This window comes from Cryptomeria japonica, chromosome 2 (assembly GCF_030272615.1).
Source record: "Cryptomeria japonica chromosome 2, Sugi_1.0, whole genome shotgun sequence".
Taxonomy (NCBI): Eukaryota; Viridiplantae; Streptophyta; class Pinopsida; order Cupressales; family Cupressaceae; genus Cryptomeria; species Cryptomeria japonica.
Genome location: NC_081406.1, coordinates 577,431,383 through 577,492,330, shown reverse-complemented (window position 1 = coordinate 577,492,330; position 60,948 = coordinate 577,431,383). Strand labels below are relative to the sequence as shown.

Below are 60,948 nucleotides of genomic sequence, written 5' to 3'. Positions count from 1 at the left end.
TTCAACAATCTAATCATACCGGATCAGAATCTCAGAAAACCTCATCCAAAACCAAGTCCAACTGGAACAGGTCAAGAACCAACCAAGACAGTATTGACATCAATGACAACACATAATCAATTCCTGCATAATGTCAACAATCTCCCCCTTTGGCATTGATGGCAACACTGAATGTGAAAAACATCCAAGTGCCAAGAAATGCCAACAATCTCCCAAAACTAATCTGAAATAACTCTCCCTTGTACAATATCTCTCCCCCTAAGATTTTATGTTTTTCACATGAACACCTCTCCCTCTTTGACATCAATGACAAAGGGTTGATGCCAAGACAAACAACTAACTACTCCCTTTGAGCAACAACATCATCCCATCAACCCGGATCAGAAGATATTTCTGATAAGCTCACCAAATTGATGCATCCCTGCATCTCTAAGTCTCTTCTGGAAGGGTGGTGACCCCCAACTGATCTCTAAGATATTCAAATGTATCTTTAGGCAATGGTTTTGTTAGACTATCTGCAATATGTTCCTTAGTGGGCACATATACCAATCTGACTTCCTTTGCTTCAACCTTTTCCTTCAAGAAATTATACCTTATAGATATGTGTTTTGATTTGGAATGAAATATCGGATTCTTTGACATATCAATAACAGTTGTATTATCACAGTGAATAATACTAGGCTCATCATAACTTACCCTTATATCCTTCAACATTTGCTTCATCCATAAGATCTGAGTGCGATTTGTTGTAGCAGCTACATATTCAACTTCAACAGTAGATAATGAAGTGCATGATTGTTTCTTGCTAAGCCATGAGACCAATTTCTTCGCAAGAAAGAACGCACCACCTATAGTGCTCTTCCAATCATCAACATCTCCTGCCCAATCTAAGTCCGTATAAGAACATAATTTGAAACCATCATCCTTTGGATACCATAACCCATAATCTGTTGTTCTTGCCAAATATTTGAATATCCTTTTAATAGCAATATTGTGACTTTCTTTAGATCTGACTGAAATATAGAAGCAATGCAGATAGCATTCATTATATCCAGTTTGGTCTAAGTTAAGTACAGTAATCCACCAATCATTGATTTGCATCTAGATGAGTTCACTTTAGGAGATTCATCGTTCTTTGACAGTTTGCAACCGATTATCATAGGGGTTCCAACAGGTTTTGAGTTTTCAAGTCCAAATTTCTTTAGCAAATCTTTCACATATTTAGTTTGACAAATGAAAATACCTTTATCAGTCTGAGTGATCTGCAAACCTAAGAAAATTTTCATCTCTCCAATCATAGACATTTCAAATTCATTCTTCATGTCATCAGCAAATTTCATCCATAGACTTTCTTCTCCTCCAAAAATGATATCATCAACAAAGACTTCAATTATCAGTATGTCGTCATGTTCAATCTTATAATATAAGTTGCTATCAGCATTACCTTTGCTAAAACCGAGCTTTGAAAGACACTTATCCAATCTAGCATACCAGGCTCTAGGGGCTTGTTTCAATCCATATAAAGTTTTCTTCAATTTGCAAACCATGTCCTTGTCCTCTGATAGTGAAAATCCATCAGGTTGCTCAGTGTAGACTTCTTCTTCAAGATCCATTTAGAAAGGCACATTTGACATCCATTTGATATACCTTGTAGTTCTTGTGTGCAGCATAGGTTAGAAATAGTCTCACTGCTTCAATCCTTGCAACCGGTGCATAGGTCTCATCATAATCAATTCCTTCTTGTTGTGAGTAACCTTTGCAAACCAATCTATCTTTATTCCTTACAACCTGTCCTTCTTCATTTAATTTGTTTCTAAAAACCCATTTAGTTCCAATAACATTTTTATCTTTAGGCGTAGGAACCAATTCTTATGTGTTATTCTTTTCTATCTGATTTAATTCCTCTTCCATTGATTTCATTCAATTCTCATCTTTACATGCTTCAATAAATGATTCTGGTTCAATTTGAGAAATTAAACATACCTCTTTAGCAGCTAATCTTCTTCTTGTCATCACACATTTTCTCTTATCTCCAATGATTTTATCTTCAGAATGATTCAACTTTACATACTTGGGAGTCTTTGGATTATCTTGAATTTCTAACTCTTTATGCTCTTCAACAGTTACTATGGAATTTTTTGATGTTACCGGAGCAACTGGATCAATGCTCTGAACATGATTCTTGCATTACCGGTTCTGATCTGACAATTTCATCTTCCGGTCCATAGTCATATGATCTTATCTGATTGTTACTTTTCTCATCCACTTTGACATTTATACTTTCCATTATCCTTTGCAATCTTTTGTTATAACATCTATATGCCTTGCTCTTAGTAGAATAACCCAAAAATATTTCTACATCACTTCTGCGATCAAATTTCCCTAATGCATCATCTCTTCTGATATAGCATTTACTTTCAAAAATTCTGAAATACCTAACAGTAGGAGTATGACCAAACCATAATCTATAAGGATTCTTATCGTTATAACCTTTTATGTGTATTCTATTGAAAGTGTAGACTGCAGTATTGACAACTTCTCTCCAATAAATATCAGGCAATTTGGCTTCCATCATCATTGTTCTTGCAACATCTAAGATGGTTATGTTCTTTCTTTCCACTATGCCATTCTGTTGTGGAGTTCTAGGTGCAGATAATTATCTTCTAATTCCATATTTCTCACAAAAATTATTGAATTCACCGGATGTAAATTCACTGCCTTGATTTGATCTTAAGCATTTTATTTTCAATCATGTTTCTATCTCAACCATAGCTTTGAATATTTTGAATTTCTCAAGAGCTTTTGATTTTTCTTTGAAAAATGCAACCCACATCATTCTAAAGTAATCATCAATAAGCAACATAAAGCATCTATCACCTTGAAAACTTTTAGTCTTTGTCGGTCCGCACAGATTAGTATGAATAAGATCAATAATTACATTAGATCTATCGTGTATGCTTATGAAAGAAGTTCTAACTTGCTCACCCATTTGGCATTCTCTACATATCGGATTATGAGGCTTGATGATCTTGGGCAAATCTCTGATAGCCTTGATTGAACTGATCTTTACTATGCAATCAAAATTCACGTGACACATCCTTTTATTCCATAGCCAACTTTCATCAATCTGAGCAATCAAGCAAGTCTTCTCACTGGAGTTCAAATGAAAGATATTACCTTTGGTCTAAGTTCCGAATGCAATTTCCATTCCAGATCTATTGATAATCTTTCATTTTCCATCTTTGAATTGCAAATGAAATCCTCTATCCACCATATGTCATACACTTAAGATATTATGCTTCAAACCTTCAACATAATAAACATTGTCAGTATCGTTCTTACCATCCAAGGATATTGTTCCTTTTCCTTTAATCTTGCATGCCTTATTGTCTCCAAATCTGACAAGTTCGCCATCAAATTCTTGCAGAGTTAGGAATTTCCTCTTATTATCAGTCATGTGATGTGAGCAACCACTGTTTATAACCCATTCATCTTTCTCTTCAATTTTAGCAGCTAGAGCTTTCTCCTTAGTATGAGTTGTATCATTGATAGGTTCCAGAGATTCACCTTTGATAGCAATAAAGACCCAATCTTTACCTGAGCTTCCATTACTGGATCCACTTACAGGTTCATCATCATTAGAATCATCAGTAATACCAAAATCATCATCACCAACATAGTAACATGATTTGTCCTTATTCCTTCTATATTTATGTTTGATCTGATATTCTGGATTAGGTTTATAATTCCTCATAAATCTTTCATGATTCCTAGCATCTCTTTCAGGACATCTAGAAGAAAATGACCAATCTTATTGCATGAAAAACATTTAAAGGGAACTTTTCCTTCATACTTACTTCCAACCGGTCCTTTAGGGATTCTCCTAGCAATTAGGGCTTCCAACTCTTCAAGTTCTATGTTTTCTCTTTCAATGTCTTCCATCTCTTTAGCATATAACTCTTTCCATTCTATCTTTTGCTTACCGGAGGCAGATGCTTTAAATGCAGTTTCTGTTTTAGTAGCATTCTGATCTCCAAGCTCTTCAAGTTCAAAAGAAGTCAATTTCCCTAGTAATGTATCTCTGGTAACAGGGGTATTTGACATTGTCTGGAGTTCATTTATTGCAATAGCTTTCATCTTGTAAGCTGGAGGTAAAACTCTTAGAATTTTTGAAACAATCTCATCCTCATTAACTGTTCCACCACAGCAATTGATTCCCATGACAATCTCATTTACTCTATCCATGAAAGAACTTATCTTCTCATCTTCTTCAATCTTCAAATTTTCATATCTCACCTGGTAACCTTCAAGTTTTGCAATCTTTACTTCTTGGTCGCCTTCATATAGAGTTTCAAGCTTCAACCATATTTGCTTTGCATTTTCTAGCAATGACATTCAACAATTTTTCATCTAATAGGGCGGTTAACAATGCTCCTTTTGCTCTGACATCATTATCAACATTCTTCTTTTCATCAACAGGTGTCGGAGTTCCAGAACTAGGATCATGAGGTGTATGACATTTTTTCTGTTATCTCCCAAACTTCAGCTCCAAGACATCTCAGAGAAATCTTCATTCGCTCCTTCCATAATTTGTAATTTGTACCATCAAATATGGGACTCTCCTTCCGGTAGGGATTAAATAAAGAAATTGATGTCATCGGATCTCCTCAAGCGGTTAAGATTCTGCAGAGAGGACCTCACTCTGATACCAATTGTTAACAAGTTTTGATTCCAATAGTTAGAATGAACCAGAGGAAAACTAAGAGGGGGGGTGAATCAATTTTCCACAAGTTAAACAATTAATGCAGATTATAAACTTTCTATCGGAGCAATATAACAACAGCATAGAGAAAGATAAGGCATGAAAGCACACAACACATAGCACCAATAATTTTGATGTGGAAAACTCAGTTAAGGGAAAAACCATGATGGGAAACCCTACCCACAATCAGATAATACTATAACAACAGTATGTGAAATATTACAATGGGGATTGCACTTGCAATCAAGCCAACCACCTAGAGCTCACTGCTAAACACAAAAGGGAAGTCTCACTGACTTACATAAACATCAGACTACAATCCAAAGGAAATGAACTATGGAAATAGCATCTCTTAATGGTTGATTACAGTTCCAGTTAAGCACAGATGTCTGCCCTGCAACACCAAACTTTCCTCAAACCCTTCGCTAAATGATATATCCTTTTTCACACATAAACCTTTCTCTGATAATGCAAACATAACCATCTCATAAAAATTACATGAATATATCACCTATATATATAGATCATCAACCTTGATAAGCAAGGTCGGCTAAACCCTAAACCCATAATTCATAATTGCATAAGTTACATTACATGATACCACCAGACCAATATTATGATTTACATTACACGGCATGGACCTAATTCAAATTCCCAAACAATTATATCCATCGAAAATCGTGCCAAGGCCAAATGCAGCACGTAACTCCAACCGGTAGAAACCCTCAGTGTTAGTAACACAAAATAACCAACCAAACCCAAATAGGATCACCAAATCGGCACGCCAGCAAATGTGAAGCCACCAAACAATTGGGACACAATCGAGAACACCTTCAGCACGTTAAGAACCATTTCTAGAAGCCAGATCAAAACCACTTAACCATTTCATCAAATATCACCAACTGGTACAGTCAACTAGGACCAAGAATATCAACCGGAAAACCAGAACATAAACGATAGCTTCCGGAGCAACAAATCATGAACCAACTGAATATGACAAGCATATAATCATCTTGAATAACCATCCAAAACCGAATTCAACAATCTAATCATACTGGATCAGAATCTCTAAAAACCTCATCCAAAACCAAGTCCAACCGGAACAGGTCAACAACCAACAGGGACAATGTTGACATCAATGACAACACATAATCAATTCCTGCATAAAGCCAACATATAGCTTCTTGGGAAATGATCACTCCATCCAATATGAATCTCCCCGAAATAAATCTATTTGTTCTTCTCATATTATGAAAGGAAGAACTAGCTTCAATCTATTAGCTAAGACTTTTGAAAAGATCTTGTAAATGGTATTACAGAGAGAAATGGGCCTAAAATCCTCCAATTTAAGTGACTTCTCTAGTTTAGGGATTAAAGCAATGAATGTGTTATTGATCTCTTTTAAAAATCTTCTCGAATTTCTAACTGCCTCTAAGGCTCTAGTTAACTCATTCCCTAAAATATGCCAACATTTTTTGAAAAAAACAAGTCGGGAATCCATCTGGCCCAAGCGATTTATCTGGATGAAGTTGATTAAGTGCCTTTTCTACTTCTTGTTTGGAAAATTTCTGATTGAGCATTGAATTGTCATCTACTGATAAAATACTTGGAATATTTCTCAAAAGCTCATTCTCAGAACCCAAATCTGAAAAGAAAGACACTACTTTTTTCTGAGATAACATCTAAGTCTTCTACCATATTACCTTGATCATCTTTAATCCTCATAATTTTATTGAATGTTCTTCTATGTTTGGTACTATTATGAAAAAACTTAGAATTTATGTCCCCCTCAGAAAACCAAACATCCCTAGATTTTTGCCTCCAAAATATTTCCTCTTTCGCCAAAATTTCTTTATAGAGCTGAAGAAGCTCCTTCTCCTTAATAAACCTATTTTGATCCATCCTGAAGTTTAAAACCTCTGTATTTAATTGCTCCATTTCTTTTTCTACTCTTAATTTGACTTGAAAAATGTTTTAAAAATTTTCACTATTCCAAATAAGAAGATGTTTGATCGTTTTCAATTTTGATACAAAATAGAAAAGATTTGATCCTTCAAACCTCACTTCATACCACCAATTTTCAAACAATTGAAAAAAGTCCTTATCCCTCATCCACGTTTTCTCAAATTTAAATGGGCATTTTAAGAGTTTCTTATCTCCAAAGAGTTCTAACTTAATCGGATAGTGGTTTGACCCATATATTGGCATAATTAAGGATTTCAAAGTAAAAGGAACTAAAGAGAGATTCCCTTTGAAGAAAAAGATATCCAACCTCTCAACTATATAGCTAAAACCCAATCTTTTGTTATTCCATGTGTAAACACCATTTTCCGTAGCTATATCCAATAAATTGTTTTTAACAACCCATTCTCTAAAGTCAATTTGAGACTAAGACTCCTTAATACCTCCATACTTCTCAGAGAGATGAAGAAATGCATTGAAGTCCCCTCCTAACACCACATTGTTTTTCAGGAATATTTTGCAGAATCCTATCCAGGTCCTTCCATAAGGCCAACTTCATGTTGTTTTCCACTGGTCCATAGACATTAAGAATATAAAACTTTATATCTTCCTCAAAACTAGAGAGTAATCCTAATATCCAATGATTATTTGAGGACAAGTGAGAGTATGATATTTTCCTTGGATTCCACATTAAGGCCAATCCTCTAGCTGAACCCACAGCATCAACCGATTCAACTTCCCAAAGCCCTAATTTTTTTGTGAAAGCTGAAATATCTTTATTCAATTTTGTTTCTTGAAGTAATACCACCTCCAGCTTTGAAACTTTTATGCAACACCTAACCAAGCGTTGCTTTGTAAGGGCATTCAAGCCCGTAACATTCCACGATATTATTTTCATAAATCCTTAATAGGGGAAATCCCCTTCCGTTTGTTGTAGAGGGCAGTTATTTTTAATTGGTTCCTATCATCTCCATCCAAAGACCTTAATACCACAGAAGCTTTCTACCTCTCCTTTCCTCTGGCGATTGAACACAATTTGGTTTGAGTTTACTAGACTGGTTCTCTAGGATACCAGGTGATTCCTTTTCTTTTATATCTAAAGATATTTCCATTAATTGGGAATTAAAATCAAATAGTCCATTTTATTCCTTTGCTGAATCTTCCAAATTTTAAAATTTTCTTGATCAATTCTTGCTTTTCTAACCATGAGTCCTCAGTTTCCCCATTTTGTGGATTTGATATTCCTAGGAAATCGCATACTACGGCCATTTCCCCTATTAGAGGAGAGGGAAATACTAATTCCACTAAAATAGAGTTTTTAAATACAAGAAGACTTTGAGAAGGGGTTTGATTATCTTGATTCACAGGGATTTCTCCATTCGATTGAGAGGGAGAGTCAGATAAGGACCAAGACAAAACTTCATTATCCTCAAAAGTTAATGAAGACAGAGAAGATGATTTCTTTGTAGGCATAGATTGGGAACCTTTCAAATTTCATTTCCCCACTAGTCTCACAGATCTTCTATCCATCTTTAAACTATGGACCATTGAGAATAATGATTTTTTATCCCTTTTATACTTTTGAAATTTTAGAACCACGCAAGAATCTGCCTCTTTTTGGTTTGATTGGTGTAAAAATCTTTGAGTCTCTTGTTTTAAAGTCTATCTCTGCGACTTGAGAGTTGGATGAAAGAGATTCTTGATCATTAGGGATAACTTGACCATTTCAATCCTTAATATTGGAGCATTCTCTTTGAGTTTTAAAAAATGCCAGCAGTATTAGAATACCAACCTTCCTATTTCAGTATGACTTAATTGATTTGAGGATTCACTTCCTTTTTTCAACAAATCTAAACCTATATTATGGGGAATCTCTTCTATATCAAAGGCTTTGTTTTCCATATGCTTATTAGCAATTTGAATATCCGAAATGTCCAACAATCTTGGACTTGGATGAAAATATTTAAGGATAGTTTCCATATACTGCTTTATTCTTGACACCTCATAGAAAAATTTCAGCATCCTCGCCACTTTATCCCTCCAAACGTTTGTAGTTGTTAATGGAAAATGAATAGGAGAATCAATCTCACTAATCTTTATTATGATTAATGGAGAGAATGAATATTGGCTACTCGTTTGCTCCAAACACATATTCCCAAATTGACTCAATGATAATTCAGAAAATGCAAGTTGAGAAAGAAAAATCTGACCCTCGCCTCTATTTTCCAACCTGAGCTCCTAGTCTTCACTTAATACTTGATCTGTTATTTCCTCTAAAATCTTATCTTGGAGTTCCTCAATCCATCCCTGAAAAATTCCTTCTATCCCCTTCAGAGAACCCGTACTCCCAATAGTTTCTAAACTTCCATCAATAGAAATTTGAATATCTTTTTGAGAACCAGAAAAGGAGATCTCCGGAAATAGGTTAGTTGGAAATGGCCTATCCTCAGAAGAGGGGCAAAAAGAGGAAAAACTAAGTTTTCCTCAAAACTTGAATAGAAAATTTCCAATTTTTCTTTACAACCAGAGTTAGGGCAAGAGATTGTTGATTGGTCTGATAAATGTCAGTTCTCACAGACCAAAGAAGGTTCTTAGAAAAACACCATTTGGTACCAACTACCATTTTTAGAGGTAATATTTATAGAGGAGGGGAATGTCTTAGTAGTATCCATAAAAAAACACATTCTTACAGGTAGATTAGGGTTTTCAAAGAAGTTTGAGTCTACCTTTAAGAAGATACCCACAATGTCACCCAATATCTCTGTTATCTCCAATTCTATGTATTCAAGTGGGAGGCTTTGAAGATGTATCCAAAAAGGAACAAATTTTATGTTTCCCAAATTGGGATTAAAGCTAGGTTGCCACATTTGCATATGCAAGCCAAAACTTTTATAAAACCAAGATTTTTCCTTAAAGATTCTATCTCTACTTTCCTTAGAATCAAACAAAGAAATGAAAAAACCATTTCCATTATCTATCAATACACCTACCCAATTTTCTGAAACCCATTAAAATAAATGGTTTTTTCCTATAGATAGTTTCCAAAACTTACATATTATCGCTTTTTGGAAAAAAAATGCTATCAAAGAAGAGAGAGTTAACTTAGAAAAGGTAACATTCACCCCCAAAACTCTTCCTTTGTCCTCCAACCTTAATTCCTTTTCTGTGACCCTATCTTCACTATCTACTAGAATTTCAGGTGAAGGGAGGTCACTTCCTTTGTCCTCCAACCATGATCCTTTTTCTTTGTCCCTTTCATCTCTTTCCACCACCTCTCCAAAGTATGTGCTTGATTCTTCTCCTTCCTAAACCACTTTGGCTTTCCCTTTATCCAGTGAAGAATAGGTTTTGGTTTTTCCATCTTCTTCTTTCTTCTTTTTTTAAAAATCTCTATATTTTTATATTTCCATCTCTTATTTCTTATATTATTCTTGTCTATGTTTCCTTCCCAAACTCCCTTTCAAAACTATCTTCCTTCAACTGATCTACTGATTTCTATATAGAAAGAACCACGAGAATCCTTCTTCTGAAACAGAGGGATATTGTTTGGAAATGTTGGGGAGAATGAAAAGGAATGGAAATTCCTGATCATCGAACCCGAAGGAATACAGATTGGGGGCTTTCCAAAAACATTCACCTGCAATTTCCATTTATCTCTTTGAAGATTCAATATCTCATTCCTGGAATTAGAGATCTTCCAATGCTCGTGTCCATGCCTTCTTTGGCAGAGGAGGGTTGATCGACTTCCTAGAATGCCATAATGGGAAGATCATAATATTATTCGGGAAGGAATAAGGACCCTTGCGTACTGAAGATTTCTACAAATGTATGCTTTCAAATGCCAACGAATAGTTTTTGGAATCCCTAAACCCTTTGTTATTCGAATTGTGCTGGTGAAAAACTCTCGGATATGATAAGTGTTTGTTACCCTTTTTGCCCACTATTCTCCATCCCTCTGTATTCAACTCTAAGAGCTATTTTCGCCATCAAGTCATTTCCCCACCTCAAGCTTTATGTTTAGTATGTTAATATTCTTAACTAGCATTTTTCAATTTAATAATTAAGGAAGAGGTGTATTACACTCGCATAATTAATTGAAGAACCTCGTAAATAAAAATTCCATGTAATTTAAGTTGTTGTTCGTTGCTTTTTAAAAATAGATAAATTTAGTCATCAGTTTATTTTAAATTAACTTTTTTAATTTTTAATTTTTAATATTTGATCAATATTTTAAAAACTATGTTTTATTAAGAAAGCATAAAAATAAAGATATCTTCCAAAAAAGGATTTTTCTTTAAAATATTAAATAATAAATTGTGAAAGGATATCCTTCTTAAAAATGGATTTTATATACATTTGCTTTTTTTTAGAAGTAATAACTTTCTAAATTCATATTTTTTTAAAAAATTAGGATAATTTTTTTTTAATATTTGAAAAAAAAAATTAATTCTATATTATATTTAAATTTAGATTTGCAGAAAAAATTAAAGCTTTTAAAGAAGACTTTCTCAAACTAATTAAAATAAAATAAAAATTATTAAACTAATTATAGAGATAAGATTTTTTTAAAAAATTAAATAAAAAACTTATAAAACTAAAAAAAATCAAAGCAATATTATTATTATTTAGTTATGTAATTTTCTACTTATCTGGTTATTATTCATCCAACTAATTATATTTCTTCTTATTTTATTCAATTTTTATTTTCCACTATGCCTAGTAAACTTTTTAACGTGATCCGTGATGCTAGCATGACACAATGTGAAACACTTTTGAGTTGTAGCTATGAATTGGTAAGGCCACAAATGGGGGACTACATCCCCACACTTCACTTGATCAAACTTGCAAGCACAATGGCCCAACGAAGACACAAAGCCTACGAGCCCAATAGCCCAATAGCCCAACAAGGATTTGAACCTTGGTGATCGCTTCATGAACGAAATGTTTTAATTGCGACAGTAAATGTCCGAAGACAAATTCATCCAAATTTTATATATAAATAAAAATATTATATATATTTATAATTTATTTTATATATAAATAAAAAAAACTATATATATTTATAATTTATTTTATATATAACTAAAAAAAATATAATTTTAAATATATATATTTAAATAGTTTTTTAATTTTATTTTATAAATTCCTTCCACTTGCACAATTTTTAGCTTTTAATTTTTAATATTTTATTTTTTCTTATTTCTAATAATGCGAGTTTTTACATCGTAATTTTCTATAAGTCTATTTATTTTCAATTAATTTTTTAATTTTTAATTTTTAATATTTTATCAATATTTGAAATACTATGTTCTATTTAAAAAAAATGATATGGATAAAGATATCCTTCCAAAAAAAATAGAATTTATTTTAAAATATGAGGACCAAAAAAAGATTTTATCTGCATCCACTCTACGTTGCCATGGATCTCATAATTAAAGTGACCTTTAAATTCATATTAAAAAAATATTTATGATAATTTTAAAAAATATTTATTACTATCTTTAAATCTAGATTTGCATTAAAAAGTTAAAGTTTTTAAAAAGATTTTCTCAAAATAATTAAAATAAAATAAAAATTATATAGATAAAAAAAATCTAATAAAATTATGATTGTTTTTAAATAAACTTTTTATAAAACTAAAATATTCAAAATAATATAATTTTCTACTTGAATATTATTTATCCAATTAATTATATTTCTTCTAAAAAAAAAATTTATATTAAATATCGAGAGACCAAAATAAGGAGAGTTTATACAAAAACGAGCATGGGAGGCAGAGCCTCAGCCATCAACCAGAGAGATTATCCGACTGAACATAGACATCCTCCTATTGTAGATTCTCATCTTGGTTTTCCTACCATGTTGTCCATCCTTGTGGGCCTTCCATCCACACCACCTTCTTCTGCTCCAGGACCTCGGTAAACATCTCGAACTTATCAAAGTAGGGACCTCTGTTGTCCCTAAGTTCCTTGATCAGCTATATCTATTTAAATAATTTTCTTAATTTTATTTATAAATTCCTTCCACTTCAATAGGTTTTTCTTTTAATTTTTTAATTTTAGTTTGTTTTTTTTATTTCCTAATAATTTGATTTTTCACATGATAAGTTTCTAGAAGTCTTTAGATGTATTTAAGACCTCCATATAATGAGGCAATTGTAATTCATTCATCTTCATTATTAGTGGTAACCTATTAATTTTCACCTAATAACATTCCCAACCACAACAATTAAGCAACTCTCTCTAGGCAAGTCATGGCTGCTAGAGCAACTAGATTAGACTCTATTGGGGGGTATCCATTGTCATAAAAAACAAGCTCATAATACTTCTCTTTCATAGGGACTTCTAGACTTTGTTCCTAAATTCATTCTATTGTTATTAATTCTTATTTCATATATTCTTGAGATAGTGTAATGCGTGGAGATTCACCTATAATGAAAATGAAATACTTGTGATGAAACCTACTTATAGGGGTAGTTGTAGGTGATTTTTTTAATTCTTGATGAAATTTAACAAAAATAGTAATATTTTAGTTGGTTATCATACAAATCTGGGTGTTATTCGCTTCACTACATAGCTAGGTGTTATTCATTTCACTCTTCTTTGCCTCTTATTGAAATAATATAACAATTTTGATTTTGGTTTGGTTGATTTGGTGATGTCACTATGTATGAGACAAATTCGTTTTTCATTCCAAGGCAATGATGGTTTGATCTACTAATATTAGATGAGAAGCAATGTAGTGGAGAAGAATGTAGAGGATTATTATTATGTCAAGACTATGACCCCTAAATGGAATATTGCATGTTCCAACTTCCACAACTATTTCACATTTATAAATTCTTTATCTCATTCTATTTACAGTATTCCATGAAATAACATTGACAAAGTATTTCTAGTATTTCTTGTTTTACTACATTCCCAATTTGGATTTCTAGAATCTAGATTTGTTATTGGTCAAAACCAAATATGAAAGTGAAAGTTCGTGTAAAAATATTATATAATATATTTTATTATTGATTGTATTGATCATGATACAGTTATAAAAAGATTTGATTTCAAGTATATATAATTTCAATATTGATAATCTAGTCAATTCTATATACATAGGCATGTGTGTCTGTGAATGATGATACTTTTTATAGTATCAAAATTATATAACCTACCAACAACTTAAAATTTAAGAATCCAACCTCTTTGATGATGAGCATTAAATAAAAAAGTGAAAAACATCTTTCTTTATATTTTTATTAAAAATAATTATCAATAGATTGTAGTGTATAAAATTGTTATTGATTTTAAAAGAAATTAAAAATGGTATTCTCCGTCATGATTAGTTGTATAAAATGATTTGATTTTACATCGATAATATAATCAATTTTATCATACATATATTTGTAAATGACTTTTACTTGATATTTATACATTCGCCTATGTTTGCAAATGACTTTTAATTTAACTAAATTTAAATCTCATGAAAATTATACATGCTAACAACTTAAATTGAACAATAGAACTTTGATGATTGTGGCCACCAAATGAAAATGTGAAAAAATATTTCTTTGTATTTTACTAGAAGATTCTATCTAAGAAATTGTAATGTACAAATTTGATGCAGACACCTTCCTCTTGCTTCCAAAACACACATTCACACAGGCAATTCACTGCTCACAAACTCAAATAACAATGACATAAAGATTGCAACAAAACTACATTTTATTTTATTCAATTTCACGTCAAAAAAAACTATAAATTTGCAAAAAAATAATTACAAAGTTTGGCATTCAATCGGCCCCTCTCTCTCTACACAATATCCTATTATACGAATTTCAACTATGAAAACTCCAATCTACACCTATCCTCACATAAGCCTTAATTGCAATTTGCAATGCTTTGCATCCTCAATTGGCTCCTCTAATTATCACTACTCCCACCTCCATCTCTAGCCAAATCCAATTTCTATTTATTGGGCCAATACCCCTCATAACTTGACCTCTTGTCTACAACCGACACTCCCTTGGCCGATACCTCTCTTCTCTTGTATCGCATATTTTGCAATTTCTATCAATTGTTTTCCATCGATCCATTTCTACCAATCAATAGTTCAATAGACTCTTGACTCATTGGCTTCCCATTTTTCCTAATCGATGGTTGCGCCTTTTCAAATTTCTTAACTTCTCATCTACATCAGCTTTTTGTCTTCACTCTATGTTACTCATCTTATGGGCTTTGAAACCTTGTTTTAACTAAAAATAAAGGCGTTCATTCTTAAACTCCCCATATTTAATTCCAAAATTATTTCAAATGACAAATGGGCACCAATCAATTGCATTTGTTCAAAAAAAAATTAAGCCTTTCTTGTAATCATTTTGTCCATATTTGTGGTGATCAAGACCCTAGTTGTACCAGTATGAAATTTGGCCATAATTGCATCATGCCATGAGCTCAAACACCGGTGCCAAGTTTGGAGATTCCTCCATCCCCAAAACTCCCAATGAGAAATATTGATGCAGGAATATTTATTGTTTAAATAAACTATTCCATAAATAATTTCAAAACAAAAACAAATTGCAATATAAATTTTTCTAATTATTGAGCCTCCATTTCTAAACTATTTTCTATTAAAATATTGTTTGCATGGGTTTTGGGTACGCTTCTTTAACTTCTTTGATTATTTTAATTCAAAACACATTTGTAAAATCTGGTAGTATGTGGATATTGTCTTCTAACCATTGAAATTCTAACTGACAATCAGGTTTCATCGATAGTTTTTCGATTTGTTACGAAGCTTTTTTCCAATTTACAAAAAAATATAATGGCTCAAGTACACATGGTGCTAATAGTAAAGTAAATGTGGATTTTTTCTACATACATGACTATCTAGAAGTTCCACCACCCTTTTTAAAATAAAATTTTGTTAATGTATTTTACATTAAAAAAATTTAAAAAATAGATATGTTAATTTACGTCGAAGGCGTATCCTATCTGAAGTGGACACAAGCTAACTTTCCACATCAACGGTGTGCAGCATTAGACGGGCATGCAAGACGATCAAAAGCAAGGTGGCCATTAGATTTCGTTGTCAGATTTGTGCTACTTTATTTTATCGCTTGTTGTGTTTTTGTTTTTTTCGTTCGCTCTATTATTCCGAGAAAGATATTTCCCCTTGTGGACTAGAAGCTTGTGAATGGTTGGAATTTAAAAGGTAGGAACGAAAGACGATGCAAATATTTTGTATTCCATTCCAAATTTATCTCGCTTTATTTTCTGACTTGTAATGGATTAATACTAATACGAATTTCTGCATTAAAAATTAATGCAAAGTGTGGATGCAAATTATGTCGCATAAATAGAAATATAGATTCCTAAAGCTACATAAACATGAATTTTAATATTAATAGTATATAACTTTTAATTATAGATAAGTAAACAGGTAATAATTTTTTAATTAATACTAATATTATTTATTTTAATTATAAATAGGTAAATAGTAATAATTTTTTACTTGCATAATTATTTTTAAAATAATAATTTAATAATGAGTTAAATAATTATGGATTGGCTTTTTAGTCTTATTTTGTTTTTAATTTTTTAAATTTAGTTATATTTATAATTTTTGATATGAAAGTTAAAATTTTAGATTTAGTCATTTGAATATAATTTTTTATTGTTTTAAATATTTTATTATAATTATCATTTTGATTATTTAAAGTTGATTTATTTAAGAATTTATTTATATATACTCTTCAATTTATAATAATTTTTCATTTGTTTTTTATTAAGGAAAAAATTGGTGTTGAGGGGACCCGAAACCCCTTACAAAAGGTTTTGAAGGGACGTTAAACCCTTAGATTTTACAAGGATCTGGAACCCCAAAAAAGAAAGCTACCCAAAGATGCAACATAGAAAATCAGCAACCTAACCTTAGCTTCAACAACAAAGAAAAATCATTGAAGGACCAGCTGATAAAATAAGTAGGTTGAAGCCATACTCAAACAACACGAAAAGATATTATAACAAGTGAATCCAAGGGTTTTATCAAGGCTCCCTTAACCTTCACCAAATACCAAAGGGTTTTCCATGCACCCATATCCTGAACCTTTGCAAGCAAAGATCCCAACATCATAAAAACCTGATTCTTGAAAAAAAGCATTAAGGAATAATTTGGAACTAGGGGGTTTTGAAAGGCTCCCCAAACCTTCATAATGGGTTTTGAAATGGCTCCCAAAACCAACAAGTTGAAGCCAACAAAGACAATCTAGCTAAAAGTTAGCTCTCTTCCAGCACAACTCTTCTCCACCTCAATAGGAGAAGGATCCACCTGAATAGAAGTTGAAGGGACACGAACCACCAACTAAGAGAGCCAAGAATCAAACAACCCCACAAGACCCAATGATAAGAGATCAAGACTACACCATCTTGCTAGACTATTGGGTTTTAAAAGGCTCCCAAAACCTTAAAAAGGAAAAGAAGCAATAATCAGTCAAACTCCAAGCAGGCGAACTCCACCAGAATCTCCACCTCCATAGGAGAAAAGTGACAAAGACCTAATAACATGGAGATAAGAACAATCATACCACCAGCCTCAATAAGAAGGGCCATAAAAACCAAAAAAAAACTCCATCCAACTTCACCCAACCGACCAATCTTCCGAAGATCCATTCACCTCAATAGAATAGGCTGAGAAGGAAAGAAAGATGAGAGCCAAAACCACAACAGAAATCCTCTTGAAAAAGATAGAATCAGTGAAACACAAAGTCCACATCCCCATAGAAGATAAGCAGGACTAGCATTCCCCAATAGGACGCCCAAAAGCAAGAAAAGAGAGGGTCAAAAAATCCCCCAACATAAAGATCAGCAACCACCATATCCACAGAGCTAGGGTAAAAGCCCCCAACAGCACCATAGCCTTATCCTCGATCAGCAGATCTCCACCCAAATCATAGCTCGAAGGAAAATAAAAACCCACAATCTCAAGGGAATGCCAAACAACATCACCTCCGGCTGGGTCACCGAAGTCACCAGCACCGTCTTCTCCACCCAAGCTCTTTGCTCCCCCACCACCTGCACATAAGAGCAGGGTAGAACCACAACTAGAAGCCACATGAAATAGAGCACACATAGGAGAACAGCCACCCCCTTCATCCTTAACGTCATCTTCATCCTCCTCGTCCTCTTCCCCCGTAACATCATCTACCCCAACAGAAACCCTAGCCCCCAAGCCGCTCTCGCTCTCGTCCAGCATTTCAAAAACAACCAGGAAAAGGGAAAACCCCTCATTCCTGCATACCACACACCCAAAAACTGCCACATCCACAAAAGAAGGCAGGAGATCACCCTCCCCGCTACCATCTACGCCAGTTGAGACAACACCATCGCCAACAAAAACCCAGCCAGTAGTAGCCCTCATCTGGTTACCACTCCTAACTCCAAATAAAACAAATCCAAACCGAAAAGGAAGAGGCGAGCCCACCTCCGTAGAAGGAATTTTTTATTTGTTAATATTGAGTTTATCTTTTGATTAATGTTAATATTAATGCCAATTCTGTGTGTATTATATTAATTATAATTTTAGGTGTAATTCATTAATATTTCAATTCTAATAAATTAAAAACTAGTTTTACTTTTTTACTTAATTATTTATTAACTTAACAATTTTATTATTCATTGTTACTTTTTTTATTATCCTTTTTATTAATATTTAGATTTTGATATTCACGCTAAATGCATAAAAATGTCATCGTGTATTATTATTCTTGATGAATTCCTTCCATCACACAATAAAAATGCAGGTGACTTGATAGATAGACAATATGGCATAATAAATAATAAATATAATGTATAGTTAGTTATGTTAGGGTTTCAAGCAGATCCGAAGCAAATATGAACTAACAATTATATGCAGATTTAAATACAAAAGATAAAGAAATAAAACAGGACACAGATAACATAGAGATTTAACGTGGTTCACCCAGAATGGGTTACGTCCACCATACACAGTCGTCCAATCTTTCTTATTATCCAGCCAAAACAGCACATCAACCTTACAATGCCTTAAGCATTCCAGCCGCTTATAACATGCATTTTTTAGGCAACAAACAAAGTCGGCCTTTTTAGGGTTTTATTACAATATCGGTTTATATCAACGAAAAACGGCCAAAAAAAAATTTCTCGGGGGCTCCCGCCCCCAAACCCCCACTTTTCTCGGGGGCTGCCGCCCTCGAACCCCTACCCGGAGCCCGACCCGGCCCCGAACCTCGGCAAGGATACGTGCTGAGTGTACAGTACTTTGTTGATCAGTCGCCACATTTTAACAAGTTAATTATATAATTAGAAGATAATTGATTTTAATAATATTATTATTTAACTTATATATGTCCTCTATCTTTCCCAAGTTATATCTATCTCTTTACCTTGAGCATTTATATCCCTATCTCTCCCTCTTTCTATATCTCTATACTTCTCTCTCCTCTATTATTTCTCCCCTTCCCTCTCCCTCTATCTGTTTATACATATCTATCTCCTTCTTTGTATCTCTCTCACTCATACACACATACTCTCTCTCTCTCTCTCTCTCTCTCTCTCTCTCTCTCTCTCTCTCTCTCTCTCTCTCTCTCTCTCTCTCTCTAACCTATATAGATATTTATCTATGTATCTCTCCCCTCATCCCTCTCTCTTACTCTATATCTCAAACTCTATTTCTCTCTCTTAATCTTCCTCTCACTCCTTTCTATATCTCTTTTATCCAGATTTCTCTCTCTCTAGACCTCTCTAGACCTCTATATCTATATCTCTTTGCCTCTCTATCTTTATCTCTCCAAATTCCTGCTTCCATCTCTCCCTCTATCTTTCTCTAATTATCTCTCCATCTCTATCTACTCCTATATCTCTTTCTTTCTCTAACTCTATCTAGATATCATTTCCTACCTATATTTTTATCTTTGTATATGTCCTTGTCTCTATCTTTTATATCTCTTATATCATTGCTTTTATATCTCTTATATCTCTATCCTTCTCTCCTCTCTCTCTTTATATCTCCATCTCTATCTCTATCTCTATCTACCTACACCCACTATATCTCCCTCTTTATATCCCTATATCTTTCTCTCTATCTCACTCTTTCCCTATTTCAGGCATAGCATGAGCCTATTGGTAATGGAGCCTATTTATCTTCCTAGTTTAGAGGTTTTGTTTCATTTGTGTTTGGATCCCTACTAGTGGATGCATAGTTGATTTGAAGTAATCACTTGTCCATTAAGGCATTTTTTTGCACAAACAACATGAATTGTTAAATGGCCTACCAATTGACCTGTGGAATTGTTTTGGGTTTCTTTTTTTGGTCCCTTTTGTATATCGCTTCAATACAGTGGTGTCTATCTCCTTGTGTCCTTCAATTGACGGCAAAGAATAAATTAAAAGTTGTAGCGAATTTGTTTGCTCTAAAAAGTTTTGCTTTTACCTTTTCTGTTTTTTATTTCTCTTTAAAATATTGTGATGCCTTCTCTTATTATTAAAAATACAAAGTAGTTTTGGATCTACATAAAGTATGGTGTCAGAAATAATCTCAAATTCACCAACCATATTCTTTAAACAGCATATGCCAAAATAATTGACTGTGTGAATGTTTTTAAGGTTTTGACATGGAGTTTAAATATTTAACAACTCTAGTTTCCTTAAAGATAAGTATACATTTACAACTTTTTAAATATTTTTTTTTAAAATTTAAAATTTTAATCATTATTAGATTATAATATATAAATAATAAATAATATGTTTGAAACTTTTTAAATTTTAAATTTTATTTAATTTAATTTTTTTTAAAAAAAAAATTTGATAGGTAATTGGTCGAAGCCTGAATAGCTTTTGATTGGAGCTATGAACCAGTGGGGCCACAGTAGGGGGCCCCATCCCCATTACATATCTTTGAATTATTATTATTATTATTATTATTATGTGTGATTAGATTGACCCCAAGACCTTCCCCATCCTTTGAAAGGCCAAGAGTCACAGCTTAGAATTTCACTTTAGATGTCCCTATTGGGAATTGAACTTGGGTCTCCACAATGAGAACCCAGTGTTTTAACTAGTTAAGCTCAACCCCTTGGACTTAATTTAATAATTATTATCTTATAATAAATAAGATACAAATATTTAATATATATATGAACAATTTAATAATAATAATTATATATAAGTTGAATTAAATAAAAGTAAATTATGAATCAACTTTTTATCTTTTTAATAGGTTTTATTTTATTTTAAAGTTTGATTTTACTTATAACTTTTGAACTATTTTTTTTTTCAAATTGACATTCCAAAAATATAATTTTAATTTATTTATGCATTATAAAACCTCATCTCCATCTTCATTTCTCTCACCCATCTTTATTTCCTTACCTCTCCTTGCATCTCTCTAAATATCTCTCTCTTCCCCTTCTATATTTTCCATTATATGCATCTCTCTATCTCCCTCTTTCTATTCCTATTGTCCCTCTTTCTATATCTCTCTACAATTTTATCCTCTCTATTTCCCTCCCTCCCTCTCTATCTATTTATATATCTCTTCTTCTCTCTCTTTGTCTCCATATCTCTCTTACTCACATGCAACAAGTTAAATAATCTAATATAAATTACAAAATATGCAACAATGTTTAATGCAAAAGAAAAAAAAATGCGGCAACATAAAATTCTAACATGCTCAATAATAAAAAAGGAGGAAATATATTCACATGTTATAGTTTCGTTTAAGTGTTGGCAAGCGATACAATCATTGTTTTTAGCATGGTTTCAACAAATTTTATATCTCCATATTCTCTCTCTCTCTCTCTCTCTCTCTCTCTCTCTCTCTCTCTCCTTCTCTTCATATCTCTCTCATTAGCCATAATTCAAAGGTTCTATTTTAGTCGTGTTTAGATACATGTTTGTGGATGCAAAGTTCATTTGAAGCTATCACTTCTTCATTGAGATATTTGTTGCACAAACAACATTATTGCAAAATGAGTTATCAATTTACATTATGTAGTACACAACTGTATACAAAAAATATACCAATTTTTTTCCTAATTGAACTTCCACATCTATTTGACGTACGCATTGCACACCAAGATGCAATTGCTAGTATATATTAAATATTAAAATAGAATAATAAAAAATAAAAAATAAAAACTAAAAACTAAAATCATAAAAAATGAAGACTCAAAAAAATTGTAAAGTTTTACCTTATCTTGGTATCCATATTCCTTATCCATAAACATGGTATTAAAAAAAACGGAGGAAAGGGACCTCCCTAGCCCTAGAAAGAAGCAAAGATGATAAGGCAGCTTCCCCTCCCGAGGGCAACAACAACAACAATAAGCCATGATACAATCACTTCAATTCTTGCCCTATCGCAACCAGTAAATAGTGCATTACAATGCCCTAAAGCTTCGCGTACCTGGAGGTGCAGCGCTCGAATCCCGACCGCTCCAAAATGCTGCAATGCCCGCGCTCACTGCACCAGAAGATTGCTTCTTCAAGGGCCCGGCCTGCTGCTGCTATCCACGGCATTCTGTGGCTCAAAAAAGCCGGCCTTTGCAGAGGAAGAAGAGCAAACCGTAACCCTCACCAGTCAGAGACTCGAAACCGTGACCTGCGACGAGCTGGAGGTTACGAAGAAGGTGTATTTGGACGTAGCAATTGACGGCGAAGCGGCCGGTCGCATCGTCATAGGACTGTTCGGCAACGATTCCCCCATTGGCGCCTCGCGATTTGCAGAGCTGGCCGCTGGAAAGCGTGGCGTAGGGTACAGGAAAAAGGAATTTGTAAAAATAACCCCCTCGTATATACAGAATGCTGGCATACGGTCATATGGCGTGGATGCCGAGATCGCTAAGCGTAGCCTTTTGGCTGATGAGTTAGTGGAGGAAAGTGTGGGGTTGGAAAAGAGGTGCAAGGGGTTCAAGACTTTTGAGGGGGCAGTGAGTCTTATTGTTAGGGACCCTTCTAAACCACCCTCACAAATAAAGTTGGTGGCCAAGGGGGGCAAGATTGAGGTGCAAGAGGAAGAGGTGAAGCCAGATCCTAATGGAACTGAGTTTGTGATTGCAACCAAAAGTGTTCCTCAATTGGAGGTTAGCACTTTGCTTGTTGGGAAAGTGGTGGATGGAATGGATGTTGTAGCAAAGATGGCTAATGTCAAGGCAGTGCAAGAGAATACAGGATCACCATATTTCCAGTTAGTATACAACTATCTTTATTTTGTTGTTTGTTTGTTAGAATTATCTTGTTGTTGTGTTAGTTAGAATTAAGGTTGGTTTTATTTTTCGAATTTGTAGAAAACTTGAGCTTTAAGAATTATGCCTTTATTTTTTGTTTATGTTAATTATATTTTTCGATTTTTCATATTTTAAACAACTTTAAGATTTATGATTTTGGTATCAAAATTGTGTGGTTTTTGAGTCAAACTCATTGACCCATGTTTCATAATTAGTGGTTCACAAGAACCCATCTCTCATGAGAATGAATGGTTCACTTAGCACTCATTGCATCTAGGTGATGCTCACAAAGGTGGCCCATCTAGGTGATGTTCACAGAGGTGAAGCATTGGACCACCTCTATGAGCATCACCTAGATGCAATGAGTGCTATATAACCCTTCATTCTCATGAGAGATGGGTTCTTGTGAACCACTACTCATAAAATATGGGTCACTGAGTTTGACTCAAAAACTACACAGTTGAATCCTGATAGGAATATCATAATTTGACTTGTGGAAAATATCTCCTACTTATCAAGTTTAAGATCTATCAAGTGTCAATCTTTTTTAGATTTTGGTTTTGATTTTTTTATAATTTTCTTTGGCATTCATCTTTCATTTTGTTTTAACAATATTTTTTGATATTGAGATTGTTGTTATAGAATGCAATGATTTTAGGCTTCACAATTTATCTTCTTCCATGATTTTGTTAAAATCACTTTTAAATTGAATATACTGTTTTCGCCCTTTGTTTTGTTTGGTAGTTTTTCGAACTTCAATTTTGTTTTTCTATACTTCTTGAAAATTTTAAGTTTCCACGAAGCACAATGTTTAGAAAAGAGTTTTGAGATCATTTGTTTATGATTCATCATCAAGATGAATTTTAAATTTATGTAACTTTTATTTTTTGGACAAGGGGGAATAATGTGGGTCCTAATAAGTGTTTGTTGTTGAATGAGTTAGGGTGGCAAAGTTGATTGGTGATAAGAGAGCAATTGTGGCAGAAAGAGGATTCAATAGGCCCTATTCCAAAATCGTCATCACCAAATGTGGAGAATTGACTTAGGATATAATGGAGAAATGCACAAATTTTCTTTGAGAATGCTTTCATTACAAGGAGCGATGTATGTATTGGAGGTATTCTTCACAATAAACTTGTATGTATTGGAGGTATTCTCCACAATAGTCTTTTATGTATTGGAAGTATCCTTCACAATAGACTAAGTAGTGAAATTTGTTTGTTGGTATAAGTTTTCATATGTAATTTTATTTAAATTGTTAGAATTGTCAGAGTGTAAAATTTTATATTTTCTTTTTCAAGAATACATATTTGAATTAGAAAGATTTCTAATTATTCTTAAAAAATTGCAACCATTCTATACTTGTAAAATAATCTTCATTCTTTTTCTAATATTTATTTATTATAGATTTAAAAGAAATACTAAAAATAGCATACAAATCTAAATTATTGTTATATTGGATAACAACTTAGGATGAAATGTTGGTCAAACATAATTATTTTTCATAAAAGTTATATCAACATTAATATACTATTTTATCAAAATTCACAAAAACATAATATAAACTTGTAAAAGATGTTTTCTAAATAGATTTTTTGGGAACTTCAATTAATTTATTATGTAAATATATTTTTGCTTTCCAGCAATTACAAGTATTGTTGTAAACTATTTAACATTGTCTAGTCTTTTATCATGCAAAGAGCTCCCAAAAACCTTCATCCAAAATAACAATTGTGGAAGTCTTTATAAATTAGATCTCTAAATTATTTAAGCATAAAATTACCTATAAATAGTAAAATGTCTAATAATGAAACAACTCAAGGTTCAACAAAGACAAATTATTTTATACCTTAGCAAAACTTTGAACACTTTGAAAGAAACCTCCATTAGATAAAAAAAATATCAATAGGTTATATTCATCTAGTAAACATGCAATCTCCAAAAAGAAGTAAAGTAGATCCAAATGCATACCCTATTGATTGTACCTCTACAATGTGCATGAGTGTTTCCTAGACTTTAAAGTGCAACAACTTGATTAATGGAGGTTAGATATAGGACTAGGAGCCACTCTAGGAATTTATATCTTATGTAGAATTAGCATTTATGCTTAAAATATTGTTCCAAAGCTCTAATTTTGGCACAAGCAATGAGGATGTTAAAAAATGTTATCAAGCTTGGATTTACACCTACCTATTACATTTGCTTGGAAGTCCCTTTTAAGCCTTTCCAACACATCCATTTTGTGCATATCCTACCACAATTGTAATACATGAGATCAAATTTATTTGAGGCTTTATATCAAGAAATTCTCATGTTTCTCCTCTACTAAACTCATCATGAAGGAATTGGCTTTCAATTTGTCTCTTGAACCAATATTTAAAATAGTAGCTTTGATTATTTGATGTATTATGATCTCAAGAGATCTTGTCCATTCCAAGGAATCAAACTAAAATAGTTCACATCAATCTTAGAATCAAAACTTAAACTACATATTATTACACCTTGATCTTATTTAGAAGCAAGTATATAGACAGTTTGGTGAATGAAAGGGGTTCTCCATATAGATGTTTAAGTGTAGGGTTGGGTAGTTTCTGAGCACAAGATTTACTAACTTACACTAAACATCTAAATATATTGGTCACTCAGTTAAATCAAAAGATGAATCACTAAAATAAATGAGATAAAACAAATTCACTATATAGTTGAAAAAATCTCAAATAGATTTTCTTAACTAGTTGAGGCTTTAGGTCCTTATATACTCTTTGAGGCTTTAGGTCAAATATATATATGGACTTGAATCATGTTTCAAAATCTGACCTAAAGCCTCAAGGAGTATTATATATACAACAACCTTGGTGCACATCCATCAAGAAAATGTAAATTTAGTAAGTGAATCAAAAATTTGTTGGTCCCAATGAATCTTAATCTCCAACTAGAGCAATGCACCCATCTTACATCAATAAATATTTATCATGTCAATAGATGCCTATTTGGAATGGATAAAGAAATACATGTCCCTTATAGACAAATGTTTATCGCAAATGAATAAGCATTTGTTCTATATGAATAGATGTTTATCTTGTATGGATAAAAGCATGTCTAAGTCTATAGATGCATGAACCCATAATAACTTGGTTAAAATTCAAATAAACAATAAAATCAAACAAAAAAGGATAAAACTGGAAGGTTGTTACATATTGTATCAGAGCAAGATTTAGAAGTTAGGTCTTGAGCTGGCTATGACTTGGACAAATGTAATTTGTGAAAATAAGAAGAAAAAATAGAAGATAAATGAAAGTTGATAAATGAACGCTGAATTAATAAAAAAATTTCTAATCTCATATTACAAAAATGGGAAAATCTAAAGCCAAAGAACAAAGAGGAAGGCTATAACATAACTAAAAAGGTCAAACAAGAAGAAAAACTAATTATTTCACCGCTTCAAAAAGAAGTAATATGGTTGTTTAACACTAAGACAAATATCAATCATGAGTCAAATTAAACTAAACAAAGGGAAAAAGTAAAAGTAAAGAAACCTTATGTGGTGTGAGATATGCCTTTGACTTGTGGATGCAATGCCCATACATAAGTATGCAAATGTGGATAGAGTAGTTTTGAGTACACTCTGTTAAATAACTTAGGTTGTTAACTTAGATGTGGAAGAGCTTAAAAAAATAGAATTTGAATAAGATCATAGGTATTGTAAAGAAAAACTTATTATAAATAAAGATAATATGTAATCAAATTATGTATATAAACAATAAAATTGTTTTGATTTACTCCTAAATTATGTGTAAGCAATCAAATTATTAATTAAAACCTTATTTTAACAAGAAAATCTAAATGGCTGGAACAAAAGAATCTTGTGATAAGACTACTCATTCTAGAGGGAAGAACTTAATGAACAAAAATAAGCATTAGTAACATCTCTTGTATTTTTACTTAACCTATTAGCTAAGCAATGGGATAAAATAAACACTTGGAGTTTTCATCATGCAACAACAAATAACCAATATGTATTGCTTTAATATAAATATTAACAATGTTAATGTTCATATCATGATTTGGATAGATTCTTTATCAATCCCATGCAGTCTTCTTCCTTTGGTTCTCCTTTCTCCAAGATCCTTCCTTTATCAGGATCAGATCATTTTGCATTGCAAGTAGAATTCTCTTCAAAAACCGATAGTAAAAAAATTCCAGCTACATTTGGACTCTAGCATATGTGGTTTAGGGATGGGTCTTTCATTCCAAAATTGGAAGAATGGTGGATATCTACCCCATTTTTCTAGGCTCTCGTATGTTTCAGTTCTGCAAGAAATTATAATGGATTAAGGCACAAATTAAGGTATGGAACTCCATATCATTCAGAAATATCTTTGCGGAAAAAGATCAAATTCAGGAGAGTATCAGAATTTTAAATGAAGATATCATTTTTAATGCCATTAATGAATCTTCATCTAAGGAGCAAAATGTTTTAAATCATAAATTAAGGAAATCCTTGCAAGGGAAGAGATCTTTTGGAAGCAAAAATCTAGAGAAATATGGCTTCAAGAGGGGGATTCCAACACCTAAATTTTTTCATGCTTTAGTAAAGATGAAGAGGGTTAATGCCATGATTTCCTAGATCAAACGTTTTAGAGGAGATCTGATTACAGATGATTCTCTTATTAAACAAGAGGCAGTTGCGTTCTTCTCCTTTCTTTTTCCAGCACGGTTAAATGATGTTGTTGATCTTCAAAACAAAACTCAAAGTATACTCCAACATATTCCAACAATCTTAACTAATCAAGATAACTTAAATCTTTTGAAACCTTTCTCATTAGAAGAAGTTAAGATTGTTGTTTTCTCAATACAGCCAGATAAAGTTGCAGGGCCAGATGGTTTCCCTCCCATTTTTTTTCCAAAAATGTTGGAGTTTTATGGGAACTAATATTTGGAGAGTAGTTGAGGAATCTAGAAAACATGGAAAAATGTTAAAGCAGTTTAACACGACACTCATTGTATTGATTCCGAAATTGGCCAATCCATCATCCTTTGTTGATTTTAGACCGATTTCATTATGCAATACAATCTATAAAATTATTACTAAGGCAATCTCAACCAGATTGGCTTTTCTTATTCCGAAAATCATTTCCCCTCAACAAGGTGGGTTTGTGTCAGGTAGGGAAACTTCGGAGGGGGCTTTGGTAGCACATGAAATAGTGCACTTGATCACGTCTCACAAACAAGAAGCAATGATCATCAAGCTTGACATGATGAAAGCGTAGGATGTAGTACCCCTACTCATTTGAACTCATTGGACTCATATTTTATTGGTTGTTTTCAGTGGATACATTACCATGATTTTTTATTCAGACTTGTATGACATTATTTCATGCTTTATATGGATATGAGATGCATTTTTATTTGCAGTATTTTAGTACTTGTGATTTATGGCATTTTATGGATTATTGCTATGTACTGACACTTTATTTTATCTATGCAATGTGGAATTATATGTTGTGTGTCTGCAAGTGTATTGGATGCAAGGGGATGATTTTCCTTCACTCATTTCGATGAGATAGGGAATGTCGTGATTCTCCTTCATCGGTGTGTATGTCGTGTTTTCTATATTGTATATATGCATGTGTGGTTTGGTAATGCAGGATATTGCAGGTACAAGTACTGGGTAGGTACGGGGTATCGTCTCCACCTGGATTCACAGGTTTGAGTGTGCCTTATATTTTCCGATGGAAGTGGAGGAGATAGTAGTTGACCCTATTTTGTTCAGTTACACTCGGGTGAGTGTCGTCAGTTGGTCGTCCTATCAGTTTGTTCGGCCTTCGTATTTTGTTGTTTGATCTTTTATGGGTATCTGCTTGAGGTTTGCTCAGTTTGTGTGTTTAATGATTTTTAATTATTGCATGATACGCTTTATTTGTCTATATAGGACGAAAAACCGACTAATGATTTGAAATATATAGTGATTCTATGTTTTTGCGTTCCTTGTGTGGAAATTATCGATTATAATTGGTTTTCGGAATTACATTTTAGTTGTACGTATTTTAAATATTAGGAATCTATTATAAATTTGTATATTCAAAAGTGAATATAGTTCAGGTTAATTTGATTATTTTTATATGACTAATTAAAAGATGAATAATTGAATTCTACGACCTAGTATAAAATAATTAATCAGTTGTTATATAGATGTTAGTCAAATGGTAGACAACTTGAATTTGTCGATTACGCATATTCGTGTGTGTGTGTGTATATATATATATATATATATATATATATATATATATATGCTTAAGTGATTATTTCCTTATTATATGATCATGACCATTCGAAATAAGTATTTATGATTAAACATATATATAATTTAAATTATATGTCTTATTTCTCATAAGTTTTACGTTAGACTTTCTTTTAAATAAACATGTGATATATAAAATAGAAGGTGGCGGGTTTTAAGAAAGTTATTTAAAATAATAACTAGGGTGGCCGATAGTAATATCGACCACCCCCCTTAATAAAAGGGAGGGGTCGGTATTACCACCGACCACCCTCCTCCCTTTGTAAATGCATACACCACGTTGCAGGCTGAATACGGTGGTAGTTAAACACCGACCTACCCTCCTCCCTTGCGATGGAAACATACTCCACGTTACATCTCGGGAATCATGGAGTCACGTAAACCACGTTGCGAGTCACGTAAACCATGTCAAGCGACAAAGTCGACTTGGCATCCCACAACTCACAATGAAACTACTATCAGCCACCCCCCTTAATAAAAGGGAGGGGTCGGTATTACCACCGACCACCCTCCTCCCTTTGTAAATGCATACACCACGTTGCAGGCTGAATACGGTGGTAGTTAAACACCGACCTACCCTCCTCCCTTGTGATGGAAACATACTCCACGTTACATCTCGGGAATCATGGAGTCACGTAAACCACATTGCGAGTCACGTAAACCATGTCAAGTGACAAAGTCGACTTGGCATCCCACAACTCATAGTGAAACGACAGACTTGGGTTGGCAGGTCGATATCCATCGACATAGGCAAACATGGCGGATACTTGGCAACAATAGCAGAAAACATGCAGATGACAAACACTTAAGTGTTTGAAGATCAAATCAAACTCTGCATGCTATCGATAGGTTAGTAGAGGAGGTCGATAGTCTTGAAACGGTATCATCTACTTAACTGCAGAAAACCGCAAGATAGTGGATCTTCATTATATCAAACACTTGTGATTGTATCAAACATTAGTTAGAATTCTAAGATAACACTTCAACGTGGAGTAGTAGTGATCAATCCTATTAAAGTTTAAAATGATATTTGTAAGCTTGGTCGACAGGTGGACTATCTTTGATAGGATTGAAACTATTTTAACTAACAGATGTGGCTACCGAGATGGTTAATAAACTCTAAGTCAAGCCAAAATAATAGCAGTTATCATAGGAGGATAGTAAGATAAATAGCGGTATGAGATCGAAGAGAGACACACATTTTTTTTCATTTTGGCAAGCAAGGAAGGACGATAAGATTTGTGAAGAGAAGAATAGAATAGGAGAAAAGAATAGTGAAGATACTTTTAAAGTATCGAAGAGAGGACAGCAAGTTGGATGATAGCAAGTTAGAGGATAGATTGGGTTGAGATTGGCAAGCGAGGCATAGTGCTACTTGGCGGAAGAGCGTCGAAGTCTTGCAAATCAGCCAAGCTCACAAAAAGGTCAGAATTTCTTTTAGTTTTTGGGTTATTATTTATGGAAGTTTTGGTTATAGGTTATGATTATTAATATGATCTTGCTTATATTATTGTTTATTGAAAGGTATAATTAATCGTTTAGAATAGATAAATGAACATTCATGCTTGTGTATCAAAACCTAGGTTTTAGGACTTATTATTCACTTCTCTAGATGAGTTTGGAGAGTAATAGCTTTCTATTATAAGTTGAGTTAAATACTATGTCTTTCGTGTAAGATTTCTATGATGATATAAATATATTTATTTTTGTATATGGTGAAAATGGATAACAACAATATTGAAAGACTAAATGAATTCAACCACAAAACCCTAGCCTAACAACAACAAAGATCCACCATAACATATGAAGATTACCTAAGACAATGCAAATCAAATGAAATCACAAAGATTATACCATCACATGTCCAATAGGCTTTGGATCTCCATTCTTCCTATCTCCATTGATCTTGCTTGATATATTTGCTCTCAGATTTTATGTGCACAAGAGCTCAACAAAGAACGGAAATGTGGTTGCAAGTAGGCTTGATTGCATATGCAAGTTAGAAAGCGTAGTGTAGTCGAGTAATCAAGTAGTTAGGGTGCATAGATTGATTGATTAGGGTTGATAATGAAGGAAGTATCCTCTTATATAGAAGACACTATATGAAATGGAGGGATAAGATTAAGAGGTGTAAAAGATAAATGGTCAGCTATGATTAGAGGGTAGGTAGAGAAAATAATAAAATAATGAGAGGGTAGGTAGTGTATGAATTAAGAGATGAATGACATGTGTCATAAGTAGAAAAGGTTAATGATTTAATTAAATAAATAAAGATTCATTTAATTAATAGAAGAAGTGAGATCAATTAAATAAATAAGATATTTATTTAATTTAGGAAAAGGATAATTTAAATAAATAAAGGTATTTATTCCAATGAAAAATAAGGCTAGAAGAGGATAAATGAATTAATTAAATAAATAAATATTTATTTAATTAATAAAAGAATTAGGCTTAGATAATTAAATAAATTAGACTGGACAATTTTAGGTGTCCACATTTTGCCCCTCTTTGAGACAATGTGGCTTGTCGCGTTGTTTCAAAGAAGATAAGATGAACTAATACAAAGTTGCCCCAAGATGGGAATGATATGCCCCCTCGAGAGATTGGATGAAAATTTCTGAAAAGATCGTAGACAATCTCTTGATAAGAAAGAAATGGTAGAATGGACTGACCGGATAGAGTGACAGAGTCATGGGATAAAGAAGACTAACTCGGGAGACGAGGGCTAGGACTAGGGCTAGAGAAGTCTATAAAATAGGCCACGAGGGGAATACATCCTCATTGTCATCCACACATCCAAGAGATCAGAGTGCAGAGAGAGAATATAGCAGCAGCAGTCAGCAACGATGGCATTGGTTCACAGATTCGATCGCGTTCGCCGATTTCAGAGGCCAGCAGAGGCAGGAGAGTCGATAGGTACCGCAAAACCTCCTTGTACTTTGTCACAATAAATTGTTATCATAAATGCATGTTAGGTAGTGCAATAAATGCATTTTAGAATATGTCAAACAAGGTCGAAAAATGCTTAGGTGCATCTATGTTTGTGCCAGGCGCGTTTGTGTCTTCAAGGTCAAATTGACAGTTCTGTGATGAACATACGTTGTCGATTGGATAAGCTGATGAGAGGATACACTCAAGCAGGTCCTCTAGGGAAGACTAAGATAGCAGATAGGGCTAGGATTGACAATTCTGTGATAGAACATACATTGCCAATTAGGAAACTACTCGAGAGGATTCACTCAAGCAAAGGCCCTCGAATAGGATAGATCAAGGCACTTTGTGATGAACAGTGAGTGCCAAGACATAGTACTTTGTGATGAACAGGGAGTACTAAAATATGAGCAGCACTTTGTGATGAACAGTGAGTGCAAATGTGAGCAGCACTTTGTGATGAACAGGGAGTGCAAAACACATAGTACTTTGTGATGAACAGGGAGTACCACCTGCATAAATAACAACACTTTGTGATAAACAGTGAGTGTCACTAGGATAAATAGCGCCATATGATAAATATAAGCACTAGGATAAAGAGCAGCATTTTGTGATGAATAGGGAATGCCACTATGACTGACATGATTGCTTTGCTTGACTGTAGGAGTATTTGCCTATGCTAGAGTCACGGGAGAGATTCCCATCGACTCAGAGGTTATGACCAGAGCTGACATTTGAGGACAGAGCCGCGATTGAGGTTATGGGTTTGCGATTCATTTTGTATGTGCCTGAGTTTCGGGCGAACATGGGATTGCTGACTATGCTGGCTGAAAGATGGCACTCAGAGACTTGTAGTTTTCACTTGTCGATGGGTGAGATGACAGTCACCTTGGAGGATGTGTATAGGATTATGAGGATACCGATCGATGGGGAGTTGATACCCTATGATCAAGACGGAGACAAGGATGCACTGAGACGAGTGTTCCAAGATCCGGGACTGGAGATGAGGGTGGGACATGTGGCTTGAGATACCATGACACGGACATGATTAGCACTACCATCAGTACTGATAGGAGTGATTAGTGGGTTTCTGTGTCCGGATAGGGCGACACGAGGGTTGGTTGTAGCCATATGTATTTTGACATCATTGTATCATGACACTTATGATTATATATATATATATGAGATGATTCATCTTTGCGGCAACTATATGCATGTGTACCTATGTGATGAGATGTTTCATGATGTATGTTTCTATGTGATGGTTATGATATGGATGCAAATATGTACATAATGAAATGCAATATTTTTTATTTTTTTATGTTTTTAATATGTTATGCCAATGTGAATGTGAATGTATGAAATGCAAATGGATATGATAAGGCAAATAACTATTTATATGATGAGAATGTAAGATTGCTTACATGTGTTGTGTGCAAGATGTGATGCAATTGTGAGATATATGTATATATGAAATGCTTATATGTGGTAATGCAGGTGCAACAACATGAAATGCAAATATTTTTGGTGTGTCGTTATACTCAGTCATGTGATAGCAAGCTACACAAACTCAAGAAGGATGATGGAAGTCAATCAAGAAAGGGGGATGAAAGATAGAAGATATGAAAGTGAAAGAGCTTCTTGTGCGTTATCATCATTGAGCTTTATTATGGCAAGTAGGTTATGACAATCGAGGCATATGTTCGACCCAGAAAGTCATTGTACCTGTTTGCATGGAGATAAGACAGTCACAAACAAGGAATGCCCCAGTTCATACTAGACTCTCAGTGTCATCATATCCTTGGACAAGTCATAGCATTACTAAGAGACAATCCACATACAACAAAGAAAAATAGGTGACGATACCCCATCCTCGCCTTTCTAGTCAAAGACATCCTGGAGATAGAATCTCTAGTCAAAGACATCCCAGAAAAGCTAAAAGACATGTCACCAAAAAGATAAAATTGAAAGAAAACCAAGACTTGACACCAACATCCACTGTAGTCCTCAAGTTTAGTGTCTCTTGTCACTTGTATAAGTCGTATTTGATTGTGGTCACAATGTTTACTTTCACAAAAAAGATAGATAGCACTGAACCATAATGTTGTCTGAGTCGATTGAAAGATTTGATTTGTTGAAGCCCATTGTTGTTGTTGTGTCTCATCTGAAACTGACTGAATCCATGAAACTAATACTTTATTGCGGAGAAGACGTAACTTTATTGCGGATTGGTGATGCAAGTGTTACTTTATTGTGGATTGTGCGCGGATAGACTGAAGAAAACTGGAAGAAACTGTACTCCTCAAAACATGTGATGCTCTCAGTTCCACACCCATCACTAGACATAGGATTAGCCTTAACCACAGATAGAAGCTGGTTTATTATGGATGGAAAGGGTGAAAAGAGGGTTATCATGAATGGCTAACCAATCTTGGGTAGATCAATAACAAACCCTAATGGGAATGGGTAAGTTTATTATGGATGGATATGTTGTGAGTGTGTGCAAAGTGAAAGGATGAAATGGAATCCTGAAGGAGGAAGGAGCAATGTCTCTACGCATGGTGCTGGTGACCCAATTTTCACCATGGTACTTGCCTAGGGCACCACTGAAGTGGTTTTCACCATTTGCGAAATGTTTTTCTTTACTTTTTTTACTTTTTTTTTGTGTCACAAGGCGCCTGTTTGTCAGGTTTTCACCAAGTAACGATTTTTTTTATGTTTTATGATTTTTTCTGTATTTTTAAATTTTTATGATTTTTTTTGTATTTTTGAATTAGGATACTCTGAAGAGCTAAATGTTGTTGATAGGATCCTCCAAAGGTCCGCCCTCTGTGGTTGAGAGCTAATATGCACCGGATCCATATGCTGTTGTGATGATGTAAGGACCAAGCCAGTTTGGTTCGAACTTGCCCTTCTTCTCTCTATCTTGTTGATTTTCAGGGTTTTCTCTGAGGACCAAGTCACCTACCTCAAATGTGCAAGGCTTGACTTTATGATTGTAGCTGCATTGTTCCTTGACTGAATGATGTGTAGCTCTAGTGACTATCTTCCTTGATGAAGGAACTGAGATAGAATTACTAATGTGTAGACTACACAGGCCCGTATGCGTGTCACCTGAAGAAGTTTGGGCATCCTTGATAACAAAGTCCCTCGAGGAAGCTCCATTAAAGGTCCATGATGTATCGCCAAAAGGGAATGGATGTGTGAAATAAGTGGATGAGTTATGAAGGCTTATGATTGTGAAAAAAAGTGAAAGTAGGATAGCATAATGGAGACTTAGGATCAACAAATATTCTTTTTGACTTGAAATTGTAGAACTTTTGCCCCCAGTTATTTTGATATTAGGGGAGATCAACTCTTGTTCCTTTTTCTTTATAGGATTTTTATCCTTGACTTTGATTTTTGCAGAGTCCAATAGCTTTTGATTTTGATTTGGACTGAAGGACTTTTCTTTAATTTTTACTTTCGAATTTTTCTTTTCAATTATTGATTTTTGATCCCCAATTAGTAAAGGCTTTTGTAATTCTTGTTGATCCAAGTCTGGGAGCAGAGTGGAAATGGAATGAGTGGATGAAATGGTAAGGCTATGTGAGTTCTCAAGAGGGTTGGTGATACACTCAATAGATTCTTCGTTGGAACCACTCTTAGGACTATTGATATCAAGAGATGCTTGCACCACTAGAGGAGATTTACATTCAGACTTAGTAGCCACAAGACTAGGTGGTTCACACCCAATTCCTTGCAAATTGTTTATAGATTGTTCCTGTCGACTGAATGTCTTAGGAGATAGTGGGAGTTGATCAACATGAAAGATATACTCACCACATCCCAAATCTTTAATCTTGAATTTTTCTTTAAGCTCTGCTTGCTTTGATGTAGAAGGTTTCAAAGATTCTGGATCCACATATGTTGATAAAGGAATAACTTCTCGATTGACTAGGATTGTTATTTTTGATTGAGGTCACAGATTGTTGCAATATATGAATGGATTTGGGTCAGCTTTGATGGTCACTTCAACTCCATTGTGAGGGAACTTGATACATCGATGATATGTAGATGGGATTGCCCTCATTTCATGAATACATGGACATCCCAAGAGTATGTTGTATGTGAGATCTAGATCAAGGACTTGATAAACCACATCCTTTGTAACTGGCCCAACTCTGAGAGGCAAGGTGATTGTGCCTTTGGATGAACGCTCTTCATCATCATATGCCTTGATGGTAATTTTGTTTGTATAATTTACAGCCTTTTCAAAATATCCCAATTGTTTAATAGTGTTCAATGTACATATATTGAGACCAGCTCCTCCATCTATCAAGACTCATTTTATTCGATGTTTGTGTAGGAAGGCTTCAATGTGTAAAGGTGTATTATGTGGTTGACTTACGGAGGCGTCATCGGCTTCTGTGAATTTAAGGGAGTGTGGAACGGAAAGGTATCCCACCATGGCTTGAAACTGGTCCACAATCAGATCAGTGGGGACGACAGTGTCTCTTAAGATTTTGTCAAGAATGGCTTTATGTGCAGGGGATATGCGTAAGAGCTCAAGGATTGAGATAAGCGTGGGTGTCTTCCCTAACTGTTCTACAAGGTCATACTCAGGCTTGGTTGATGAGGAAGCGGTGTTTTTAGCTGGAGCACCTTGAATAGTGAATTTACCTCGACGAGTTGTGACATTACATTCAGAGGTAGGTTCGGAAGAAGATCCAATGCCTTTTAGGACAATCTTGGGTCTTTGGGTAGAATTCTCAGGTGTTTTGTCCTTGAGGATAATGGTAGAGACATAATTGTCCATCGAAATGTGATTGATAGTTGAATCATAGTTATAGGAAGCTCTAGTATAGTTGGTTTGGTCATCTGTGGCTTTAGCTTTTCCCTTGTCATGTTTTGGGAATGGTTCTTTAAACATTTCATGTTCTTGATTGGATGAGTGCCCTTCAATCTCAATGTCACCTCTATCAATAAGATCTTGTATGATGTTCTTCAGTCGATGACAATTTCTTGTTTTATGACCCTTGCTTTTATGGAATTCACAATATTCATCATCATTCCACCAATTTGGTTTGACCTTTGGCTCATATGGCGGAAAATCTGGAATTGTGATTACTTTGTTTGCCACTAGCTTCTTGAAAACTGACTCAAGTGGTTCTCCCAATGGAGTGTACTTCCTTCGTGATCTAGAAGTTGTTTGAGTATTCACTTGATTGTTTGTAGAGCTTGATCCCGAAAAAACTATTTTGGGTCGCACTATATTGGCATCAACAACACCATCATTGACTGTGTTCTTGTTTTTGTTCCAAAATCTTGTCTTATCTTTTCCTTTAAAGTCATCTTTGTTTTTCTTGAATATCTTAATGACTCCTTGTTCAATCAGGACCTTCTCTATTGCTAAGCCTTTTTCAATGACGTCTTTGAAGGTGGAAAAACAAGCTTTTCTTAGATCATAACCAATGTCTTTGTTAACATTTTGGGTGAACATTTCTACCATTTGTTTTTGTGGAATTTTTCAAGAACATCTGCTGGCTAGATTTCTCCATCTTTGTAAAAATGATGAAAAAGATTCTCCATCCTTTTGCTTGGTGTTGCACAAAGTGGTGACTGATATGTCTGTCTCTATGTTGTATGAGAAATGTTGGATAAATGTCTCTGCTAAGTCACCCCATGACTTAATTCTAGGTGGAAGTTGGGAGAACCATTCCATAGCTTGATCGCCTAACTATGTGGGAATAATCTCATCAAATATGTCTCTTCCACTGCTACCTTAATGCAAGCTATGAAAAATTGTTTTATATGTGCCTTAGGATCCCCTTTGCCTCTGTACTTATCAAACTTAGGTCTCACAAAGTGTGTAGGAAATGGAGGCATTGGAATGCTTTTGTCAAATGGATAGGGACATATGTCTCTCATTATATAAGTTGGCTTCGATGTATTTATGTCCTCCATTTTCTTTTGTAAGTCCTTAATTTGCTGCTCCAAATTGTTCTTAGGTGGAGATCGACTTTTTGGACCATACCCCATGCTTGAGGCACCAATTGGAGGAGGAGCATGTTGCATATATGGATGATATTGATCATACACATGTTCATATGGAGGAGGTCTATAATGATGCTGCGTATATGGACCACTTGGTATAGAGTCATGTTGAGGAACGAAATATCTGCTTTGTCCATGTATACCATACTCTATAGGCATGTCATGAGTTTGTTCTAGTGTGTTGCCCCCAAATTTGACGCGGGGTTTCCTTGTGTCCAAATTTTGAACATGTCTTTGGATATCCAATTGCTTTGGTGGTTGGTCCTTAGTATTGTTATGTGCTTGAGTATATTTTTCTGCATAAGACTTCCATAATGGTCTGCGAAGGTGAGTATCATATGCTTGACCATGTGTGTATGGGACCTCAGGTTTTTGAAACAAAGATGATGGTGATTCAGGCACAAGATGTGGTCCTCTATTGCCTCCACTATTAGGCCTCCTTTGATCCATGTTGGAGTGAGTTTGTTGCAAAGGTCGATTTTCCATTATTTGAGACATGTCAAAATCATGAGGTATCTTGGCTCCACTTTGTGCCATCACTTGTAGAAAGTATTGTCTATCTCTCCTCATTATTTCCTCAACCAATCGATTGAAATGGGGATTCATAATGGTGTCTTCCACTTCTGCTGAATGTACGGAAAAGTTGTCCATATTGTCATTATGTGTATCATTGTTGTTTGTAGTGTCCATGTTCTCGACATTTGGAATGTTTCTATAGGCATCCATGTCAGGTAATGTAGTATGATCGGAATTGAAAAATATATCATTGGCATACTCATAGGAACTCATGTTTGCAGACTCTTGAGCCTCTTTAGCTTCTCTCCTAGATTTTTGGGAACGAGTTTCAACCATGAACTAGGTATTGACCAAGATGTGTGAGACTAGATGAAAATGGAAAAAGTATGGAAGACCAAGAGTTTGGATGGAATGTAAATGAATCTGAGGTGTGCTTGCAATATCCAAAGTGTAAGACTAAGTATGTATGTAGTAGAGTAGGTGTGGCTTCCAAAGAGATGATAGTTTCTCTTGATGAGGTAAGTTGACCTTGACTCTAAGTAAGACCAAATGAGACCCAAAGGTGATAGACCTTGATGACGGACCACTTAGCAAAATGTTGTTATATGTAGTGTGTTGACAAAGTATGATGAGGACAAGCAAGTGACCTTTTGACTCAAGTTTAGACAAATGTGAATGTAATACAAGGTGTAAGGCAATGATGAACTTTGTGAGACCCAAAAATAGGCTGAATGCTAGATGAAAATCTAGAGAAATAACTTAGGAAGCTCAAGAATTCTGAAACTGATTTCTCTTGTTTGTTGGACTGTAAATTTTTCCAATTTGTGAAGTTGTTGTTGTGACCAAATCTGAATGTTTGACTATTTTTCGTGACAAGAGGACACAATGTTGATGAGGACTCAATGTTTGCAAGTGTTTAGACTCAAAATGACTCAAAGAAAAGTGTGTTGTTTAATGTAAAATTTGTTTTGCATACACTTGAAGACACAAAAGACAATGTTTTTGATGTTTGGTTTTGAATGTTTGATTGTTCAAAATAAGACAAGCACAATTCTTATGGCTGGCTAGGACAATAGTTGTTGATCCCACATGGAGTTTCCCCTGAGGCTATGCTATTCAGAGCAGATACTTAGATGCTTGACCCCACTGGCTCCACCCTCGGCACTCACTTCTCGGGGCAGCCAAGCATCAGTCCCCACGAAAACTCCTAGTGGCGAACTTTGTATCTATACTAAGAACCGTATGTGTGTGGGCCGCTACTAGAGGTCCGGCCTCTTGCCCTAACAACTCGAAGGATTTTGGCTTCTAAAACAAAAAGGTGCTAGTAAGGGCATCCGCTCGTGTGGCCATACATGCGGCACTTTCAGCTCTGTAAATATAGAAGGCTCCCAATCGGTAGGGGTTACGCCCTACAAATGATCAAATAAATTTGATCAAACGGATTTATGGGGAGACATAGTGTCGGTATGAACTAATCAGCACACGTTATCCATAGTTTTCGCCATGAATACAGTTATTTATAGTGGTTTGGAAGAAGATGGCTTTTCTTTTGCTACCACTGGGGTCATTCTCTCCTCACTAGTAGTCCTAATGACCACACGGGGAGACAGACCCTCTAAAGATTAAACAAAAAGAGCCTATTGCTCAAGACACAAAAGACAATGGTTCAATTTTAGTGCACCAATTGAAGTGTTTGTTAATCTATGAAAACAAGGCACACAATAAAAATAAAAAACCCTTGCCAAGGTCCTACAACAAAGATTTGTTAGTAGTTTGGATTGTTTCAAATAATCACCCCTTCCTGCAAGCACACAAGTTAGGTAAATTTTAGATCCAAAAGACTTTGTGAAATAGGGGCCTTCAACAATGCATTTTGTTGACCAATTCAAAGATTTGATTCATCATAAAAAAAGACCACCTGTAAAATTTCAAGAGATTTCCAGAAATGTAAGAAAATCCAAAAAAGTTGCTAATTTGCTCCAAAAATTAATTTTTTTATGAAAAATCATAAAAAATTCATATAAAATGCAAAATCGATCCAAAAAATCTGAAATTTTTATTGGAGATTCCTAATGGTCTTACAAACCTGCATAAAAAAAAATCTGCAACAAATCTAAGCAGTTTGTGAGATGAGTAAAATAATGCAAAACCCTAATTTTCAAAGATCCAATTTTTGAGGAATGATTTTGCATCCAATTTAAAATCACAAAGAACAGATCATGTGTATAATTTAGAGAGATTTCCAAAAATGTAAGAAAATCCAAAAAATTCACTAATTTACTCTCAAAATTAATTTTTTTATGAAAACTCATTAAAAAAATCATATAAAATGAAACTTTTATCCAAAAAATCTGAAATTTTTACTGAATCCTTCTGATACATTTCTTGACCTGTACAAAAAATTTGATGCCAAAATTAGAAGTCGTTTGTGAGATCTGATCAAAATAAGGAAAAACCCTAATTTTTAAAGATCCAATCTTTAGGGAAATATTTTGCATCAAAATTAAAATCACAAAGAACAAATCCTGTGTATAATTATGATAGATTTCCAAAAATGTAAGAAAATCCAAAAAATTCTCTCATTTGCTCTCAAAATTAATTTTTTACGAAAAGTCATAAAAAATTCATAGAAAATGAAAATGTGCTCCAAAAATTTTGAATTTTTGATTGAGAGCTCCTAATACTTTCTTCAACCTGAAAAAAAATTTGGTGCAAAATTTCCAAGCTGTTTGTGAGATTTGATCAAATCTCTCCAATATCTTGATTTTGTGTCCAAAACCTTAGCTGCACAAGGTTATTCTCCAAATTGTTTTACAAAATAGCAATATAGGGTTAGAAAAATCTGCAAAAAACACAGATCTAACAAAAATCCATGTCCCACAGGGCATGCCAAAATGTATATGGTGAAAATGGATAACAAAAATATTGAAAGACTAAATGAATTCAACCACAAAACCCTAGCCTAACAACAACAAAGATCCACCATAACATATGAAGATTACCTAAGACAATGCAAATCAAATGAAATCACAAAGATTATACCATCACATGTCCAATAGGGTTTAGATCTCCATTCTTCCTATCTCCATTTATCTTGCCTGATATATTTGCTCTCAGATTTTATGTGCACAAGAGCTCAACAAAGAACGGAAATGTGGTTGCAAGTAGGCTTGATTGCATATGCAAGTTAGAAAGAGTAGTGTAGTCGAGTAATCAAGTAGTTAGGGTGCATAGATTGATTAGAATGATTGATTAGGGTTGATAATGAAGGAGGTATCCTCTTATATAGAAGACACTATATGAAATGGAGGGATAAGATTAAGAGGTGTAAAAGATAAATGGTCGGCTATGATTAGAGGGTAGGTAGAGAAAATAATAAAATAATGAGAGGGTAGGTAGTGTATGAATTAAGAGATGAATGACATGTGTCATAGGTAGAAAAGGTTAATGAATTAATTAAATAAATAAAGATTCATTTAATTAATAGAAGAAGTGGGATCAATTAAATAAATAAGATATTTATTTAATTTAGGAAAAGGATAATTTAAATAAATAAAGGTATTTATTCAAATGAGAAATAAGGCTAGAAGAGGATAAATGAATTAATTAAATAAATAAAGATTTATTTAATTAATAGAAGAATTAGGCTTAGATAATTAAATAAATAAAATATTTATTTAATTAGACTGGATAATTTTAGGTGTCTACAATTTTGACCCTAACTTATGGTATAATCTTGAATAACGAGGATTTGAAAATTATCTAGGTGGCCATAATATAATATTGTTTCCCTATAGTAGTTAATAAGAGTATTTGATCTCTTAATCATATTATAAGATTAGTTGTTAGGAATCCTAATAGAAGTTATGGAAGACATTATGTTTCTTTTCGCTAAGAAATATCGACATTTATTAAGATTTTAAATTCTAAGTTTATACCGTCTAAGTTTTGCATATTTCTATGTGTCTTGGATTAAATTACCTCTTTTCTCTACAAATGGCAACGTTAATTATTCATATTAATATAGTTGTAAATTCTTACTGCAAGCTATTTGTGCATTTTGGATGTTTTACGAAAAGATTGTCTGTATTAGGACCTTGTTTAAATGGTGTTTGCAATCAAGTCTAAATTTCATCGTATTTCCGGTTAAGTTCTCATTGTGTCCTATGTTTCTTAGACAGGTGTAGATGTATAACCTTATTGATGTGAGCCATTATGTGTTTTGTCCAAATGGTCAATCTTTGGTTAGTGATTGTGTATCCTTTACCTGTGGTTGTCAGGAGTAGGTATGGTTGTCTGTTTCGCCATAGAGTTCTCGTAGAGAGACCTTTCCTGTAGTGTCATATGAGAGAGAGTGGCTTTCGAGCGGGGGTCGTGCTCGAAGTGGATGACAGGATAACCCGTCGAAAGTCAGATAAAAAGTGATAACCTAATAATTGATTAGGGGGTGGTTAGAATAAATATTAATTAAGATAATGTGCCTCGTGCATAGGTGTAGTGCTTGTACAAGGCTCATAATGTTATGAGAAGGCCTGGAATGACAAACTTACCACGTTGTCTTCATGAAAGGATTGGTAGGGTCTGCATGAGACTTAGTTGGAGCTAGAAGCCGGGAGAGGTTACCAGGACAGAGAGTCGGGACCTAGGAGGTTGTACCATGGTATCCATCTTAAGCTATGTGATGACACTCTCTCCTTAGAGTCACTAGTGTTTGTGAGTTGAGTCACATGGATGTTTGCGGAGTCTTGTAGTCCTTTCATACTTGTCTTACTTTGCTTGCTTGAGGGTTTTCTACTATCTCCTAGCACGGTGGGGTGGTTCAATTTCGGGATCACATGGTCGGGTGGTAGTGCCACTTCCCATTGGATGTTCTGGAATGTATCTTCAGGTGAGGAAGGGCTTCGCTGGTGTTCTTGGTTCATGGTTCATGTACCAGCTCATGTTCGTGATCATTGTTCAATTGAAACCTTGAGGTCATTGTATCAAACTTTTATGTAGCTTTCATATTGTAATGTTGTAATTCATGGTATTTTTGTAAACATGTATTTATGGATATTGTAAAAGGGAGTCATTGTAATGTTTGTTAATTCAGTTGCTTTAAATCTTTTGTATATATGAACTATGAGAAATGAATGCATTGGAGTACTTTGATTCTTTCATTATGGAATTTAGATGTATGTGTAGATTTTATCTTAAGCATTTAATTTTCCTAATTAGCTAAACAATAGGATTCTCTGTGGTGTTATTATAATCTACGAAGTAATCTTCATTGGTAACCCTTAGGGAATCAGGTGTTAGACTTACATTGTGTTATTAAACGTGCAAGTGATATAATTAATGCACTTGTTCTTTTAAAAAAAATTATTTCACCCTTTAGTTGCCTAGATTGTGATGTTTTCCTTTAGGGTTTCTAGCGGGGCATTACATAGGATAGGGTCAATTGGATCTTTCTTAAACAGGTTCTTCTTAAATTTGGCTTCTCTCATTTATGGTGTAAATGGATTCTTTCTTGTTTGTCTGGTGCAAAGTTTTCAATACTGATTAATGGTAGTATGGAGAAGGCTTGTTCCCCCTCACAGGGTGTTAGGCAAGGTGTAATGCCCCGCCAAGAAACCCTGAAGGGATAAGCTAAAACACATGAATAGAGTGCAAATAATTTTTTTTTGAAAGTTAAACACAACATTAAGATACAACAAGATATCAAAGTTCAGATTACACAGCGGAAGACATCAACTAACACCTAAAGAGTTTCCCAACGTGATTACTTAATTCCACATTTCACTTAATTCACACTAATAAATCCAATATGTTGATTATCTTATAACGAGATAATTCTTAAACAAGGATAATTTCTTTCAGAAGATGAAAATATAAATCACAAGATAAGGTTCATCCATTAAGATTTATCTATTCCCTTCATTCATACTTTTCATTAAAATTTAAGTCATGCATCTAATTTAACAACACACTTGAATTTTATCATAAACTAATGAGATCTTTCCATGCATACTTAATTTCCTGAGCAATAACTGAATATATTCCATTATTCTAATCTACATTCTTTCATGATCCAATTACTGCATTTAATAGATGACTGCATACATGCATTTACGATTACTTTCATCTTATCCACTATATACATTCTAACATAATGTCATCCATACATGCTAAAACTAAAAAGGAACATAAATACATAAGCATCACATAACACCAAATTGATCTTGGAGTTCACCCCTAGAGGGCTATATCTTTGGGTCTGCTCAACTGCAAGAGCCCTCTGATAATTAAATAAGTTAAGAATACATGAGGTTCACATCATTTACAATCTTGCCATCATGGCGAACATAACCAATATACAAACGACCACATCGGTCAATAAATACATAAATGATCCCTGAATAGGAAAGGATCCAACTGAACATAATAGAAGCAATTCAAATGTCCACTGGAGCATCCGCAAAACTAAGTCATCGCAACCCAAGGTCTAACATGAAACCAGGTACTTACAAGGGCATAAACAATAGGACGACTCCACAAACGTGCTCCTATCAAGACAATACAACAACACACTAGCGAACATAAGGGACAAGTGTCATCACACAACTATGGTTACCATGGCAGGTCTTCATAGGTTCCGACCCCATCCACTGGGTTACCCTGGCAATCTAATCCGAACCTCCGGCCCATCCAAGCATCATGTGGACCCACGCATCCTTTCGTGAAGACAAGGATGATGGTTTGCCATTTCAAGCCTTCTCATAGCATGTCGAGTCTATGTTAACACTCATCCCATGTGTGAGGTACAATTATCTTACTTAGTGATTCATTAACTAACACTCTAATATACTATTAAGTTATCACTTATTAAACACTTCCAATGGGTTACCCAGCAACCACTTTGGGCACGGCCCCCAATTGAAAGCCACTTTCCCCTACGACACTAGACTATACTCAAACGAACTCAAAAACCAAGGAATACACATGGTCAAGCGAACGGAGTTCAAAACGGAGGAAACAACCATTTGGTCAAACACGACTTCATATGAGGTGCACTGACTGATGATACTCTAACTAGAGACCTAACTAACTATGGTCAACCACAAATCATCATTCGACACCCGCATATAAGGATATGACCAATTACGACACCACCACAAAACTACAGTCAAACTCGAGACCGAGGACTGAAACATGTACCCCAAATCAATCCATACGACAGGGTCCAATCAAACAAAGCATGACTTGCCATTACTTAAGCAAAAGCGGAAACATAAATTAAACTTGTACAGGCAATAACCGGTGGAGACAATCTTTTCCCATATTAATTTAATCAATAAAAGTCGATCAAGTTTTCTAAATGGTCTAAGTTTCCAAAATACACTAACAGGAAATCATCGTTACAAGGTGAATACAATACCACAATTGCAATAGTACCATTTGTCTATTTCTCAAAATAGAGGAAAAATATAATTAAACCATTTATTTTACTAAATGAAATATCAATAACTTACCAATTTTCCAAATGATACTTTATCAAATTTCTAATAATCCCAATAGAATATCGTTTAAATTTTCAAAATGTCCAATGATAAAATATTTCTTTTTTTTTCAATTACTCAAATACTATATTATTTTATTTCTAACATTTCCAGATGACCTATTATCATTCAATTCTTCAAATAATATATTCTTGAATAATATATTATTTAAACTTTACCAACTAATAATTATATTTTATCTCAAAAAATTTCCAATTAAAGTAATACTCTGTCTTTTTCCAAAAAGAAACTTCCCCATTAATACAGATCCCAAAATTCAATATTAATTTATATATATTCACTAACCCATGATTAATAAAATATACACAATTAATAATTAATTATACAAAGTAATCCAATTAAATATTAATTAATTAATATATATATATATATGTATTAATCGTCATTGATAAAATATATATATTAATAATAATGTAATAATGCACAAATATCAAATTATATATATATATATATATATATATATATATATATATATTTTCATTAATAAATATATATTAATAATAATTAATGATTAATATAAAAAAAACTATATTAAAAAAAAACCTTAAATTTAATATATATATTTTTATAAAACCTAAAAAAATAATTAAAAAAAAGGAAGCGGTGAAGGTAGCCGGGCCCACCTCCCATACACGGGGTTGGGGCAGTCGTGCCCTAGCCGCAAGGCTGCGGCCACCGCAGTGGACGTAGGTCCCGCGACGCCCACGCAGGGAACGTGAGGGACCCTGCGGCCACCACGAGGGTCGCAGCTCCCTGCGGCCGCTGCCGGTCGCAGACCCTCCGCCCAAGCTGCGTGCCGAGAGGGGAGGAGGCATGGGTTGAGCCTCAGCTCCCCGCCCTCCAACCCAAAATAAATTTGCCCAATCACAATTTAATTCGATTTTTAAAAATTAAAATCGACTTTGGTTATATATTATTGTTTTATATTTTTCCCCTTTTTTTTTAATTCAAACCTCAAAAGAGGATAAAGGAAAAGCCCAGTTTGTCAATCCACGGCTTCATATAGAGGCTTAAAATCATAATTTCCAGAATGTTAAAGGTTTTCAAAAATAGAGGAATTTGTTGAATAACCAACCAAATAAGTAAATTTTGGGCATGAAGGAGCTCATTTCTCATACAAAGATTCAAGCAATCAGCCAATCTTTAACTAATTTCCACTATAATTCTTAATCTTGAGGGCAATCAATGGAGAATTTAAAACAAAGCCGCATGAAGAACATCCAAGTCCATTTTTTTTAATTAAACAATTAACCAAATTGATAAACCAATTCCTACCTCAATAAGCATTCCTGGAAAAGATCTGATGGAGAGCCCCAACCTGCAGCTCAAGAAATCCTTCTCCTTCCAAAACCCCCAAATTTTCCATCCAAAATATTTTCCAAAAAAATCAACCTCCCATATTTTTCCAAAAATCTAGGTTAAATGGGAATGGAAAAGATCTGATGGAGAGCCCCAACCTGCAGTTCAAGAAATCCTTCTCCTTCCAAAACCCCCAAATTTTCCATCCAAAATATTTTCCAAAAAAATCAACCTCCCATATTTTTCCAAAAATCTAGGTTAAATGGGAAAGGTTTGACCAAAAATTTTATTTTGGATTTAAAATATTTTATTTAAAATAATTCCTCAAAAAACATTCTTTTCCAACTATATCAATATATTAACTTGTTTTTCAATCTAAAATCTGATTTTCTCAAATAACTGAAATTAACCTTTCCATTTCCAAAAAGCCAACAAGATTAAATTAATTCTATTGCAATTAAATTTAAATCTTTCTTTTCCAATAGCATAAACATAATAAATTTAACATTAAAATTAACCATTTAATTGAATTTGCTACCAACCTGAATTGAGTAATTCAATTAACGATTAATCACATAAAAAGGGAGCCTATTTAATTCAATCCCCAAAATACTAATGCGAAAACACACATTAAATCAAATTAAAGATTAAGGATTAATTACTCAATTTAACCACACACAAAACACGCAACCCAAGAAAATCAACCAGACAGACGACCTGCATACCCAACCAAAGATTATATCGACGACGACTGACGACGCTCACTTGAGCACGACTATGGTCACATGAGGGTCTTACGACCACCTAATCCGACTCTAAGGATCAAAGAGGTACACTCAAACCTGCGAATCCAGGTGGAGACGAACCTTGCACCCATGCAGTACTTTACCTGAAATCTCCTGCAACCAAGAGTCATACATGCATACATATATAAATGTAATGAAAGCGTTAGCTCGAGATAATGACACAAAATAGGATAATTGATAACTTGCATACAAATTGGTGTGAAAACCACATTAACAGGTATGCACTAAAATCAAAACATCTGACTATAATCATTATATTATGATAAACTAACCAAGGTCAAACCGAGATTAGAAATTGATTAGGGCAGGGGTACTACACAAGGAGATCCCTTGTCCCCATCTCTTTTCATTATCATGGTTGAAGCGTTGAGCGGATTAATTTCTTCATTGCATGTGTCCCATTTATGGAAGGGAATTCATCTTCCTCAAACTCAACTTGCGATTACACATTGTCTATTTGTTGATGACACAATTCTATTTGGGGAGGCTTCAGAGTCTGAAGCAAAATTGATTAGGAAATCACTTCAGCTTTACTGTGTTGTGTCGGGACAGAAGGTAAATGAGGGCAAGTCTAAAATTTTCCTACTGCATTGTTCACCAGTGTTAACAAACAGAATCCTTCACATTCTTAGTTTCAAACTAGCATTCTTGTCGTGCACATATTTGGGGATCCCCTTTTTTGCAGGTGCTAACAAAAGTGGATTTTGGTCCACCATTTTATCTTCCATTAAAGCTAGGATTGCATCTTGGAAAAATAGTTGGCTCTCTTTTTCGCAGGCATAATTCTTCTCATCAAATCAGTTTTAGCAACAATGTCAAACTATATTATGTCAGTTTTACCGATGCTTATTAAGACAAGACATGAGTTGGAGCCTCAAAAGTTTTCTATGGAATGGCAATAAGGATTCCAAAAGAAAAATTCATCTTATTGCATGGGAACAAGTTTTTTTTCAAAAATTTGTGGTGGCACTGGAATACCCAATCTTGAGAATAGGAATTTAGCTCTTGGAGCAAAACTAGTTTGGAAAAAAATTTCCAATCCTTCCTCTGTTTGGGCAGATATTATTAGATGTAAATATTTGGATTCATCGGAACCTGAAAGAATTTTTATTATCCAAAACCCACCAAAAGGTTCTCAAATGTGGAATTTTTTACTTAAATGTAGGGAAGTTTTTCTCCCTTCTTTATCCTGGTTAATACATGATGGGCGGACTGCAAGATTCTAGGAAGATTCATGGAATAGTTTCCCTCCTCTCGAATCTGAAATAGGTATGGATGATTTAAAGGATTCTTTAAAATTGACTTGGGGATGGAATGTGTGTTATTATTGTACGCAGGAAATTGTGGTGATCAAAACAAATAAATTAAGATCAAATGACCTACATACCAATAAGACTCTTAGTGTAGGTATAAACTAATTTAAACTAGTTTAACTTCCCAAGGGGTGTCCCATTGTTCTTTATCTCACATGATCCCTAAAGCCAATGTTTTGCTCTCATATCATTGAGCAAATGACTTAGGAATGACAACTCTAAGAACAAGTGATATTGTGATCTATATGCATGAATGCATTCTAAGATATATATGATATGTTAAAAACTATGATGCTTAAGCTAAGATTGAGATAGTGATATGATGAAGAGGTTAACAAATTATCCTAACATGATATACTAGCATGGATATTCTATGATATGAAATGAAATGCTTCTAAATGTTTATGATGATATTTTAGCAAAGAGAGGCTAAAATGCTTAGTAAACTAGACTATAATGCAGATGTATGAAACTTGGATATGGAGAATGAGGAATGTGAGTTCTATTTATAGGGAAAATAGGGAAATGGATGGTTAAGATTGAATAATCTTAACAATAGTTAGGATTGAAAGTTACTCAAACCATGTTTACAATTTTCACCAATGAAATGGTGACAATTGTCAACAAGAGGTGGCTTGAGAGGAAATGCAAGAGGCATTAAATTCTTGAGAAGACATGAAAGTTACCTTAGGAGGTAAGGTTATGGTTAGGTAAGGGTGTAGTACCCCTCCTCGATTGAGCTAGTTAGACTCATATTTCTCTATGGTGTACTTTCAATGGATACATTGCTTTTATGTGTTATTCAGACTTATTGACATTATTTCATGCTTTATCTGGATATGGGATGCATACATTATTTACAGTCTTTCAGTACTTGTGATTGTAGCATTTATGGATTATTACATGGTACTGACACTTTACTTTATCTATGCGATGTGTCATATATATGTTGCGTGTTTGCAAATATATTGGATGCAAGGGGACAATTTTCCTTCACTCACTCCGATGAGACAGGGAATGTCGCGATTCTCCTTCATCGGTGTGTATGTCGTGTATTGTAAATTTATATATATGCATGTGTGGTTCGATGATGCAGGATATTGCAAGTACAAGTACCGGGTAGGTACGGGGTATCGTCTTCACCTGGCTTCACAGGTTTGAGGGTGCCTTATTTGTCCGATGGGAGTGGAGGAGATAGTGGTTGACCCTAATTTGAACCCTGTTACACTCTTGTGAGTGTCGTCAATCAGTTGTCATTTACGTGGTTTGGTCTTCGAGTTTTGCTTGGTTGACCTTTTTCAGAGTCTTTGTTTGGGGTTGCTCTGTTTGCGTGCACTTGTGAATTGGTTTATTTATTTAAGTTCATAATGTCTTTGCATAGTTAGTATATTTAAATTATGCATTATTATGCGTTTGTAATTATGAATTTAATTAATTAAAGGAAGTAATTAAATTTGGTTTGCAATTGCATTATTATAAAAATATGATTGTATTTAAATTTAGTAAAATTTAAATTAAATCAAATTGTAATTATTGATCTCTAGTTTTTTTTTTAAAATAGAGTTAAATTATTGCCTTATATTCTTTTTGGAAAAAGTTAATTAGTTCGCATGAGAAAAGAAAAGAAAAACAAATTTGATTTTTGCTAGTTCATTCTATTTATGTTTTTTGAAAATTAGGAAAGAAAAGAATATTCCTTTATTAATAAGTTTAATATTAGGTTTTTGAAATAAGATATTTTCAACCTAAAAGTTTAGGTTAAATATATTTTATTTTTCATTCCTGTGAGTTCATGGGAAGAGGTGGAGATTTTTGGGAAGATAAAAATTATTTTGGAGGCAAGATTTTGGAGAGAAAGAAATTTACTAGAGGATTGCTGGTAGGAGGAATTAGCTTGGATACTCGATTGCAGGATTGAACTCATCCAAGTGAATCTTCCAGGAAAGCTTCACAGGTTGGAGTCTTTGTCTGGTGTTTTCTTGTTTTCTTTAATTTAAATTAGTTTAGTTGTTTGAATCTCCAATCTCTGTGGTAGAGATTCTCATATTATTGATTCTTTCCTATATATTTTAGTTTTATGATTGTGAAAATCATAGAGGATTACGTTGGCAAAATTGTGTCAGATTCACCCTCCTCTGTGCATGAAAGTTTTTTTTGTCTTATGCATATTGTGTTTCCTGGTAGAAGAGATTCAAAAGATTTGTGTAAAGAAAATAGTAGATTATAGAGGTGCATCGATTTTAACCTCTGTGTATTTTGATTTTTGTTGAAATCTCTGTTAAAATAATAATAATAATAATAATAATTTTATTCCCTGTGAAAATTGATTTTTTTCTTAATCTCTGTGAAAGTTGGATATTTTTATATTTTCCTCTATTGAAGAATTTTCTTTAAAAAAAAAAAAAGATTAAGGGCCTGGTTAAATTTTAATCTATATGTATTCCATCCAGGCATTATTAAAATTTAAAATTTAGAAAAAAAAAAAAATAGCTATGTGTTTTATTTGACTCTGTTGTCTCAAAGTATGCAGGAACAGAGAAATTAATCTCTGTGAATTCATTTTTTAATGAATTGATTTAAAAAAAAAAAATTAAAAAAAAAAAGGGAAAAGGGGGAGGCGGACCCTGCTACCCCACGATAGCAATGCTACCCCATGATAGCAGTGCTACCGTGAGGTAGCAGTGCTACCTTGCGGTAGCACCTGCTACCGTTTGGTAGCAGTGCTACCGTAAGGTAACACTTGCTACCTTTCGGTAGCAGCAACAGGGGCAGCGGCAAACAAAATTAAACCACCGCCCACATTCCCCAGGTTGCCACTGAAATTATTATTCGGCATTTTTAAAAAAAATTAATAGTTTTAAAAATATATATATAATAAATAATAATAATATAATATATATATATATATATTATTTTGGTTATTTGTTTTGTTTTTTTATACATTTTGTTAATAGAAATTATGGTAAGATTTAATCTTTACGCTTTTTATATATATTAATATAATATAATCATATAATATTATATTCAATGAATATATATATTTATTGAAATTATATTATATTATTATATATATGTTTAAATTGGAATTAAATTTAGATTATGGTTATAGTCAATTCGGGTTTAATTGTAATTTAATCATGATCAAATGATTGGGGGGTTAATTTTAAATGTGGTTTTAATTAACCTTATTAGACATTTGACTTCATTGTTTTCCTTATATTAATATAGATGTAATTTCTTTATTTCTGGAAAATCTTTATTGAAAGTATTTTATGCCTTTTGACTGCTTTAAGAAAAGATTGTCTGTTTTAGGATCTTGTGTTAATAGTAATTGCAGCCAAGTTTAATTTTTGTTGCAATTCTGGTGAGTTGTCATTATGTTGTATGATGTATACCCCATTAGTCAGGTGTCGTTGTTTAAACCCTGTGGATGTGAGCCATTGTGTGTTATGTTTCCAAATGGTCAATCCTGGGTTAGTGATTGTGAATCCTTCACCTGTGTTATGTCAAGATTAGATATGGTTGTCAGTTTCGCCATAGAGTTCTCGTAGAGAGACCTTTCCTGTTAGTGTCCTAGGAGAGAGAGTGGCTTTTGGGCGGGGGCCACACCCAAAGAGGATGGCAGGATAACCCCTCGAAAGTCAGTTAATAAGTGATAACCTAATAATTGATTAGGGGGTTGGTAGTTATAATGTTAATAAAGATATTGTACCTCGCACATGGTTGAGTGCTTGTTTAGACTCAAGGTGTTGTGAGAAGGCCTGGAATGGCACACTTACCACCTTGTCCTCACGAAGGGTTGGTAAGGTCCACATGATACTTGGATAGAGCCGGGGGTTTGGGAAAGGTTACCAGGATAACCCAGGATGGGGGTCGGGACCTATGGAGACCTACCTAGGGTAACCATCTTAAGCCATGTGATGACACTCTCTCTTTAGGGTCACTAGTGTTTGTGAGTTGAGTCACTTGAGTTCTGCGGAGTCATGTGTACTGTTGTACTTGTCTTATTTCTTTCTTGAGGGTCTTCTACTATCTTCTAGCACGGTGGGGTGGTTCCATTATGGGATCACATGGTCAGGTGGTAGTGCCACTTCCCATCGGATATCTTTGTTCTTACCTTCTTTTGAGGATCGGCTTCGCTGGTGGTTCTTGGTTTGTGACTCTTGTATCAGTTCATGTTCGAGAATATTGTACAAATGTGACCATGTGGTCATTGTATCTTTAAACTTTGTAACCTTTGCATTGTAACCTATGTACTTTATTTGTTCTATTGAAGCCATGTAATTTATGGAATGTGATAATTTAAAATTCAATGGAATGTATGTTATTTCAGTTATCCTTCATCTTATGTGTAAATGAATCATTGGAAGTAAATATATTGTAACTCTTTAAACCTATCTATTTGGAATCAGTTTATGAGTTTGATTTAATTAATCATAATTCTTTCCCTATTTTAGATGGATAATTGGATTAACATTGTGATGTAGTTTTAATTCGAAGTAATCTTCATTGGTAACCCTTTAGGATGTCAATGATAGACTTCCGCTTGTCTTTCATTTCGTGTAATGTTTTATTTATTGCACTTAACCTTTAAAAAAAAAAAAAAATGTTGTACCCTTTAGTTGCCTTGGAGTGTGGTTTTCCTTTAGGGTTTCTGGCGGGGCATTACATTTGGTATCAGAGCCCATGTTTCAACACTGGGTACTCTGGGATTGTATTGAGCCCATTTAGTTTGACCTTGTGAGTAGGTCTTTATGCTTGTGTTTCCCTTGTTTACTCTTGTCGTTGATCTGAACCGTTTTTTCCTTTGTAGTGTCAGTTCATGGCTAGGAGAGCCAGGAGAGGTGGCCGCGCGGGAGGCCGCAATAGAGGCAAAGGTGGGGGACGAGGTCGGGGTTCCGATCGTCGTAGTCCTTCCCCACCACCCACTCATGTGAGTGTGGAGCAAGATCAATCTGTTCATCAGGATGAACATGCAGAAGAGCAGGTTCCCGAAAGGGAAGAACTGAGATAGATGTTTCAGGAGGTTCTAGCTAGGCTAGGCCCTAGGCCTGAGGGTGAGCATCCTAGTCATGCTCAAGTTGGGGAATCACACCATCTAATTCTAGAGGGGAGAGAGAGAGAGAGAGAGAGAGAGAGAGAGGTCTCCCAGAAGGAGGGAGGTCCCAGTTGTTCCAGACCCAGCTCTCGTGGGTCACATTAGGAACTTGATGAGGACCAACCCTCCCTTCTTTGATGGTCGAGGCACAGGTCTCGAGGCAGAGACTTGGCTAATCAGTTTGGATAGGTGTTTCGCTATGTTTCCATATAGTAGCAACACCAGGGCGATATGTGCCATTATGTGTCTCAATAGTTTCGCTTCAATTTGGTGGAGATTGGAGGAGGAGAAGATCGGTGTATGCATCAACACCGTTTCTTGGGAGATATTCTTAAAGAGATTCAGGGCACAGTTTCTCTCACCTTAGTGGAGGCAGACTCGGGCAAACGAGTTCTACACTTTGCGACAGTTTGGTATGCCAGTTGACCAGTTCGAGCACAGATTCTATGAGCTGAAACAGTATGTTGGGATTGGTAATGATGAGGCTCTGCTCGTGCAGCATTTCTTGAGAGGTCTTAATGACTGTATCAGTGGAGGGGTGAGATTTTTCGAGCCAACTTCAGTTGAGGTAGCTGTGGTGAAAGCTAGATTGGTTGAGCAGAACCTTAGTCGTGCACTAGGTGGTTAGTCAAGTGTGCAGATTGGGAGTGCACCTTTCAGTGGGAACAGAGCTCATGGTAATCAGTCCTAGTCAGTTGCACCGTTTAGGACTCCTCAGGTACCCGCTGAGGGTGGACAGCAGCAGCAGCAGCAGCCACAGAGACTAAGACAATTCCAGGGCCAGCAAAGTGGCAATTCTCATAATAGGAGAAATAGGAATTGGCAGAGGAGCAGACAGGGTCCTCTAGGGCATTCCTCTCAGGGTGCATCTCAGGCCCCTAGCAGGGGAAGCTTCCAGCAGTCCAGTGGGCCGACTGGAGGTAGAGGACTAGGTAGAGGAGCTTGCTTCTCTTGTGGGCAGTTTGGCCATATAGCCGCGCAGTGTCCTCAGCATTCCCACCAGATGGGAAGTCAAAGGCCAGCTGCATCAGAGCCGACAGTAGGGGATGCTGGTAGATCCCACAAAGTGTTTGCAGCGGTGGATGATCTCCAGGCTGAGCATCAAGGGATTGTTATTGAGACCACAGGTGTGTTGTGTGATATCCCTTTCTCGGTTTTTTTTGACTCTGGTGCTTCGGATTCCTTTTTTTCTTCATCCATTGTGGAGTGGTGTGGAGTCGCGTCTGCTAAGCAGGCGGATAGGTGGCAATTAGACTTAGCTACCGGGGTGCGAGTGTCCGTAGATGCTTATGTTCCCAGTTGTGAGTTGGACCTAGGACCCTTTGTTACTTATGTTGACCTTCGAGTCATTCCTTTGGGTTCTTATGGAGTAGTATTGGGGATGGATTGGCTGTCTTCTCACAGTGCTCATGTAGACTGTCGTCAGAAGACAGTTGAGTGTTTGGATGACCATGGTAGAAAAGTGGGGATCGTTGGAGTTCAGAGATCAGTATCCTTACGTATGATTTCTGCTATGCAACTTAAGCGGTGTATGCGTCAAGGGTGTCAGATTTTTGTAGTTGCACTGGAGAATGTGGATGAGGAAGAGAGTTGAGAAATAGCTCTTGATGGTCACCCTATTCTTTGAGAGTATGCTGATGTGTTTCCATTGGATATTCCTGGTATGCCTCTGAAGTGAGACATAGACTTTCGCATTGACTTGGTTTCTGGTGCGGAACCTATTTCGAGAGCTCCATATCGGATGACTACTCAGGAGTTTAGTGAGTTGAAGTTGTAGATGGAGGAATTGTTGGCCAAGGGATTCATTCGTCCTAGTGTTTCCCCTTGGGGTGCGCCTCTAATCTTCGTCAAGAAGAAGGATGGTTCTCTTTGGTTATGCATTGATTACCGACAGTTGAATAAGTTAACCATCTGTAATCGATATCCATTGCCTCGTATAGATGATCTTTTCGATCAGGTGAAGGGAGCCAAGGTGTTCTCTAAGATTGATCTGAAATCTGGGTATCATCAGTTGCGCATTCAAGATGCAGACATTCATAAGATGACATTTCATACTTGTTATGGTCACTATGAGTTCACAGTGGTGCCATTTGGGTTGACAAACGCGCCTTCAGTTTTCATGTGCCTCATGAATGGGGTTTTTTGCACCTACCTGGATCATTTTGTCCTTGTGTTCTTGGATGATATATTGATTTATTCTAGATCTATGGAAGAACATGAGGATCACTTACAACAGGTATTGCAGTGCTTGAGGGAGAATCAGCTTTATGCGAATTTGGCGAAGTGTGATTTCTTCCAGATTGAGGTGAACTATCTTGGTCATGTGGTTTTGGGAGAGGGTATATCCATGGATCCTTCAAAGATCCAAGCCGTTGTTGATTGGCCAGCGCCGACCAATGTTTCAGAGATTCGGAGTTTTATGGGTTTGGCCAGATATTACCGTCGCTTTGTTCAGGGATTTTCCCGGATAGGTCACCCGATTACTTCTCTCCAGAGGAAAGGGAAGAAGTTTGTTCGGTCAGAGCAGTGTGAGTCAGCTTTTCATACCTTGAAGGAACTCCTTGTTAGTGCTCCGATTTTGGCAGTCCCTGATCCATCTCGAGATTTTATGGTATGCACAGATGCCTCCTTAGAAGGTATATGTGCAGTGCTTATGTAGGAGGGACGTTTGGTTGCCTATGAGTCTCGCAAACTCAAGGACCACGAGTTGAACTATCCAATTCATGATTTGGAGTTGGCGGCAGTAGTGCATGCATTGGTTAGATGGCAACATTTTCTATTAGGGCGTCGGTTTGAGCTGCATTGTGATCACCGCAGTTTGCAGTATATCTTCACGCAGCTAAACTTGAATGCTCGACAACAAAGATGGATGGAATTCCTCTGCGAGTATGATTTTGAGGTTTGATATATTCGGGGGAAGGAGAATGTAGTGGTTGATGCTTTGAGTCATAGATGGCATGTAGTTTCAACATTGTCCCTTGGGGTGGACTTGAGAGAGAGAATTCTTGGAGTTCTTCCTCAAGATACTTGGTATTAGGATGTTAGAGCCGTGTTGGAGTTTGGAAGGCCTTTGGAGGGTAGGTTTGCTGGTTATACTCTTGAGATAGATGGTCTTCTTCGTCATCTGGGTCAGATCTATGTACCTCCTTTAGAGGGTCTTTGCATTTTGATCATGACCAAGGCCCATCGTGCACCTTATTCGGCACATCCAAGTGTCAAGAATATGCACACGGATCTTAAAAAAATCTATCATTGTGCCGGCATGAAACATGGCATTGTTGATTTCGTGTCGAGATGTTTAGAATGTCAGCGGGTGAAGGCAGAGCACCAGCACCCAGCAGGGCTTTTACAGCCTAATTTGGTGCCGATTGGAAATGGGACATCATTTCCATGGACTTCATTGTTGGATTGCCTATCTCTTCGCGTTGACATGATGCCATCATGGTCATTGTTGACAGGTTGACCAAGGTTGCTCACTTTGTTCCTATTCGAGCTTCCTATACGGCAACAGTAGTGGCACGTGTCTTCTTGGAAGATGTGGTGAGATTGCATGGGATTCCAAGGCAGATCATTTCTGATAGAGATCATGTCTTTACCTCAACATTGTGGACCTCACTTCAGCATGCTTTGGGGACACAGTTGAACTTTAGTTCAGCTTATCACCCAGAGACAGACGGTCAAACTAAGCGCGTGAATCAGGTTTTGGAGGACATGCTTCGCATGTATGTTATCGACCAGCAGTCGCGTTGGGAGGATTATATTTATCTAGTGGAGTTTGCTTATAACAAGGGATAGCATAGCTCCATAGGTATGTCTCCTTTCCAGGAACTATATGGTTGTCCTTGTCGTACTCCTTTGAGTTGGGATCGGGTAGAGGACAGGGTGCTTATAGGACCGGATATTCTTCGAGAGATGGAGCAGCAGGTTGAGCATATTCGTGAGCATTTGGTTGCTGCACAGGATAGGTAGAAGAAGTATGCAGATTCTCATAGGGTAGATCATCAGTTTTCTGTTGGCGACTATGTGTTTTTGAGAGTGCATCCGCAGAAGAGTCTGATCCGTTATGGAAAGGGTTCTAAGTTGGCACCTCGTTTTGTTGGCCCTTTTGAGATCCTTGAGAGGATAGGACCCGTTGCCTACCATCTTGCCTTGCCACCGAGTTTATCTCACATCCACGATGTCTTTCATGTTTCAGATCTTCGACCTTATCACCCTGATGTGACTCATGTCCTTGATTGGAACACTTTGCAGGTCAAGGACGAGCAGCTTTCCATGGAGCCCTTGTGAATTCTTTAGCGTCGGGATTTGACCCTCAGGGGTCGTACCATCGACAAGGTAAGGGTCCTATGGGACCCAAATGATGAAACCTTGGCGACTTGAGAGGATGCAACAAAGATGAGAGAGATTTATTCTTATCTGTTTTAGGCTTCCAGGAGTAAGCCTAGTTTTGGGGGGGAGGATGTAGTACCCCTCCTCGATTGAACTAGTTAGACTCATATTTCTCTATGGTGTACTTTCAATGGATACATTGCTTTTATGTGTTATTCAGACTTATTGACATTATTCCATGCTTTATCTGGATATGGGATGCATACTTTGTTTATAGTATTTTAGTACTTGTGATTGTAGCATTGATGGATTATTACATGGTACTCACACTTTACTTTATCTATACGATGTGTCATATATATGTTGTGTGTTTGCAAATGTATTGGATGCAAGGGGACAATTTTCCTTCACTCACTCCAGTGAGACAGGGAACATCGTGATTCTCCTTCATCGGTGTGTATGCCGTGTATTCTATATTTATATATATGCATGTGTGGTTCGATGATGCAGGATATTGCAGGTACAAGTACCGGGTAGGTATGAGGTATCGTCTCCACCTGGCTTCACAGGTCTGAGTGTGCCTTATTTGTCCAATGGGAGTGGAGGAGATAGTGGTTGACCCTAATTTGAACCCTATTACACTCTTGTGAGTGTCGTCAGTCAGTTGTCCTTTCTGTGGTTCGGTCTTCGAGTTTTGCTTGGTTGACCTTTTTCAGAGCCTTTGTTTGGGGTTGCTCTGTTTGCGTGCACTTGTGAATTGGTTTATTTATTTAAGTTCATAATGTCATTGCATAGTTAGTATATTTAAATTATGTATTATTATGCGTTTGTAATTATGAATTTAATTAATTAAAGGAAGTAATTAAATTTGGTTTGCAATTGCATTATTATAAAAATGTGATTGTATTTAAATTTAGTAGAATTTAAATTAAATCAAATTGTAATTATTGATCTCTAGTTTTAAAAAATAAATAAAATAGAGTTAAATTATTGCCTTAAATTCTTTTTGGAAAAAGTTAATTAGTTGGCATAAGAAAAGAAAAGAAAAACAAATTTGATTTTTGCTAGTTCATTCTATCTATGTTTTTTGAAAATTAGGAAAGAAATGAATATTCCTTTATTAATAAGTTTAATATTATATTTTTGAAATAAGATATTTTCAACCTAAAAGTTTAGGTTAAATATATTTTATTTTTCATTCATGTGAGTTCACGGGAAGAGGCGGAGATTTTTGGGAAGATAAAAATTATTTTGGAGGCAAGATTTTGGAGAGAAAGAAATTTACTAGAGGATTGTTGGTAGGAGGAATTAGCTTGGATACCCAGTTGCAGGATTGAACTCATCCAAGTGAATCTTCCAGGAAAGCTTCACAGGTTGGAGTCTTTGTCTGGTGTTTTCTTGTTTTCTTTAATTTAAATTACTTTAGTTGTTTGAATCTCCAACCTCTGTGGTAGAGATTCTCATATTATTGATTATTTCCTGTATATTTTAGTTTTATGATTGTGAAAATCATAGAGGATTACGTTGGCAAAATTGTGTCAGATTCACCCTCCTCTGTGCATGAAAGTTTTTTTTGTCTTATGCATATTGTGTTTCCTGGTAGAAGAGATTCAAAATATTTGTGTAAAGAAAATAGTAGATTATAGAGGTGCATCGATTTTAACCTCTGTGTATTTTGATTTTTGTTGAAATCTCTGTTAAAATAATAATAATAATAATAATAATAATAATAATTTTATTCCCTATGAAAAATGATTTTTTTCTTAATCTCTGTGAAAGTTGGA

The 60,948-nt window shown here is 35.0% G+C and overlaps 1 protein-coding gene across 2 annotated transcripts; it reads left to right on the top strand.

Moving 5' to 3' along the window:
* Window positions 1-21,928: 21,928 nt before the first annotated feature.
* On the top strand, window positions 21,929-24,174 carry LOC131051062 (peptidyl-prolyl cis-trans isomerase CYP26-2, chloroplastic). Of its 2 annotated transcripts, none has more exons than XM_057985430.2 (2): window positions 21,929-22,901; window positions 23,920-24,174. In XM_057985430.2, the coding sequence occupies exons 1-2, from the start codon at window positions 22,032-22,034 to the stop codon at window positions 23,938-23,940; spliced, it is 891 nt and encodes a 296-aa protein (XP_057841413.1). In that variant the 5' UTR covers window positions 21,929-22,031; the 3' UTR covers window positions 23,941-24,174. The 2 variants fall into 2 exon arrangements, with proteins under 2 accessions (XP_057841413.1, XP_057841407.1); XM_057985424.2 differs by having other exon boundaries at window positions 21,930-22,936.
* The last annotated feature ends 36,774 nt before the right edge of the window (window positions 24,175-60,948 follow it).

What these genes read in the sequence shown, in the direction of transcription:
- LOC131051062 (XM_057985424.2), top strand. Translation starts at nt 22,032, where the DNA reads ATGATAAGGCAGCTTCCCCTCCCGAGGGCAACAACAACAACAATAAGC. An exon ending in ACAGGATCACCATATTTCCA is followed by an intron (nt 22,937 to 23,919) that starts GTTAGTATACAA and finishes TGAATGAGTTAG; the next exon opens with GGTGGCAAAGTTGATTGGTG.